Source organism: Sminthopsis crassicaudata, chromosome 1, assembly GCF_048593235.1.
Source record: "Sminthopsis crassicaudata isolate SCR6 chromosome 1, ASM4859323v1, whole genome shotgun sequence".
Taxonomy (NCBI): Eukaryota; Metazoa; Chordata; class Mammalia; order Dasyuromorphia; family Dasyuridae; genus Sminthopsis; species Sminthopsis crassicaudata.
This window is the reverse complement of record NC_133617.1, coordinates 363,644,131-363,716,219: the sequence shown is the minus strand read 5'-3', so window position 1 is coordinate 363,716,219 and position 72,089 is coordinate 363,644,131. Positions and strand designations below refer to the sequence as shown.

The window sequence follows — 72,089 nt, the reverse complement described above, 5'->3', positions numbered from 1 at the left end:
ATAGTTTTTCTACTTTCAATTTTATTAATCTCACCTTTTATTTTTTGAATTTCAAGTTTTGTGTTTGTCTGGGGGTTTTTAATTTGTTCCTTTTCTAGCAATTTTAGTTGTAAACCCAATTCGTTGGCCCTCTCTTTCTCTATTTTATGCAAGTAGGCCTGTAGAGATATAAAACTTCCCCTAATTACTGCTTTGGCTGTATCCCACACATTTTGGTATGATGTCTCATTATTGTCATTTTCTTGGGTGAAGTTATTAATTATGTCTATGATTTGCTGTTTTACCCAATCACTCTTTAGTATAAGAGTATTTAGTTTCCAATTATTTTTTGGTCTATTTTCCCCTGGCTTTTTTTTTATTAAATGTTATTTTGATTGCATTATGGTCTGAAAAGGATGCATTTACTATTTCTGCCTTACTGCATTTGATTTTGAGGTTTTTATGCCCTAGTATATGATCAATTTTTGTATAGGTTCCATGAACTGCTGAGAGGAAAGTATATTCCTTTCTGTCTCCATTTAGCTTTCGCCAAAGATCTATCATATCAAACTTTTCTAGTATTCTATTTACCTCTTTGACTTCTTTCTTATTTATTTTGTGGTTTGATTTATCTAATTCTGATAGTGCAAGGTTGAGATCTCCCGCTATTATAGTTTTGCTATCTATTTCCTCTTGCAGCTCTCTTAATTTCTCTTTTAAGAATTTAGATGCTGCACCACTTGGTGCATACATGTTTAATATTGATACTGCTTCACTATTGATGCTTCCCTTTAGCAGGATATAATGCCCTTCCTTATCTCTTTTAATTAGATGAATTTTTGTTTTTGCTTGATCTGAGATGAGGATGGCTACTCCTGCTTTTTTGGTTTTGCCTGAAGCATAATAGATTCTGCTCCACCCTTTTACTTTTAGTTTGAATGTCTCATCCTGTTTCAGGTGTGTTTCCTGTAAACAACATATAGTAGGATTCTGACTTTTAATCCAGTCTGCTGCTTCCTCTTTATGAGGCAGTTTGCCCCATTCACATTTATGGTTAGAAGGACTAATTCTATATTGCTTGCCATCCTATTAACCCCTGCTTATGCTTTTCCCCTGTCCTTCCCTTTTACCCTCCTATCCAGTATTAAACTGGTAAACCCCACTTGCTTTTCACAGCCCTCCCTTTTTAGGATCCCTCCCCCACCTTAAAGATCCTCCCCTTATTTTACCCCTTTTCCTCGAAATTACTGTACTCCCTTCCCCTTAGCTTACTCCTTCCCTTTCGCTTTTCAATGAAGTGGAAGAAGTTTCACCATAAATCGAATATGTCAATTGATACACGCTATGTTCATCTCCCTCCTTTCTTTCTCTCAGATATAATAGGTTACCTTTGCCTCTTCATGAGATGTATTACCACCACTTTATACTTTTTTATGATATAATCTCCTTTCCACCTCTAGTTTCTAAGACAAATTGTACATATGTTCTTTACATATTTTTTTGACAGAAGTATAGTTCTCAAGATTTCTTTTTACCTTTTTTAGAAGTCTCTTGAGTTCTGTATTTGAAGATCAAACCTTTTATGTAGGTCTGGTTTTTTCATCAAAAATAGATGGAATTCATTTATTTCATTAAATGTCCATCTTCTTCCCTGGAAAACGATGCTCATTCTTGCTGGGTAAGTTATTCTTGGCTGCATACCAAGTTCCTTAGCCTTTCGGAATATCATGTTCCAGGCCCTGCGTTCTGTTAATGTGGACGCTGCTAGATCCTGTGTTATCCTTATTGTGGATCCTCTATATCTGAATTGTTTTTTTCTAGCAGCTTCCAATATCTTTTCCTTTGTCTGATGGTTCTTAAACTTGGCCACTATATTTCTTGGCGTTTTGATTTTAGGGTCCCTTTCAGTAGGTGATCGATGAATTTTTTCAATGTCTATTTTACCCTCTGTTTCCAAAACGTCTGGGCAGTTCTCTTTGATAATTTCCTCGAAAATGGTGTCCAAGCTCTTTTTTTCCTCCCATTTTTCAGGGAGTCCGATTATTCTCAAATTGTCTCTCCTGGATCTGTTTTCCAGGTCTGTTGTCTTTCTGGTAAGGTACTTGACAGTCTTTTCAATTGTTTCATTTCTCTGGTTTTGCTTGACTCCCTCTTGGTTTCTCCTTGAGTCATTCATTTCTACTTGTTCCAGTCTAATTTTCAATGATGTATTTTCTTCACTCACTTTTTTTATATCTCTTTGTAATTGTCCAATTGAGTTTTTATCTTCTATGGAATTTTTTTCCATTTTATCCATTTTATTTTTTAGAGAGCTGATTTCTTTTTCCAGCTCTCTAATCCTGTTTTCCTTGGAGTTGTTTACCTTTTCCAGCTCACTAATCCTGTTTTCCTTGGAGTTGTTTACACCCTCTCCACCGCTCCTGGCTTGCTGCCAAGACGGAGCATCCACACTGGCGCAAAATCCCTTTCACAGAAACGGCAGAGATCACACCCCTCCCCCTCCGGTCTGAGCTGTGTGAGCTGCCTGTCTTGCTCTGGCTGTCTGCCCTCAGTCTGCGCCCAGTCTGATTGACCCTCCCAGAACAAACACAGACCTTTTCTGGAGACTTTCAAGGATGTCTTCTCTTGGTGATAATTTGTGGATTTCTTTCTGGGTCAAGCATTAAGTCAGAGGCTTGTCATGAAGTAAGTTCTGAGAGAAAACGAGGAGCTCAAGCAGCTGTCTGCCTCCACGCCGCCATCTTGGCCGGAAGTCCCCGAAAAGAAAGCTTTAAAAAAAGAGGCTGAAATATTTTTTAAAAAGCAGACCTAAGTAAATTTTTTTTTTCATTAAAGAGAGGTCTCAGAGCAAGCATAGAAAGGTAAATAAGAAAAAATAAAACAATATGTAAAGATTAAACTTTTTACATCTCTAAATATAAAAGTTCTTCTACACTTAACACTAGAGAACTATATTCTTTTGTTGGGGCAGTTAAGGGTCACAGACATGGATGGAAGGTATGAGTACCAATTGACTCTGATGTAATGATATCAAAGAAAAAACATTAAAGAGCAGAAAATGAAATATATTAAGGGAAAATATATCATATGGGATAAATTAGATCATATGAAGAGACACAAAAGGCCTTTTATATTAGAGGGAAAGAGAGGATATAGATGAGTATTGTCTGAGACTTAATCTCCTCAGTTTTGGCTTAAAGAGGAAATGATATTTACTCAGTTGAGTATGCAAATGTATTCTATACTACTTGGTAGTAGGAGGAGAAAGGGGAAAGAAAGGAACGGACTGATAGAAGGGAAGACAGATAACACTAGGAGGAAAAGGTAAGATTAAAAAGGAGTGGTAAAAAAGGTAGGTTGAGGGTAGGATGAGTAGAAACAAAAATCCATTCATGAGAGACAGGATGGAAAGACAGAAAAAAAAAAGTATAGATAGAGGAGAAAATAGGAGAGATAGAAATACACAGCTGATAATCATAACTTGAATGTGAAGGGGATGAACTCTCCCATAAAATGGAAGTGAATAGCAGAGTGGATTAAAAACTAGAATCTTACAATATGTTGTTTACAAGGAACACATTTGTAATGGAACCTTATTCCTCTATATGAAATTATGAGGAGGCTGATTTTAGAAAAGGATGGGAAAACTTACACAAACTGATGCTTAGTCAAGTGAATAGAACGAAGATAACATTGTACAAAATAACAAAATTATATCATGATCAACTATAATGGATTTGGCTCTTTTCAACAGTGAGGTGATACAAAGCTATTGTAATACACTTGGGATGGAAAATGTCATCTTCATCCAGAGAGAGAAAACTATGGGGATTGAATATGGATCAAAACATAGTATTTTCAACTTTATTTTTATAATTGTTCTTTTGTTTTTCTTTATCATGTTTTTCCTTTTTTGATCTAATTTTTCTTGCACAAGTCAATGAACATAGAAATATTTTTAGAAGAATTGCACATGTTTAATCTATATGGATTGCTTACTATTTTGGGGAGGAGGGAAGCAAAAGAAAGGAGAAATATTTGGAACACAAGGTTTTGCAAAGGTGAATGTTGAAACTATTTTAACACATAATTGAAAAAATAAAATATTATTAAAAAAAGAAAAAAAAATAGTATTCCATTATGTATGTATATATATATATATATATATATATATATATATATATATATATATATATATATGTATACCATAACTTATTCAGCCATTCTCCAAATGATAAGCATTTACTCAATTTTTGATTTCTTGATTATCATATAAAGAGGTGCTGCAAACATTTTTTGCAAAGGTAGGTCCTTTTCCTCCATTTGTTATTTCTTTGGGATACAGACCCAGTAATGGCATTGCGAGATCAAAGGGTATATGCACAGTTTTAAATTTAAAAAAAAAAAATTAAAAGACTTCTGAATTTTTTTTTATCATTGCATTGATCATAGTTGATCATCACTACACTATTATTATTGTTATTTGTTTAATTTCCTGTTTCTGTTCACTTCATTTTACATCAGCTCATATGGATTCACATATGAATTTTTCCAAAACCATTTTCTTCATCATTTAAAAAAATAATTTTATTCAGTTCCTTATCTATTTGGGAAATTGGACCTTTATAAGAAAAGCTTCCTTCATTTATTTTTTATATTACTTCATTGTACATACTTATTGTTTTTCAAAATTGATTATCTTTTAAATAAATATATTTTTCTTTCTCTTTGATCTGACAACATGAATGAACTACTCCAATACATTATTTTAATATTGTCTATCTTTCTTTCTCAATTCCAGTGGCTCTATTCACTTCAATACTAAATTCAAGTATATCTCTTGTAAATAAGATATTGTTGGATTCTGGTTTCTGATCTGTTCTGCTCTCTACTTCCATTTAATGGGTGAGATTAGCCTATTAATGATCATAATAATTTCCCTTTTATTTCCCCTTATACTATTGTTTTCTCTTTTTCCCCCTCTCTCCTTTTTACACTGTCCTGTCTGGAGTGCATTTTCCATCTTACCATTGCCTCACTTTATCAACTGTCATCCCTTTTATCACTTGTAACTTTTTCTTATCCCCTTCCCTTCCTAATTCCTTCTTAGGTAAAATGGATTTTACATACAATTGCACAAATATATGCACATACACACAAACACATAGAATATGTGTATCCTTCCCTCTTTGAACCAATTCCAGTAACAAAGAAATTTAAATACTGCCTGCATTGACACCCCAAAATTTTTTCTCTTCATTGTTAAAATTCTTCCCTCCTCTCCTCTTTTTTTTTCCTGAAACAATTCCACCATTCTTTTTTTATCTACTCCCAAATGCATTCTTGTTTCTCAGTCCTTCATTTTTTCAGAGATCACCCCAAAATAATTGTTCTCTTTGTGTAGACTCCTTTTAAGTCCCTAATAATAATAAAATTCTTGGGAGTTCAGTATACTTTAATCTTATCTTTTCCTTCTTCTACATTATTCCAAACCACTTTTTCTGTTTTTAAAGAACTCCCCTATACTCTTAAACTATGCTGTGTTCCTCAATACTTAGAATCAAAACTGATTTTCAATCAATAGGCATTTTAAAACATTCCATAAATATCCCAATCACTGGGGATACAAATATAAAAATAAACAGCCCCTGTTCACAAAGAGTTTATATTCTCTCAGACGTCATACACAAACACACAAACACAGAATGCACAAAGGTGTAAAAATAAAAAAGACACATATAGATAAATTCAAATATATGCAAAATAAAGTAACATAAGTTGGAAAAGCACCAGAAAATGAAGATATAATAAATGTCATATAGAAATGAAATTAAGCTGAGCTTTGAAAGAAACTGCAAATTCTAAAAAAAGAAATTAAAGAATTTACATTCTGTGCATGACAGGTATAGGCTTTACAAAGGCTTGTAGATGTAGAATGGATTATCTTGCATGTGAAAAAGCAAGAAGCAAATTTAAGGTCAAGCACAGAGTTCAGGAAAGGGAATAAAGTATAAAATGGTTGAACAAAGGAGATTATAAATTCTTTTTAGCTTTGAATGCATTTAAATTACAAATAGAGTTTATATTTAAGTTTGGAGGTAACTGGAAACTACTGTTTGAGAACTATGAATGGGTCAGATATATGTTAGAAGTATATTTGGAAGGTATATAGAAGATCATTTGGAAAGATTAGAGAGTTGAGGCACAGAAATAGGAAAACTATTGAATACATCAGGAAAAAGGTGGCAAGAATCTGAATTAGTGTGATAAGTCAAGAAATAGACAAATGAGAAGAATTTGGGAAAATAAAATTAATATAATTTGGCAATTGGATAGATGGAGAGAGGAAAGAGAGGAAACATACATAACTTTGGATGGTTCATTTAGCATCTTTATATCTATTTTGTTATCTGTAAAATGAGAGTGCAGGGATCATCTGGTAAGCCCTTCTTTTCCCCACAAAGACAAAAAAATTCTCCTGCACATCATGTGAGAGAGGCAATTGGTAAATATGTAGTTGCAACCCTGCTGCTTTGTCACAGATACTGGGGTAAACAAAACAGGCTAATTTTCAAACTCTGGAGCAAATTCATGGTGTTCCTAATAACTCTTCTTTTGAAATATCATAATTGGAAAATATTGGAACTAATTTATTGCCATTCTTGTTTTTTTTTTCTTTTCTAAAAAAATTATTTCATAAGTTTTCAATAAAGTTCCTTATGGAAACTGCAAAGGTACAGTTGACCTTTATTGTAAATTTATCTTAATTGCAGTTGTTTCTTTCTTTAGTCTTCTTTCTTTATGGAATATATGAATGAATGAATATTTAATCAATAGTTGTAGTTGAAATATCTATAGTTACAGGGAATTTATAAAACATATAGTACTGGAATCTAAAATATAATTTATAAATGCTTTAAGAAAATATGATCCAGTCAGTGAGTACAGTGAAGAATTCCTGCAACTGACATTAATGCTCAATGCAGCTCAAAACTAGGTTGATAAGATTGTTTCTATGTGTTTGTGAGCTTTATTTCCTTTGCATTGCTAGATCACTTATCAAAGATGAGAGTTTTTGTAAATTTGGCATAGATCTCACAATACTTCGTGTTCCATGGATGCTGAAAAATCATAATGATTTACTTTTTCATTTCAATCTATATTAAATTTGTGAATAGTATGTAAAATGACTTCTACTTAACTTCTAAAATGTATATTCTTGATTATTTGAAACTCCAAGACACGAAATGTCATATTCCACGTTTTAACATTCTCAATCCTTCCCTTTTCCATCTTCCCTTGATTCTCTGAAGCTTAAAAAACTTTAAGTATTGGAATTCCCCTTTCTAAATTTCAAAATCTGTGAGTGTTGTAATGTATGATCATATTAAAATACAAAGAACAATATGACCCCAAAGATAAGGTATAGAAAGATATCTCTTCTATGGAAGGGATATGGCTATATGAAGAATATTTCTTCTTTCTAGATAATGAGGTTCATGAATAGGACCACTGTGCTTATTTTTCAATATATTGATTCATTTTGTTGCTTTTCCTGCATCCTTTTCCCTCTTTCTTAATAAAAAAGATACATTTTTATTACATGCGGTGGATCTCTGGATAAGGAGTACTATAAAGAGCAATTTAGACTATTTTAAAAACTAAAGTTTATCAATAAAAATATTTAGAGTGAGCAAAAATATATCACAATAATAGAGTCAGTCATTAAAGGTTTTTTTAAAGGACCATTTTGTGTCAGGCAGTGTTATAAATGCTAGAGATACAAAACAAGGAAAAATACAGTCCACAGTTTTAAGGAGCTCATACTTTAATGAAAGAAATTATATAAAAATAGCAATGGTCAGACATGATTTGTACATTATGAATTTGAATTTATATAGAAGCAGTCTAGTATAGTGTACCTAAACCTGGAATCAAGAAGTGGATTCTAATTCTCAACCTGCCTCTAATTATTTGTATGACTTAGGGAAATTTATTGATGTTATTTGAGATTTTATTTCCTCATCTTCAAAATGAAGAGAGCAATATTTGACATACATACATTATAAGAAAATTTTGGTTTTAATAGCTAATTATATTTTCATATATATATATATATGTATATATATATATATATATACATATATATATATATACATACACACACATATATATTGTATTCATTCATCTATTAATTTGTTCATTTAGTGATAGATAGGGAGTAATAATTTAAGAGCTTATTATGTTCCAGGCAAGGTGCTAAATACTGAAATACAAATACAAGCATGAAGAAATACTTTATCTGTCCTCAATGAACTGCATTTTAATGGGACAATATACAAATAAAGAAAAGGCTTAAATGGATGTAGGAATATGGACAAGGAACATACACATACAAGGCTTGGTGGCAATGTCTAGAGAATATTAAGCTCAATATCAGGAAAAATGAACCATACCTTGTCTGGAGTTGTCCCCAAAATTAAGTCTCTAGAAGGAATTCATTGATGGAAGGAGAGTGACATGACAATACCCAGAGGGAAGTTTCAGGATGAGAGAGCAACAGAGATACTTAAATGAAATTTTTGAAAGTCAGAAACATAGGTGGGCCTTATAGATGTTTAAGGTTTGGGAAGCACTAAACATATTATCACATTTAATGCTCACAATTTTATCAGATAGATATTAATAATATGACCCTCATTTAAATAATATTTGTATATTTTAATTTTAGATAATCTTTTTTTTCAAACAATAGGTATCCTACCCAGAGAGTTATGAAGAAAGAGAAAGAGAGAGAGAGAGAGAGAGAGAGAGAGAGAGAGAGAGAGAGAGAAAGATAGGGAGGGAGAAAGTCAATTCATCAAAAAATTTGTAATATTCTTCACATTACATTTTATATTTTTGTCTTTGCAAAATTTGGGTTCCATTTTGATCATGATAAAAATAATATACTTTTCAATTCTACTTTTATAGTTGCTTATTTGATTCATATCATTGAATTCAATCTATATATTATACTCCTTACTCCATTTTTATCAGTTCACATTAATGTTTTTAGGCTTTTCTATATTTTTTATTTTTATCATTTCTTACTGTGTAATCATACTTCATAATATTTATGTCACAATTTATTTAACCATTCCTTATTTGATATCATTGTTTTCAGTTCTTTATAAATAAAAAATAAGTTCTGTTATGGATATTTTGGTTTACTTGGTGTCTTTCCTCCCTATTGTTGAACTCTTTTGAGGTGTATGTCTATCAGTAAAATCTCTTGGATACTGAGATGTATGGACATTTTATGCAAAATTCTTAGCATACTTCAAAATCTCTTAATGAAATATCTAAATTATTTCAAAGCTCTATAAACAATATTAATGGGACTACCCCACTTTTCTAATACTTGAGTCTGAGCTTTGCAGAAGACCCTTACCCAAAATGACTACTCAGATCTCATTCAGTAGAAAGCAGAAAAGTTGTTTATTAAGAACCTCTGGAGGATGAGCTGTACCATCATGAGATAAGAAAGAGAAAACTCATGGTAGGAGAGCTAAAGAAGTATTAAAGATATATAGCTTTTATACAAGAGATTAAATCACAAGTAAGAGTGTAGTGTTCTCTTCTCTAAAATGTAATCTTCTCTGGGAGTAGATTTTTTGGAGGGTTTCTGGGAGCAGCCTTAATTCCAATTCAATTTCAATAATCATCCCAAATGCAGCCAGGAGTTAGAGTCCAAAACCTTTATTTTTGTCCTTCAAAGTCTTGCCTCTTTCCTGGGGCATGGTTAGCTTTAATAGAGACCTATCTCTCTCCTTGGTTCCAAAGCTTCCTCTGAATGTCTCTGAATTCAAAGATTTGTCCTTTAGCCACCAGCCAGCTTCAGCCTCTCATCCTCCCAATATCTCCAGTCAGCACAAAGGTGGAAGTTAGAATCATCGACTCCACTTCTGAGAGTGGGATTGTGGGCTTCTCTGTGCTTGGCCTTGAGAGCTTCTTGCTTATATTTCTGCTCAATTTATAAATCTCCTCAACTTATGAATCTCCCAGAAGTCCAAGAGTGGGCTTGTCTCTTTTTGGGTTTGTGAACTGCTCCTTATATATGCTCTCTAAAGGTGTGAATGTGTGAACTAATGTGTGAACTCCTTTAAAGGTGTAAACTAATTACATAAGCATTGTCTCTATCAGTGACTTAGCACCTTGTTTCAAGTTTTGGCCCATAACATAAAAGAGCATTGAGAAGGGGAGGGGGGGGGGCATCTAATTGATTGTTACTATTCAGAGCAATTGGAATGGAATGTTTCTGTCTCCCCAAAATCTCCTGATTTCTAGGAAACAGAAAATAAGGCCTTCAGGCTTAATCAAGCAGATAGTGGTCAAGCTAATAAACTAAATATAAATAAATGTCAAATACTGATAAATGTCATCAGTGCAGGTTAACTAAATATGGTTATAGCTGGCCAAGACTCAAGTAAATATGAGCCTGCACATATTATACAGGTCATAGGGGAGACAATGAAATAATGAAAATAAAATACAGAAAAATAATTCATGCATTCCTGTAAGTTCTTCACCTTATCTCTCTATTCCATACACTGAGTATTCCACATTTCTATACTTTTTTACCAATTTTGTTGTATTTGAGAGGAAACATCTGATTTATTTGGATTTGCATTTCTCTTATTTGTAGCTTGATGCAATCTTTCTTAAAATTGTTTGAAGTTGAAAACTCCTTCAAGAACATTATGTATCTTTCGTCTTTGTTTTTGTTTTATATAATATCAAACCCTTAGATATATTTGATTAAAAGTTACTCCCCCATTTTTAATTGATACTTTCCTAGTTGAACTGAAATTTTCTTCTCGTAAAAGATTTTCAATGTCAAGTACCAAAGACTCTATTTTTACCATTTGCAAGCACTATCTCTTGTTTGAATAAAAATTCTTCCTCTAAACAGTTATGAAAAAAACCTTCTCTCTGTGTCTCTCCCTTTCTCTCTGTCTCTGTCTTTTTTTATTGATCTGTCTCTGTTTCTGTCTCTGCTTCTATCTCTATCTCTGTTTCTGTCACTCTCTGTCTTTCTGTCCCTGTCTCCTGTGTCTCTGTCTCTTTTATTCTTTTTCTGTCTCTCTGTCTCTGTGTCTGTCTCTCCTTTTCTCTTCGTCTGTCTCTGTCTCTGTCTCTCTTACACACACACATATCCTAATTTTGAGCTTGTTGTGTTATATGGCACATGTAATGTTCTTAAGCTACTTTGTTCCACAATGAAATTAAGAAATTCTCCTCATTAGGGAACTATTTCCCCAGAGTTACCCACCATATTTTGACAGATTATGAGTCAAAAAGTTTTTTTCAGTCAGTAAGAAGCCTCTCTGCTCTGTGATTTATCTTATCATAGAGAAAGAAAGTAGAACTTGAAATCTAGAATCAAGACCTTGTGATCTGGAATCAAGTCTTGGTTCTACCATTGATTGCTGAAACTTTGGGGAAATTTCTCTATTAAACTGGGCTTCCTTGTCAAATTGGAGTGATTTATTTGATTAGCTATAAGGAACCTTCTAGTTCTGTGAGTTTCTAATTCTTAAACTATTTTCTTTAATATCTCTTTTTCCTATGACTTTTTTCAAAGCACTTAGTAATATTATAACTTTGAAGCAGTTATTTGTGGAAGATCTCAAAGTGCATGAAAATATATTTCAATTCATCATTTCCTGCTGATTTAACACGGTATTTTGCATATTGTTGTTGGTTGGGTGTTGTATTTCATTCTCAAAAAGAACCAAAATAACTTCACTATGTCAGAGTCAAGTTAAAGTGTAGCTGGTTGTGATAGATTAGACCAATATGAATTCAAATGCTCTGCCACAGGTCAGAAACAAATAGAACAATAGCAGCAGTTTCTCCAATTTTTAAAATCTCACATTTCTTTTGAGCTAATTCAATTCTACTTTGCTCATAAAGAACAATACCTTCTCTAATGAGGGCACACCACACTGGGAAGTCCTGTGCCAATATCTCCTATGTCATACAATCAATTTCAAAGCTCTTAAGAGATATCTTGAAAGTATCCTTGTACTTTTCCTGACCACTTTGTATACACATGCCCTAGATGAATTCTCCATAACATAAAAATGTTTTTGGCAATCATATATTTGGCATTCAAATAATGTGGCTAGCCCAACAGAGTTGTGCTTTCTGCAGTAGAGTTGCAATGCTTGGCAATTTAGTTTGAGAAAAAATGCAGTATCTGGTATCTTAACCTGTCCGGTAGTCTTCAAAATCTTTCCAAGACAATTCAAATATATGCATATATGCACATATTATGTTATGTACATATATTTAATTACAATGAATGAACATATTTTGTTTCACTGTTTTTGTAATAAGTATTTTATTCTTTGTTTTTTCTGAATATATTATAAGGAATTATTATACTTTTTTTATTTTCTCATTCTCTTTTTGTCTATCTAGGGATTTTAATTTTATTTTTGTCAATTTTTTTAAGCTTCATTAGAAAAAGGGAGACTTTTTGTCTTTCAGAAGCATAGATAAAACAACAACAAATAGCTTCTTCCTTTGAATAAAATATTTACCTATTCTTCAGTTAACATTTGGCATTTGTCAGAGCTATACTTTGTTTGAATACTGCCTTTTTCCCATTGCCTGACCTTGAGTCTCCACTATTGTAACATTACTTGAATTATTATTCATAAGATGAAATGAACATGAAAACAGAAAGTGAAGAGTTCTTACTGAAAAAAAAAACAAAAAAAAAAAAAACAAAAAAAAAAACCAAAAAACAAAAACCAGCTTGGGTATCTGATTAAGGAAACAACCCCCTCTGACCAGCCCTTTCCAGTCTTGATTCATCTCAGAGAACATTAAAGTAGTTTGTTCTGAGGATTTTAAAAGTACAAATATTGTGCCAGTTCAAAAATACAAACCAAAAGCTTGTATTAGAGATAACTCAATCAATGATGCATTGTTCCAGTAGCAGAGGAAGAGCTAGAATAAGGATATGCTAGAGAAGAATTTCTACCACCAGATGGTGTTTGTCTGCTTCTGTGCACTAATTGTTATCAATAATTAAACACAGGTCTCTGATTCATATGCACAGAAGCAGTGATTCTTAAATTAAACATTTTAGAATCATTATAGTACATTTTATATGTTCAGCTAAACACTGCACTCTGGCTGATTATGATTAAACATACTGATACTAAATTACATATTGATTCCATAAATATCAATGCAAGCACAGAAATAATGAAAAGATTCCTTGTAACTAGAAGGAACATTTTAATTTCAGATGCTGAACAGATATATTTTACTGGCATAGGACACATAGCCTGACCTCTCTCAGTTTACATCTGTCAACCAGGAAATAGGTTTATTCTATTTCTATAATATTAAATACAAACACTAAGACAAATGTGAGTCCCCAAAGCAGACAACTGGAAAGCCACATTAAAGTAACTGGAACTTACATAAGTTCACTAGGTATGTGTTTTTCCTCCATTTTCTCCTTGAGAAGTACTAGTAAAACTATTACCTATATATTGAAAGTTTTTTGTTTCCTCTTTGTTTTGTTTTCCTATATATTTTTTTCAAATATAGAAACACATTTTTATTACTATCTTCAAATTTGCAAAATTTGTTTTCTAGCCACTACTTACTTCAGTCACCACATCTTTGAGAGGGAGAAGGATTATTCAGCTTGTAAGAACTGTGACTACTCAGAGATGCTAAGAGCTGTTCTTGATGATTCATTCATTTCCAGTCATTCTACCCTGAAAGCCAATGACTGTTTCCTATGCATTCTACATAATCCAAAATCTCTTAATCATGCAACGTCCATTATGTATAATGGCTCATCTTTTTCATTATGATTCATGTTCTATTGTGGTAGAAGAGATAAAAAAGCAATGAAAAATATTAATATTTGACATACAAGAGCACTGCAATTTGAAAGAGCACTCTTTTTTAAAATTTGTAGTGCTTGTTTTTAATATATATTGTTTTATAAATCATGTTGGGAGAGAAAAATCAGAAGAAATTTCTGCAAAAAGAGAAAAAAAACAGTAAAAAGAAGTGAACAAAAGTATGTGTTGATTTACATTCAGTCTCTGTAGATCTTTTTTTTTTTTTTTTTTTTTTTTTTTTTTTTTTTTTTTTTTTTTCTGGATGCAGGTGTCATTTTCTGTCCAAAAGCTATTGAGATTGCTTTGGATCACCTAAACCATTGAGAAGAACCAAGTCTTTCACAGTTGATCATTGCTATTATTGTGTACAAGGTGCTCCTGATTCACTCAGCATCAGTTCATATAAATCTTTCCATGCCTTTCTATAATCAGCTTGTTCATCATTTTATAGCATAATAATATTGCTTTGCCTTCATGTACCACAACATATTCAGCCATTCCCCAGTGGATGGGTATCCACTCCTTTTCCAATTCTTTGTCAAAACAGCTCCTGCAAATGTGCTTCATTTTTGCACATTTGTGGTATTTTTCCTCCTTTATGATTCCTAAGGATGCAGACCCAGACTGGCACTGCTGGGTCAAAGGGTATATGCAGTTTTATATCCCTTTTGTCATAGTTCCAGATTTCTCTCCAGAATGGTTGGATCAGATGACTCCATCAACAATGCATTAGTGTCCCAATTTTCCCACCACTTCTCAAACATTGATCAGTATCTTTTCCTATCAACTTAGTCAATCTGAGAAAAGTAAAGTAGTACCTCAGAGATTTTTAAATTTGCATTTCTCTGATCAGTAATTATTTAGAGTTTTTTTTCCATAAAAGTATAAATGGCTTTAATTTCATCATCTGAAAATTGTCCATTTATATCCTTTGACCATTTATCAATTGGGGAATGACTTGCATTCTTATAAATTTGACACAGTTATTAATATATTTTAGAAATGAGGCTTTTATCAGAAATTCTGCTTGTAAAGATTTTTCTCAGCCTTTTACTTCCCTTTTAATTTTATTTCTGTTGCTTTTGTTTATGCAAAAAACTTTTTAATTCATTGAAATCAAAATTGTCCACTTTACCTTTATAAGATTTTCTAGTTCTACTTTGGCCATAAATTCCTCTGTCCTCCAAAGATCTGATATCATCTTTTATGCCCAAATTATGGATGCATTTTATTTATGTGAGAAATGCTTTGTAATTGTGTTCATATAGTTCTTGGGTTTGTCTTGAGTTAAATAGCCATGTATTTTATTTTGTCTACAGTAATATACTACTAAGAAAAATGTATATTTCTTTCTGTCCCTATTCAATTTTCTTCAGAGGTCTATCATATTTATGTTTTCTAGGATCTTATTAACATCCCTAATTTCTTTCTTGTTTATTTTCTGGTTAGATTTGTCTGATTCTGAGAGGAGAAGCTTGAAGTTGCCAACAAGAATAGTTTTTCTGTCTATTTTTTTTTCTTGTAATTGGATTAAAATATTATCTTTCTTGTAAGGAAACTGCTATTTCTTGATAGTAATTACCATCTGCTTTTGAAAATATCATATTTTTGCATTACTAACTTGATTAGAAATTTTCAAGGAGTTATAAAATATGTCACATTATAATTAGAATAACCTTGTCTTTAACAAATTATCCCCAGGGGCAGCTAGGTGGCCCAGTGGATAGAACACTATCCTTGAATTCAGGAGGACTAGAGTTCAAATGTGATCTCAGACACTTAACACTTCCTAGCTATGCAACTCTGGGCAAGTCACTTAACCCCATCCTCAGAAGAAAAAAAAAAAAAAAAATATATATATATATATATATATATATATATATATATACACACACACATATATATATATATATATACACACACACATATATATATATATATATATTCCCACATCCTTTAAAAATAATTTTAAATGCTAATTTTGATTAATTTTCACTACATAACTGTCAACTAGGTTGAATAAAGGGCACTGTACCCATTTTGGCAATGAGAAAACTAGAATAATAAATGACTGTTTAGAAGTTAGTTTCTTAATTTATTGTCTTAAATTTGAGCCAGAGGGAAGCAAAAATAATACTGTAATCTACCACATAATTAATTTTCAGTTATTTCCAATTTTTGTTTCCTATACAGCAAATAAGTCATAGAGATTCATTCTATCAATCATTTTTATTTGTATATTTTATCAATTAAAAGATTTCTTGCATTATAAATTCATTTAATTCCCACCACAAACCTATCCTTGAAACAGATAGACTAGGACATAAAACATAAGACCATACATTTAGAACTGAAAGGGACTGAGCTCATCTAAACCACAAGAGAAAAGGAAAGGTAAGAGAATGGAATTATTTTTTCAAGTTCATATAAGAAACGTGTTGTAAAGATTGCATTTGAACCTGGGCAATCTGATACCAAATGTGATATTCTTTTCACTGATCTATACTCCATTTTACAGATAATGCAAGAGAGGTCCAACAATTTAAATATTGCTGCCCAGACTAAAATCCAGATTTTCTTTATTCTATGTCTGGATAAAAATGGAACTGACAGTCTCTTTGTATTGCTATTATATTTGAATCAAAAAATAATGGGGATTAGTTAGAAAATAATTAAATGATTAACTAAATGACTATATTTATTTAAACAAAGAACTAAATTATTATATTGCTCACTTCTTTTCCTTCATCTTTATCCTTATCCCCCCCACAATATGTAGTCAGATGAGACTAAATTTTCAAAGACTATTTCACAATTTTAGAAGCTTTGGCAGTTCCTAGAAAAGTGTCAATGTTTTGAGTGCCAGTCATGATGCTAGAATGCCTGTTATCTAAAAGCTAGTTTAAAAGAAGCTCTGCACCAGAAGATAAGCCATCAGGTTATACAGTTTTGTTTGTTTATTAGGGTGTTTGTTTTTGGTTTCCTTGCAACAACTGCAAAAGACTATCATCTCCTGAGAAATGAAATCAGTATCAGTGAAGAGAATATTCCAGCTGACACAATTGGAATCCTTTAAATATGAAAATAATTAAAATAGTTTTGCAATATTGCCATGTTTTGTATGTGATGTTAATCCTGCACTTTATTCTATTAGGAAACCAGATATATTGTGTTGAGAGTTAATATCAAGAAGAGAGCCATCTACACCCAGAAAAAAGGACAGTGGGAACTGAGTGTGGATCACAATATAACATTCTCACTCTTTTTGTTATTATTTGCTTGCATTTTCATTTCTTACTCATTTTTTTCCTTTTTGATCTGAGTTTTCTTATTCAGTAAGATAATTGTATAAATATGTTTACATATATTGGATTTAACATATATTTTAACATGTATAACATATATTCGATTGCTTGACATCTAGGGGAGGGACTGGGGGAAGGATGGGAAAATTTGGAACGCAAAACTATGCAAGGATTGATGTTCAAAAATTAATTATGCATATATTTTGAAAATAAAAATGCTTTCAAACATTTTTTTTTAAAATATAGAAACTGTAGAGATAGATAAAAAAGTGAGGTAATATCAGTTAATATCAAGGATCTCCTAACAGAAAATCATAATTGTGCTTTTTTGTGCTTATTTGGAAACATTCATTAAGATTACAAGAATTTATTGCTGTATCATCTTAGTTTAAATATCACAGTTCAACATAACAAAAAAAACCTTTTCTGACAGAGATAAATACACTTTTATGATATTTTAACATATTGATCCCAAAATATATTTCATGCAAAATAAAAAGATACTTGGACAACAATTAATAAAATCCATTATAATTTTTAAAGGATATTATATATTAAGTAGAAAAGGCCAAAGAAAGAATATAGTTCCTATCTAAATGAAGTTAAATGATATAGAGAAATACATACACACATATTACATTAGCTAATTTAGGACTGAGGAGATATCTTGCTTTTCCACAAGAAACACACACACACACACACACACACACACACACACACACACACACATACTTCTTTCTTTTTTTTATGAACTTTTGGATTTCAATGTGACCCCCAATAAATATTAACCCCAAAACACATATTAAATACAGTGGAATCTCATAAAAATAATTCAAGATTTAAAGATGACTAATTCAAATCTATAAAGAACAAAAAGTAGAAAATGTAGATCATATTTCATACAACAAAGAATTATATTAATCATTTATATCAATAGAATAAGTTTACATGTACTATTCATAAGCCCAAAGATGCCTTATGAGAGAGCAGGTATAAAAATTCAAGAGCAGATAGGATGAATAACGTATCATACATATACTTATAGATCCAAACTTCCCAGGGGAGTCACAGAATTCTTATCTTTTTTCGTTTGGTTCAGAATTTATTTTGATAAAGATGGATATATTATAATTTTATGAACTTTAGTATAGGAGGCAGGTTAGAAAACCTTTCTAATACCATGAAAATGAGTGCAAAGATCAGTTGATGAGGAGTTGTTGAAAGGGACAACTTTAGATATTGATCCTGAGAAATCCTTAGAAGGAATAACAAGAAAGTTATTCTCAGGGGATTTGGGAAACATCTGCCTGCAATATGCCCTTCAATCATTTAATAATCCAACTCTGAAAGATCTAAATAACTCTATATCTCTGTAGTGAGAAAAGCAATTCTAGTAGGCACTTCATTTATTGCACATCACATTTCAATACTGGTGACATTTATTTAGCCAAACCTCAGTACTTTTCAGTCCATGCAGAAAATTAGAGAATGGGATTGTACATATTGAATAGAAGACTTTTTTGCTGTAAGGATAAAGATGAAATTGATTCCTCAACCACTCTTGAAAGAGGATTTATCAGTATTGGGATCCTAAAGATATGAACTTTTAGTCTCTGTCCTGCAGGTGAAGGCAGGAGAATAACCTATTGCCTATTACTTTCTTCCTTCTTTCTATTTCTTCATGTAATTCCAAGTTTTCATTGAATAAAAAATTTTTTTAAGCAGCAGTGCAATACATTATGCAAGGAATTGTAAATATGCAAAAATACAACCCCCAAACAGCATTCTTCCTTGATTTCAAAAAGTTGACATTACATTTAGGAATACATTGTATAAACAGATGTGTATATGTGTGTGTGTCTATACAAAAATATTAAATTGATATGTATTCATATGTATGTATTCTCTATATTCACACTATCTATCCTAAATATATAATATAGATAGAATCAATAAATATATATGAACACCTTGTAAATATGTATTATGCATATATATATATATATATGTATATATATATATATATATGTATATATATATACATATATATATATACATATATATATATATATATATATATATATATATATATATATATATACACACACACATGAATGAATCTTCTGAACTAGGATGGAGTAGCCAACACAGCTGTAATTTTGCTAAGAGCCTCCCACTACATTCCCCCAGCATGTGAAGACTACTTGGCCCTAATTCTCCCTGTATTGCTTTCTACTACACTGTGCCTGCACTGGGACGCAATCCTTCCTGCCTGATTGAAACAGACCTTTCCTGAAATTCTTCCAAAATATCTTCTGTTGAAAATTTGTTACACTCCAAATATTTGTGAGTTATGTTACTCCAATACTTGTCCAGAAGCTTGGTCTGATGTTGAACTGAGGAGGCCAGGAATAGCTTAAAAACCAGTCTATTCTCTGCAATCTTAGCTCTGCCCCCTATTTTACATTTTCTAAAGCTCCCTCTTGTTTGTTCATCAATTCTTCTCCATTGATGTAATAGTTGGACCATCTCTTGCTCTCCTAATTTGCTTGTAATTTCTTGTTTATTTTTTGGTTGCTTATCAAGTTCTGCAAGGAGATTGTGGAGGTCCTCCACTGTTTAGTTTTGGTCTTTGTTTCTTCATGTAATTTAGTTAACTTCTTTAAGAATTTTGATACTGTACTACTTGATGCATATATATTTAGTACTGATGTTACTTCATTGTCTATGGTACTTCTTAGCATGTAGTTTCCTTCCTTATCACTTTTAACTAAGTCAATTTTACTTTCTAAGGAGTTGGTTTCTTCAGGGGATTTTTGTATTTCCTTTTCCATTTGACTAATTCTAATTTATAGGCCTTTTTTTTTTTTTTCTTTTTTCCAAGCTGTTAATCCTTTTATTTCCCCTAATTCTCTTGCATCTTTTAAAATTATGTTTCCAACCTCTCATTTCTCTATTTGTCTTTTAAATTCCTTTTTGAACTCTTCTATGAGTTCTTTCTGGGCCTGAGATTACTTCCCATTTTTATTTGGGGCTTTCCCTATAGGTATTTTGACATTGTTGTTCTATTTATCTATGTCATTTTTATTTACCTTTTTGTAATTTTTTTCTTTTCTTTTAAAATTAAATTGTACTCCTAGATTTGGAAGGGAATAATCTCAAGTTTCTTGTGGTAGGGATTACAAACCATGACTGTGGAAGCACTAATGTGGTTCTGAGGCACATGGGAGACCTTTGTTTTTGGTGTTGCACTAAGGAGATGAGCTAGAAGTTGGCTGATGTTGCTAAAGATTGGAGGTGTCTGGCAGCTTATGTGTACTGACCTGAGATCCTAAGGTCCTGTCATGTGTGGCATATGCTGAGACCAGCGGAGTATTCCTGCATTTTCCTGGGTCAACACTGAAGCACAATATCTTGCTATAGGTAGCTGCCTGTTTGTCCAGGGATATGTTAAAATATGTGTTAGTTCTACCCTGACTATATTGACCCAAATGTGTTGTCCAAGGCATTTGCCTCCTCCATCACACTGGAGCTCAGAGTCTCCCATTGATTTCTTTAGGTATGGCTTGCTACTGGTTTTCTGGGATGTTTCCTTGAGTGATGCTTCCCCTTTACCTGAGTGAGAGAGACCTTTTCTGGTGATCTTGCAATTTTATTGGTCTCAAAGATTGTTTTACCTCATATTTTTGATGGTTCTATTGTTTCAAGATTGGGGGGTGGGGCACAATGTTATTTTTGCTTGCTTGGAGGAATAATTATGGTGATGTGATGTGTCCTCTGCCATCTTGGCCTCCAAAAGTCTCATAACTTTCCTGTTATATTTTTTAATATTTTATTAGTAATTTCATAAGATTAAGAAATAGGAGACTACTGCTAAAATGTGAGGCCTGTCTGGAATAGATAAAAATAAGCTATAAACAAAGATGCTGATTTGGTTTAGGTCTTAAAGAGAATAGTGCCCAATGAGATACAATCCATAATATACAAAAACAAAACAAAATAAAACAAACAAAAAAAAACTGAATTCCCATATATAATGAGTTTTCTCTGAAAATTTTATGTAGACTTGTAATTTGGCATGTTTAAGATGAACATTCCATTCTTGAAGTTTCTATCCTGAAAAATGGGACAATTCAACCTATTATCCTTCTTATACAACAGGATTAGAAACCCCTAAATTCTATTTTATTTGTAGTCTTTTCATGTACAGAGAGGTTGGGGAGATGAAAATTAGGGCAAGGGACAGACAATCTGTCTTGAGATAAAAATAGTAGCAAGGAATCATAGTTATAATGAGGACTACTATAACTTCTCTCATGTTTCCTTATTGAATTTAATATTTCTCTCCTCTTTCCCTCTCCCAATTAAGTTGGTTCATACTAAGTCCTTGAAATCACTCCTCTATCTCAGGAACCGATTTCTTTTTCTCTATTATTTCCTCTATATTTCACTGCCACAACTCAATCTGATCTACTCTAAAATAGGCTACCATCTTTCCCCCATATCTCTCCTTTTAAAACAAGTACCTAAATGATATCATTTGAGAATGCTTTTTAAAAAACATCAACTTTCCCTTCTTTCTTCCTTTTTTCATTCCTTCCTTCCTTTTTTCATCTCTTAATTCTTCTTTCCCTCCCTGTTTTTATCCTTTCCTTGAAACTTCCCTGATAATTTGTCAAATTTCTACCTTATTCACTCAAAGGATAATTTGTACATTTCTAACAAATTATTCAAGCACAATCCAGCAGTTTTGCACAATACTGTTTGCATGTTGAGCAGCATATATCTGATCAGCATACTAGAAGGCAGTTAATAGTTTATAATATAATAAAATTTCACTGTCAATTAAGAGGTGGTGGTGGCAGAGACTGAGTATCCTGGCCTAACTTTATTTCAATCGCTTATTAAGATATATACATAATTCAAATAATATCCTTGTAAGATCATTTTGAATTCTAATCAAAAGCTAATGGTTTTTATTTTGATTAGATGAGTAATTATTAGGCAATTATCTAGACCATGGAAACTTTCTCAGGAATGAAGCTTTTTTATATAACACTTCATTTCTGAATCAGTTTCTTTCATTTTTTTACTCACTTCTACTGTTAATTTTATTGAATACTAATATATATCAACATTATTATTGTTAAAAATAATAATATGCTTCTTTTGTTTTGTTTTGTTTTTTGCTTTGAGGTTTGCTATACTTTATTTTGTGTTGTTGAAAACATTTTGAGAAAAGTTACATAGACATTACAAGGCTTCCAAATTACTAAATGAACATATATCTGTATTTGTCACCATATTGCTTAGCAAGGCATTATAAATTAATAAATCCATGTTCATTGTCATATATATGTGTGTAGATACAGTTATTTAGCCCCTAGAATTATTGAGATAACAATCTAGTTGGGCACCAAAACTAACATATAAAAATAATTATGAATTTTTTTAAATTTCATATTTCAGCTCTCTGTAGGCTACATTATGGACTCAGCAGAAACCTCTTCAACCTGGAAAGTCATTCTACCTCTAGAACTCACACATTGAAAATACCCTTCATTATGCAAATTAAGACCACTCTGAGATACCACTACACACCTGTCAGATTGGCTAAGATGACAGGAACAAATAATGACAAATGTTGGAGGGGATGTGGGGAAACTGGGACACTAATACATTGCTGGTGGAGTTGTGAAAGAATCCAGCCATTCTGGAGAGCAATCTGGAATTATGCCCAAAAAGTTATCAAACTGTGCATACCCTTTGACCCAGCAGCGCTACTACTGGGATTATATCCCAAAGAAATACTAAAGAGCGGAAAGAGACATATATGTGCCAAAATGTTTGTGGCAGCTCTTTTTGTTGTAGCTAGAAACTGGAGGATGAATGGATGTCCATCAGTTGGAGAATGGTTGGGTAAATTGTGGTATATGAAGGTTATGGAATATTATTGCTCGGTAAGAAATGACCAGCAGGAGGAATATAGAGAGGCCTGGAGAGACTTAAATCAACTGATGCTGAGTGAAATGAGCAGAACCAGAAGATCACTGTACACTTCAACAACAATGCTGTATGAGGATGTATTCTGATGGAAGTGGAAATCTTCAACATAAAGAAGATCCAACTCACTTCCAGTTGATCAATGATGGACAGAGGTAGCTGCACCCAGAGAAGAAACACTGGGAGGGGAATGAAAATTGTTAGCACTAATATCTGTCTGCCCAGGTTGCATGTACCTTCGGATTCTAATGTTTATTGTGCAACAAGAAAGTGATATTCGCACACATGTATTGTACCTAGACTATATTGTAACACATGTAAAATGTATGGTATTGCCTGTCGTCGGGGGGAGGGAATAGAGGGAGGGGGGGTAAATTGGAAAAATGAATACAAGGGATAATATTATAAAATATATATATATATAATAAAAAAAAAAAAAAAAAAGAAAATACCCTTCATTTCCCAAGGTCTTTTGCTTCTCCAAAAACTTTCACTCAAGGAGTGTTCCAAGGCCAGCATTTTTTTGTTACCCAAGACCAACTTTGTTCTTTCTTTAGCTTGCTTCTGTTTCAGGTAACCTCTTACTCCTCTCTGCTTCCTTTAAATAATGTTTTCTCACATTAGAATGTTTGAGGTCAAGGATTACCTTTCTTCTTGTATTTAAATTTCCAGTGTTTTAAGTGTTAATACTATATTATCAGAATCTTCATATTGATATGTTGAGGATGGCATTTTAAAAATTTTTAAAGACAAAAGAAAATTAGAAAGGAAAGAGTTCAATGTAGCTTGGTTTAAATGAAGATTTCAAGGAGACTGATGTTTAATTTGGCTTCAAATCATAGAACTAAGAAGTTTAAAATGACTTTAGTTTTAGTTTAAATTAAAATTTAAGGTTAAAAAAGTAATAAAAAATGGGAACATAAGCAGTTTTCTATTAGAGCCAAAGAAATTTTAAAAGTTACATGAGAATTTAAGATAATTATTCAAAGAATTCAAGTCATTCCCTTATCTATTTTCACCCCTCAAAAAAATCAAATAAATTATTTTAGTATTTCTTTCCCATGTTATTTTCAGCTTGGACAATACATTTAATATTATATACATAAGTGCTAGGTAAAGCCATGAACACTTCTTTTGGGGGGTTGGTATGGGCATAGAATGAGCTGAGTTATTAGATAAAAAGTCTTGTATTATGTCAACAACTAAATAATATATTTATCGAAAGCTATTAAAACAGTTTATTCTGATGATTTCATCTACTTTAAAGTATATGATTTGTATATGGTATGGTATGGTGTGGTGTGGTGTGGTGGTGGTGGTGGTGGTGGTGGTGATGGTGGTGGTGGTGTGTGTGTGTGTGTGTGTGTGTAGTTATAATGTTTAAGGTTAAAGTTGGTAAATTAGTAACTAGATCTTAAATTGTCACCTTATATATTGCCTTACATTGCTAATTCCTGGATTTTGGAATCTTTATCTTCCTTCAGAATTCTATTCAAATGCAGATCCTTCTATTATGCCTTTCTTGAATACTAGCTGTTATGCTCTCTCTCCTTTCAGATTGTCCTAGAATAAACTGCTTCATCTCTTTTCTTAGTCCTCTTTACTCTCTACTTTATATTTCACTATCTGTATATAGGTTTGTAACCAATCTTTCCACCTTCTCCAAGTAAGCTCTCTGAGGGCATCCATCCTGTGTACTGCTGCATATAGTAGTTGCATAATAATAACCTTATGGTTTCAGATTATTTTAATTTAATTGAATAGATATCAATAGCAAAAGAAACATTTTGAAGGCAAACAGTCAAAACTACATAAAAGAATCTGTTTTCCAGACATGTGCTTGTTTGAGGCCTGAGTATTTTGGGTGGTGTGGAGGTGGTTACCTAGCAACACCCCCTCCTACAGTTCCCAGTTGTAAAGGAGAGAATTGCGCATGTCAATCCATTGATCACTTTTTTACTAGGCCTAAGGAGAGCATTCCTCTTACAATCCTGTAGGGTGGAATGCTCAGGTTGCAAGAAAACTTATCAGCTTTCTTCCATGAGGGGACTTATACTCACACATCCCATAGTGATACTGGTTTCTCTAAAGACATGAGGAGGCAAACAATATATTAGCTAATGAGGAGGATACTGGGCAAAAATAATTTTAAAGATTTTGATCAATAATATTTCCTCTCCCTTTGATTTTATACCAGTGAGCTGGTGCTGCATTCAAAGCTGCAAGAGCTCAGAACAGCAAGGTAATCATATCACTGCTGTATCCACAGGAAGAGGACTCAGTGTGTGGGTGGGGCTCAGATGAAATAGTTAAAGTAATCTAAGCTGTTTATAAATGATGAGATTATGCCACATAAAGGAAGTTTTAATGAAGCATTAAATGATATAAAGCACCAATATGAAGAAATGCACATTATTTTTGTAACATATGAGTTTATTCATACACTACATATGTTAACTAGATTGGATACATGTGTTTCAATAAACTGGATGCCACATATTTGTGTATTTGTGGTATGCATTGCAAACAAATCCCCACTGCTTTATTGGTTATTTCTTTTAAATGAATGTTGTTGTTTTTTTTTTTTGTTTGTTTGTTTTTATTTTTATTTTTGTTTTTTCCTAGAGAAAATCCTGCTAGGTTAAGCAATTGCTCAAGGTGTGACTCATCTGTATCAGATAGTACAGATCTTAAAGCTTGCTAATAAGGTCGTGGTGGAAATAATTGCTTTGTATGTTTTCATAATATGACAGTAATTTAAAAAATAGAAGATGACTGAAAGAGTAGACATTTTAACAAAAAATAAAAGCAGTATTGATATATAAAATTTTCCATGACGCAGAGTATTACAGTCATTTTTTTTTTTTTTTCTCAGACACAGCTTTCCCAACCCTGGTCTCTATTCTCCAGTGGTTGGATTCCTGAAACTGTCTATCTACCCCACCCCACCCTTCACATCTACATATGGCATCTTTGTGCAAAAACTCAGAATCAAAGGACCTCTTCCACAAACAATAATTAATGATCTGATTTGCTGCTTGAAACTCTCTCTTATGAAATAAACATATTTTAATAAGGATAATTTCATCAAATCTCAAATCAAACTGACAAACTGCCTAAACATACATACATCCATGCATACATATATACCCACTTTATATATTACATGTCCATATTGTATGTGTATGAATGTGCATGTGTATAATTCATAAATACATATGCATAAATAATGTGTGTACATAGACATGATAAAACATTATTTTTCTCTCCATCTATAGAAATTAATATTTACCAATATCAAATATGATAAGTTCAAACTTTAGAAGTCATACATTAGAAGTCAGGGTTTATAACCAAGGGTATCATCCCTAAAGTTTCTTTACATATTAAATTTCATCAAAGATGAAAGCACTTCTGGAAGGATTCTGAATTCAAAAATGATCATTCTCATCTGTTATTAAGCAATTTATCAGATGAAATTTTACATCTTGATAGAATAAACTTGAGATATTAGAATGGAAGGATACTTAATATTATTAGTTTTAAAAATGTTATATTAATAACAGAGGGGAGAAGAGAAGAATGGAAGATGCAAGTTAAAAACCACTGTAGTTTTATTTTAAATATGTCAGTCAGATGTGGATTTTTTTTTTCCGTGACACCGTTTGTTGCCTTGAAAAAGGGGCGGGGGAGGAGGAGGGAGTGAAAAGGAAAAAAAAAAAAAAGTGCGTGAGTGTGTGTGTGTGTGTGTGTGTGTGTGTGTGTGTGTGTGTGTGTGTGTTATTGAAATGGATCACACGGAACTGAAGTTTTCTCTCTTTTACCTTGTCCCTAATCCCCTCCTTGCATAGAAACACTGACACACAGAGATACGTTCCCACCCACCCATGAAACCAGAAGATTTTATGTTACAGAGTGACAGGATTGAGTTTAGGGACTTCTATCTCCGTCTGCTTCTGTGTCCCACTGAATAAGACAGCTAATCTCCTGGAGCAGAGCAGTTAAAATAATTGATGAGTGTGTATGTTGAATCGCCTGGAGAGGCTGGAGCAAGAAGAGGAAAGGGGGTGCAGGGAAAATAGAAGGGAAAAAGGAAGGGGAGGAGGGCAGGTGCTGATTTCAGCCCTGTAGCGTCAGGATTGCGTCAATTTGGGTTTCAACCACGTCTACAGTCTAAGAGCGGAGCTACTCAGAAAAGCTAAAACAGGAACGGGGGTGGCAGATCACAGTGTGAGGGAGAGCTGAGCTCCCTCTCTGCTTTCTCATCCCCCACCCCCACCTTGCTCCCGCTAGAAGGTCTCCTGGGCTTCATATTGGTGTTTGCATCAGGAAGAAAATCCAGCCTCTTGGTTCTAAGGAAAAGGAAAACAGACGCTTTCATAGTGAAGCAAACCAAGGATTGTTATTCAGTACCTCGGACAGAGCACGCAGCAAACATGGCTCCTATCACCTCAAGCAGAGAGGAATTTGGTAAGCAAGTTCTTAACCAAACTTAAAAGGGTTTGTTTGTTTGTTTTTCTTTGGACGGACAGCTTGGAGTGTATATCCCCTCTAAATTCTGTGTATGAGTTATCTAGCCACTGGATTCTAGTGGAGAATAAGAATGTTATTGGGATAATGTTAGTAAACCCCTTCTGGTTCTTTCCCAGGTATTCAGGGTGGAAACTGCATTCTCCTAAGGTTATTTTACCTTCAAGAAGTTCTCAAAGATTCAGGGAGCCCTGTAGATTAGAATAACAGCGAAGTGTTCTATTTCGTTTCAAATGTATTTATTTCACCTAGGAAGGATTCCTTTTAATTAAATATCTTGTGTTTATTATTTTATTCAATGTTGGGGGAGGCAGATAAGAAGAGAGGAAGCAGCAGAGAGCTTAAAAGCAAATATATATTTAAGACATCCTAAAAGATGGAGTCAGTTCAAAATAATTTAACTAATAGGTTTTGACATACTCATTTTATATCAGAAATTACAATTATTATTTTACAGTCATATCACTACACTACATTTTCCTTTTATTTTTCTTCAGAAGATGTTGCTAGGTAGAATTCTAGGGCAGCATTTCTATCTCTATTACATCATAGCAGAAGTGTGCTTTTTATTTAAATATACCCACCTCTCCTTTTAAATTGGTGGTTCTATTATGTTCAATCTCTATGCAATAAGGCAGAATTGTACTTTAAAATGATACAGCACTGAAAGTCAAACATTCTCATAAAAGTGTGCTAATGAGAGTAAGGATTACGTGAGTGAGGTAACTGTTATCATAACTGAGTGGACTAGTTTTGTTTTGTGTTTCCCAATATATGCATTCTACTAATAGTCAGAACTTTGAGATTAATTATTCTTTTATATATTGCATTGTGTTATTCAATTAACAAGAGAATTCAAGGAAGCTAAGATTTTACTCTAATTGACAGTAATCACTTCTATTAAGCATTTCAAATTTGGTTGTTATTACACTGATATTGTGTATATCGCCCATACCTAAGAGGAAACTAATGAACTATTTCTGTTATGGAGCTGTTATTTGAATTTTCCCCTACAAAATAAAATAAAATACTCTATCTTGAAATATAAGATCTCTCCCAATTTCTAAGTCCTATGATCCACTTCATTTAACTGAAGTGCTTTAAGTTACTTTCTATCTTTTTTTTTTTTTTTTTTTTTTTTAATATGGAAAGGATTGCCTTAAACCCTCACTTCACTACAGAAGACTTCATGGTCAGCCAACCTTTTAAATTCCTTAATAGTGAGAACAACTCCAAAGCTTATGCTAAGTTTGACTAGTAATGTTTAGTTCTTGACTTTTCCCCTTCCTCATACCATTCACAATTGTTTCAGATTTTAGAAATTTAAAGATTTCTCTCATTTCTAAATGATTCAGCTTTTTATATTTCCTTAAATTACTTTTTTGGAACATACTTTTGTTCAAATATGTCATGTCATTTCTTAATCATTTTTTCTTCATTAAGTTTTTGTTTATACTTATTAGGAGACATTACAGAATCCTAAGGGGAGAGAGGTTAACAAGAAGTGCAGTGGCAAAAGATTATTCTTTTTATGGATGTTTAAGCATATGCTAACCCTTTGTGTTTCTGAACTTTTTATCTTGATATGTGAAGGGAGTTTGAATATATATATGCATATATATGTATATATATATATATATACATATACATACATACATATATATGTATATATATACATATGCATATACATATATATATATATACATATATATATATGTATATATATATATATGTATATATATATATGTATATATATAAAACAAAGCTTAGGTAGCCAGTGAAGAAATCATTATGCTCACCTATGTATATCTTGTTTCTATTGAACACACATTTGAAATGGACCATATATCTGGAGAAAAAAATATTGAGCTTTTATTCAAACTTGCTAAATCATTTGTGGGAAAAATAAGCTTATGAATGGGGCATGATTACCTTAATGCATAAGCAATGTCACTAAACATCAATAATTTAATACTCTATTCTCAGGAAGAATGTGAATTTGGTTATGATTACTGTATTGTCATACTGAAATGTATTAAGACAAAAAATCAGTTACAAATAAGAATAAATTCTCAATTATGTTCATCCTTTTTATTATATATTGAAAGGAAACTATTACCTGGAAGACTATTCTATTTTCTTGCTATTTACATCTGTGTAAATAGTACTTTTTTTTTTCTTTCACTTTTGACAATCATTCTAAAGGGAGGATTTTAAGAAACCCAATTATTTTTATTTTTATAGATAATGAGATATTTTCTGTTTTTATTTTATTTTTAACCAGCTTTTTTTTTTTTTTTTTAGTTTTGGTCCAGTATTTTACAGAGAAACTTTTAATGTGTATGTATGGCAGAGTATGGTAAATGTTGTTCAGTTACTTCATAATTGCTTTGGCTCCATCATTGTATCTTGGCTTCTAGGTAAAATAGTTCAAAGAATTCTAATACATTGTTTGAATAGTGCATGCTTTGAAAGACATAGAAATGATCCTTCAGGGGGAAAAATAGGACATACCAATGTTAATGAAAAAAATGATGAATTTAGCACTGACCTGCCAAGCTGTGGTTGTCCTGCATAATATTCAAGAGAAACATCCATAGGTTAAAAGATTTTTCTCCTCTCTAGTTTCTCCCTGTCATTTTGTTTATGGAATGCAACTGAAATGAGGGAGTTTTCATCATCCTGTGTTTCTTTCTTGGTGTCACCCACGGGATGTGTTTATATATGAAGGTGGCATGAAATATGTACATAACTCTTATTCTGAACAGTTAAAAAGTAATTCAATCTGTCCAACCTACTGCAATTGCCATTTCTATTATGTTTTTCAAATTGCCTTGTATCACAAACTTTACTCTTTTAATATAATTTATTGATCATTTCATTTTCCAGATGAAATTCCTACTGTGGTGGGGATCTTCAGTGCATTTGGTCTGGTGTTCACAGTATCTCTGTTTGCTTGGATCTGCTGTCAGAGAAAATCATCCAAGACTAACAAGACTCCTCCCTATAAATTTGTGCATGTGCTCAAGGGAGTTGACATTTATCCAGAAAACCTGAACAGTAAGAAGAAATTTGGAGCAGATGAAAAAAATGAAGCAAAAAATAAACCAGTTGTGCCAAAGACCTCACTACATCTTGACCTTGAAAAGAGAGACCTCAATGGCAATTTCCCCAAAGTAAACCCCAAAGCTGTCAGCCCTTCTGATCTTGAGAACTTAACTACTAAATCCTTCTCAGAAAGGGAACACAAAGAGTCTACTTCCCCAGACAGCTTGAAGTCTAGTTCATCCTTATGTTCTGTAGAGAAACAGGATAAACTTGGCACCCTCTTCTTTTCCTTAGAGTACAACTTTGAGAAAAAAGCATTTGTAGTGAACATCAAAGAAGCTCGTGGGCTGCCAGCTATGGATGAACAATCAATGACTTCTGATCCCTATATCAAAATGACCATTCTTCCTGAGAAGAAGCACAAAGTAAAAACTCGAGTCCTAAGAAAGACCTTAGACCCAGCTTTTGATGAAACCTTCACTTTCTATGGGATCCCATATAGCCAAATACAAGATTTGGTCCTTCATTTCATCATCTTGAGTTTTGACAGATTTTCAAGAGATGATATCATTGGAGAAGTCCTTATTCCCCTCTCAGGCATTGAATTGGCTGATGGAAGAATGTTAATGAACAGAGAAATAATCAAAAGAAATGTTAGGGTAATTGATTTTAAGTAATTTAAAGTACTTGCAATCAAAATTGAGTTGTTAGTATATTATTAAAAGCCAATTTATAATATCTAGAGGTTATACTTTAAAATTCCATCAGTCCCTGATAGAATTTTTATCATGTTTAATGCTAATTTCAAAAATAATAACAATCAAAATAATTACATTAATTTAGCTTTATGTTTCTATAAATATTTATAGAGGGCTATATTTAAATATTTACGAGCTATAATGATAATAATTGTCAAATTTTATGAAACTTACAATTTTTTCTAAAGATTTATTTTTCTTTTCTCTAATAAGTATTTGTATTGGCTTTTGATGAAGTTATTTTCCAAAAAGCAGAAATTGCATCATATTAAATATTTATCTTCTACATATATGTATTAGCAGCATCATTATTTAATGATCATAGTTTTATTTTAGTCTAGAAACTACCACAGATATTGTCCATAATTTATAGTTTATCAATAGGATGTTTTCTCTGTTTTTTATCTTTTTTTTAGTTTTTTTCTGACATTATTAGATAATGATAAAGCATGAAGCTAAACAAAACAAATCCTATTTCAACTTAGAGTATAACATTCAACTGTCTTTTACTTATAGCAGTTCTGAAATGCATCAGGATTTTAGTGATAAAAATGTCATTGGAGATTTAGCAATGTGAGAATCATGTATTTTAACAATGAATCATTAAAACTAAAGGAATTTTGCAGATGACCAAGTCCTTGCTTTCCTTGTGCCCATTTTGGATAAGAAAACATAGACCCAGGAGGTAAAATTTGTAAAAAGGTAAAATCTAAAACCATTTTTTATTTTCAATAAGTCAATTACATGCTCCAACACTCACTTGTAAAATTTAGAGTGGTAAATTAGAACTCTTATTTCCCTTCTTGCTCTAACTTGCTATTCCCTAAGTTTATTTCACTTTTCCCTACTTACTTACAACTGTTTATGTAATTTCTCTGTTTGGTATTTTCTCCTTACCTTGATTGCTTTTTATCTAAATTTATCCATAATCCTTTAATATTGCTTGTAAATGAGATAGGAATCTTAGGTCTAGAACCCTATTATCCTGATTTTTATTCCATTTCTTTTATATCAAATTATACTACTTCCCATGTTTCTTGATGTGTGTGTATGTGCATACACACTATTTTACTCAAATTATTTATTTCCAAGAAGGCTTTTTAAGTGTTAGTGTAAAACATCAACTAAAGGAACCAAAAATATAGGGAGAGTGTCATAAAGTAATGTCTTAATAGGTAATAGGTATTTTATAATATAGTCTAAAGTGTAAATTACATCAAAATAAGCAAGGTTAAGCATTTTTCTTATCTGCATTGTGAAGAGAATTGTATTAGTATCTTTAATATTACATTAGTATTAACTTACATATTTTATTTCATAATATAGGATCAAATCACTTTATCAATTGTCCAAGGGCAATTTCATTTGAATTCTTGATATCATTTCATTCTTTATATCTATTTCTTAGTTTGGGCACATTTAAACCCAATTCTCTTCCTCCAAAATTCTTATAATAGAACCTATGATTTTCAAAATTTTGATAATTATATTTAATTTTCTTTGTAATCCTGTGTGTTTTATTTTATGAATTTTAAAGATTTTTTTCTGAAGAGGTCAAAAAACTAAGCAGGGTGAGAAGAGTTCCACAAGACAAAAATGGTTAAGAACCCTTATTCCTCCAACTTTCAAATCTTCAAATTTTTTTCAACTTTTTCCCCTTAAAACTTTTGTTTTAAGTTGTTAGTCATTCCAAAAGCAGAGTTCTAATATTGCCTAGAGCATATTGCCATCAAATAAACCCAAATTGAAAGGAGAGACTACAAATTAGATTCTTCTCATACTTGGAAATATTAAGAGCAAAATAAATTTATTATACCATTCAATAGATAGAAGAGAATACAACAGAGTTGAATCATATGGAAGTCTGTGAGAGATTTTTGAATGGGCTTTATACCCCTGATTAGATATAGCTCCAACAACTATAGAAACTAGGCTCATTTTGTTCTTCATTCATTGTTTAGAAGCATTAAATGATATCTTAATCACTCAACACTTTTCTCAACAAATATGAAGAGATCCCTAAAATAAAATAAAAAAAAAAAAAAACTATGGCTATTTTTAAAAAACTGTACATTGAATCTTTTCTTGAAAAATTCAATAAAGGGGTGTGGCTAAGCCTTGGAAAATGAAAACATGAAGCAATAAACATGAAAACCACTAGATGGCAGACATAAGTGTTATGAGGCCTGATTGTGATGGTAACTGGTGAAACTTTCTATTATGATTACTTTTTGCTCTATTTTATTAAGGGCAGAGAAGTTAAAATTTTGGTTAAATAAAATAAAATCATGTAACAATGCTATGTATAGTTCATTAAAACTATTTCAGAAACAACAGAAAATAAATAATTGTCAGAAGGTATTTATTAAAAATGTTTTTATTTCTTTAGAAGTCTTCAGGACGAGGTGAATTACTGATATCTCTTTGCTACCAGTCCACAACCAACACTCTCACTGTGGTGGTACTAAAAGCTCGACACCTACCTAAAGCAGATGTTTCTGGATTATCAGGTAATTTTACGTGTGAAATAAATGCATTTATTTTGGCAAATAATTGATCCAAGATTGTAATGATTGTATTTTGTTATGTAATGATTAAAGTCCTGATTTCTATTTTTTATAGTTATAAGATACCATGTGTGCACCTTTGATTCCCCAAGTTAGACAACGCTGTCATCATTATTCTCCAATTTATGTTAAGAATTTAAGAACATGAATAAAACAAGTAAAGTTAGGGTTCAAGAGAGATGGCAAGTTTTTATAAAAAGATAAGTGATTAGCTTTAATATGGGAAAGGCTTAGATGAAACTCAGACCATAGAAGCAGGGTTACTGTTTGCTTCTTGGTCTAACATTTTTGTAAAACTGGGAAAGAAGCATAATATCATGCCTAAGTCAAATTTGCTATTCTGTTTTCAATCATATATCTGAATTGACTCTCCCATTATCTGTATTTATTATGTTTCTTTATTAAAGTCAACAGAAATCAGCACTAATTCTTAGTTCCTTGAAAGATCACGGGAAGGAAATATTTGTCAACAACAATTTATTAGTTACTTGTTATATATGACTATTATACATTCACACACATAAACATAAATACATGTGTATATACTTATATATGCTGCACATATGTATATATATAATTACTGTACTCACTTAATTTCAAAAAATATTTTAGTACCTATCATTGTGATAGGCACTAAAGAAACTACAAATATTAGAAAAGATCTAGCCCTGACTTTGGGAATCTTATAATTAAATGGGAGATGTTGTTGAGTCACTTTTTAGTCATATCTAACCCCTTATGACTCCATTTGGAAATTTTTTGGCAAAGTTACTGTAGTGGTTTGTCATATCCTTCTCCAACTCCTTTTATAGATGAGACCAATAGGATTAAGTGATTTGCCAAGGGTCACACAGCTAATAAGTGTCAAACTGGATTTCAACTCATAAAAATGAGTTTTCCTGATTCTAAGCCTATTATTCTATCCACTGCAAAACCTCATTGCCTTACCAAATAGGGGACAATATGCAGATGATTACAATACTTGATAATGAAGGAATGGAGAAAAAATTCTTCATGAGGCCCAGAAGTGATGTCGCTGCAAATAGAGATTAGTTGAAGAGGGGCAAAGCTAAAGTTTTTTAAACCATAAAGCTCATGTGCCTTATCTACTTGATTATCTGTTCTTTTTGTTATACCACAATGTTGTATTTGAACTATATCTTCAAACCTGTTGTACCTCCTAAGTCTTGTTTATCTATATAATTATTTGCCTTATATCTTGAAGCAATATAATTCTTTTCTCTACTTTAACCCATTAGTGGTTAAACTCTGTGCATTCTTCTTTCTTAGTGTCTCTGGTATCAAATTTTTAGGCTTTTTCATTATACAATTCTACATTACACCTTTATAATTTCTCACATTACCTTTTACAGTAGTAAAATGTGTCTAGTACTGTATCTAGCAATATACTAGCCTATAGCATCTTCCTATTTCATTCTATTCCATACATTGTTATAACAGCAATTTTATGAAATTCTTCTGTTATCCCAATGTTAAAAACCTATAGTGCTCTGCCAACATCTATAGAATAAAATTTAACTTCAGCCTATCATTAAATGCCTTCCATAATCTGGATCTAATATTTCCAATCTTACTTCACATACTTATACTCTTATTGTCCACATAGCTAGGAAAAAATAAATCAATTCACCATTCACCCAAACTTTTCTTATTTGTTTTTCTAACTTCATAAACAATCACAATGAGGAATGAATAGTTTTGTGATGACCCCCACCTATATCAGCATTATTATTTTCAAATTCATATCTATCCTTCCTTTGAGGTAGAGTTTGAATTCTGCCTCTTTCATAAATTCTTCAATAATACCACAAATAAAACTGATAATTTCATCCTTGGATTTGATATAACATAACTTGCTTCTCACTTGTATATTTATTATACCATTACATGCATTGCTATTTTCTGTGCTTAAGTGACTTTTTTGTATTTAAGGTATTTTTCTCTAGTCAGATTGTAAGCTCATTTGTTATAGGGACTATATATGATTTATCTTTGTTTTCTTAGCACCTAATACAGTTATTTTCATCTAGAAGGGTTTTCTTTTTCATTTGAAGTCTGTCCAACCATTTTCTAGTAACTATAGAAGGCATGAGGGAGAAATGAACTCTAAATCTGAGAACCTGACAGCCTAGTTAAACAGAAAAAAAGACTAGCCACCTTAGAATAATTAGAAAGAATTTCAAAATGTATATAACTAATTTTAAGTTGCATAATAATCGCTCATTTACTTACATTAGAAGCAAGATTAGATAGCAATAAACTTTGGAGTCTAAGATTGACAAACAGAAAACAAGCATCCTAAGAAATGTATAGCAAAAAGTGATACACTTTTAGAGTTACACATGAAATTAGAAATATATATATATCTATGCATATATATACACATATATATATAAATATGTACAACTACTTTATTTGTAAGTAAACAATTAAAACAAAATATAGACTCAATGATTAGAAAATAATTTATTAAATTATGACATATTAATGTAGTATAATATTGTCATGATAGATAAAACTCATAAAAAGTTATTAAAGCTACATGCAGAATGATACATTGTCTTCATAATAGGAATAATTTTGCTTAGAAATTCAATTCCATGTATCTATTTTTTTTGTTTTTATTATAATTGTTATTATTAAATTTTTATAATATAAATGACATGGACATAGTCCATATTTTTTTTAATTTTATTTATAAAATGGAAATGGTTTTAAAGTACTTGTTTACCCAAGGTCATAGAGTCAAACTAAAACTGAAACTCAGATTCCACTTTTGATTCTCACACTAGTTTTATTCATACAATACCATAGTAGAATCTCAGTATTTGGGTATCAAAGTAAATTGTGTACCAATTCTTTTCCTTTTTATCCCTTCTAAGTTTTGCCTCATGCTCTTCTTTTTTTTCTGACTACTTTCAGATGCCCTCATATTTTCTCTTGCACCACAAATAAATGTTTAGTACCTCTTACAATTTTTTTCTTTTGTCATTTCAGATCCTTATGTCAAAGTTAATCTTTATCATGCAAAAAAGAGAATCTCCAAGAAGAAAACACATGTGAAGAAATGCACTCCTAATGCAGTATTCAATGAATTATTTGTCTTTGACATTCCTTGTGAAGGTCTTGAGGAGATCAGTGTAGAATTTCTGGTTTTGGATTCTGACAGGGGATCAAGGAATGAAGTCATTGGGCGGTTGGTTCTTGGTGCATCAGCAGAAGGAACAGGTGGAGAGCACTGGAAGGAGATATGTGAATACCCTAGGAGACAAATTGCCAAGTGGCATATGCTTTGTGATGGTTAGCATCCTACCAGTGAATTGGAACTTAATGATTTTCCAGAGGCAAGGAGTCATTTTCTTTCTTTGTTAAATGTGATTACAAGCTTTTGACAGAAAGATATCATTTTTGTTAACACTAGTTTGAATTAGCAGATCAGGAGCTAATTATAAAATTTTATCATTCATTTTATTCCTTCATTAGAGAAATTTGATACAATTTCATAAGAGATTCAACTTCCCTGGAGTGGTAGATATTGTCAAAATGCAAATTTCAGTAAGAACAGTCAAGTCTTTCATAAATATATCATTACATTCCTAGCTGATAGCTGTGGTTTTGAAAGTGAAGATCTCCTCTACATATGTCAGTAGATTTCATTCTCTCTCTTGAGACATTAATGTTTAATATATGTCTCTCTGAGTCCTCTTGTGAAAATGCATTCATTTTTTCTAAAAGTTGAAAAAAATCCATTATTTGATCAATCCAAAGACTTTCAAGAAATATTTTAAAAGTTTGATTTATCATTTATGTCATGGATAAATAGTTGTTTTTGTATAAAATTGTGTATACTAATTTATTTGTACTTTGAAACTTCTAGATATCATTTTTGTCACAAAGAAATTAACTGACATACATTCTAAAACCCAGTTAATAAGCTTAAACACTTAGTTTTGGAAAAAGGGCTTGAGTGGGATCCTATTGTGCTTTTCTTGTCCTTTTATTAAAAAAAAAGTTATATAAGAGTATCTTAGGCTGAAAAGATCTTAACCATAAAAGGGACATTGAAAAACATTTTGTTCAAGCCCTTCATTTTACAGATAAAAAACCAAAAGTTCAGAGTTAGTCAATTTCTTCCTCAAGATAACAGAATATAAAATGCCATGTAAAAAACTCATTAAATTTTCTACCATTTTGTCAAATCCCCCAGTCTCAATATGGTTTAAAGGAAGGAACACATACACACACACACACACACACACACACACACACACACACACACACACACACACACACACATACCCCTATTTCACTTTGTTATATCATTATTTAAAGCAAGGAATAGAATGTTGATGCTTATCTAGAAATCCAACTGTGAAAATTTTTACCCTAAAACTTGTTGGAAAATGTAGATTTTGAAAAGGTACATATAGTTATTTTTTTCTGCATTAAAAGATGATAGTAACAATTAATTCTTCAATTAGCTATTTAATTTGTTTTTAAATCAATGTCAATGAACAACTATTTAATTATAAAAGCAAATTGAGATTGCAAGAATCTATTGCTTGCCATATGGAAAGAAAAAAGATTTCTTCCCTGAAGCCAAAAATAGAAGAAAAATTACACTTAAAAATAGAAATAAAGTAAAATTCCTTAATCCTATGGAAATATATTTGCATTAAAGTCAGATATTTTAACCCATCTCACTAGCAGACATCTAAATATAAAGTTTACTATTCTTTCTTGATTAAGTTGCCCTGGCAGTGTTGTGTACAAATTATTATGCCCTATACCACTTTTCAGGGTTTAGACTGTGGAGGCCACTTTAGTACTACTAGAAAACAATGCAAAACTTTTCACTTGGAAACAATTATCTTTGATCACTGCATGTGGATTTCAATAAAAGGAGAAATAAAGTTAGAAATTCCAATGCAGTTTGAATATGAAATATGCAAATAAGAAATAAATATCACTGAAAGAATTACATTTTCAATCTTTTAGGTTTTGTGTCAGTACTTTATCAGCTTTTGAAACTGTGTTTGATACCATGGGTATTTATAAAATTCTATGAAATTGCATTTTTCAAACAACTTATACATGCTTTTTATGACAGTGCTCAATGTAAAGTAAATGTATGGCATTCTTTATGTATTAAGGCCTGGAATCAACCATTTTTTGTTTGAAAACAATTATATTTGTTCTTATGCCCCTACTATCTTTACCTCACCACAATATCCTCTTAAAGCATCAAATTCCATATAAAATTCTTGTGAAAGTATCATCAAGGAATACAGATTTATGGAAGTATAAATTCCCAAGCTAAAAGAGATCTAATTTAACTATTTCATTATACAGAAATTAAGGTGCCAAGAGGTTGAATAATTTATCTAAGGTCATATAGCTACTTAGTGGCAGAACTGAGGTTTGAATCCAGTTCTCCTGATTTTCAAGTATAATGCTCTTTATTTTCCCTCTACTGTAACTAGAACCCATCTGAAGCTATAAATTCTATATGGGAGAAGTGGAAATTGCTTTGTATTTTGATACTTTTTAGCTTTCTGAGGTATGTGTCTTTTTAATTTGAATCTTCATAAAAACATTAAGTGAAAAGTTGGTCTGATATATCCCCTTCTGGTAGCCTAAGCATTAATGTTATTACCAGCTAAAGAATGACTGTTGATATTCAAGGGAGGTAGTAAGAAAATGTTTTTAAAAATGGGGGAAAAGCTTTTTTATTATGATAGGAATTTGTAAATAGAATTATTTTTTTTTTTAATGTGAAGCCTTCTTGAGTGTGAAAAGTTGAGTAAAACTGACTTGCAACTCATTCTGAGCAAAGAAAAAGCAAACAAATATATATATATATATATATATATATATATATATATATATATATATATATATATATAAACTGAAAAAGGCAGGGACATGTGTCATCATGTCATCTGAGAATTTTTTTCTGTTTTATAATGTGTTAAATATCCATGTGCATATCTTGAATTCTGTTAAGGATCCTGCACTGTATCAAACTTGTAAAATAATTGTTTGTCTGAGTAGCCTATCCAGTCCCCCTTACTTGGAGGAATCCATGTTTGAAAAACTGTTGTAACTCAATAACGGATTTGTTCTGATGTTGTAATTCAATAGAAGTGAACTGGAAGGAAGCATGGTGTATGAGATTTTGTCATGATTTTTTTTTTTGTGCCAGCTCTGTATGATGTGCCATGTTTGTAAGACAAGAATAAACTGCTGCTTTCATTCATACCTTCCCATCCCAAACTTTCTACCAATGTGTGTTTTTACATATCATTTATTACTCCTCCATCTAGGGTCTATAGCTATCTTCTCTGACATAATATTCTTGACATCTGCCTTCAAAACATAAAAGACAGAACTCAAAACTAATTAAATGGTGGTGTTCTATGGGCAGGGAAATGAATTGTAGTTTGGCTTCTCTATTTGTAATTTATTTCTGATTTTATTTTTATTTTCTTAAATTCATCATTTCCTATGATTTTTCACAATTATGTTTACACTATTTCAAAATTCTTATCTATTTCATAATTTATTTCCCCCTTTCTTACCTAATTTTCCTCTATTTTGACTTTTCTATTTCTCTCTTTTTGCTATTTGTTAGCACATCAAAAGTCCCTTATCTATCCCTCACTTAAAGAGACAAGTAGTTTAGGGGCCTGATCATTACACTGAAGGGTCAGAGTTTTTGTCATAAATAGTTGTGTAATGGAGATTCAAGATTGATGTAACATAAAAAATGAACTGATTTATAAGTTTAAAACAATTCCCCCACCATAGGAGAGAAAAATAAAATGAAGGAAAGGGAAAGGGAAATGAAATTATATTTACAGAATGCCTAGGCATTGTGCTAAGCCTAGCATGCTGTGCTAGACACAATGCTAAATTCTAATATATAAATATTACCTAATTTAATGCTTACTGTGAGATAGGTATTATTATTATAATACCCATTTTACAACTGAGGAAATAAAGGAGAACAGTGATTAAATGATTTGCTCATGGTCACACAGCTGGTAAGTATCTAAGGACAATTTTGAAGTCAGTCTTCCTGACTCCTGACAAAATTCTCCTTTGCTACCAGCTACAATGTTGTTTGAAGATTGTCTTCAACAGATGTTTTTGTAGAATTAAAGAGCATTAAAACTAGAAGTCATTTTAAGAACCTCTCATTTTGCAAAGGAGAAATTAAGTCCCAGAAAGGTGACTTATTCAAGGTCATCATTAAATGTCAGAGGCTGGACTAGATAGATACTGGGTCTTTTGCTTAATAGAAAAATATTGATTTCATTAGCCATAGATTGTTAAATACTGTAAACATGGAATGAGTTAGACAATTATTTAATCCAGTAATGCATATGCAATTGGATGGTTGTTATAAGTACTGAGGATTCTAATCCAATTCATTCAAGAATTTTCTAGTTATGTTCAACTCTTTGTGACCCCATTGAAGGTTTTCTCATCAAAAATATTGGAGTTATCTACCATTTCTTTTTACAATGCATTTTACAGATGAGGAAACTGATGCAACATGGTCAAATGACTTGATTAGGGTCACACAGACAAGAAGGTTAAGGAAGAGGGAAAAAATAAGGCCCAAGAAAATTCTGCCAATTTCTAAATACCATATATATGTCATATTTACCAAAACTCAAATATATGGACTTATAGTCCAGAACATTTTAGATTTTCCTTAACAAATGATGTCTTTCTCCTTTTTTTCTATTTACACAAAGCAACTATAAAGCCAAAAGAGTTTGGAAGTAATGACAGACTGTATTGTCTGAACTTAGAGTTCATTCAAGTTGGCTAATCTATCATAGTCTTCTATATCTGAAGCTATAATCATGCAATATTCTTCATATTCTTTCCCCTTTTCCAAATCTCAACATTCAGATCATCATGTGGTAAAGCCGTAAGAAAAGAATTCATAATACCTTAGAATTATAATTCTATAATGCTCATTTTTCATTTTAAAATATGTCCATATACAGAGCATTGGGACAAAAAACACCTTGACTATGAAGTAATCTGTGGAATATAAGAAGCATAATCATGAGCTAGAATGAATCAGAAACAGTTTTTTTTTTGTTTTTGTTTTTGTTTTTGTTTTGTTTTGTTTTTTTGTTTTTGTTTTTAACTCACAAAGTAGATGATCATCACTTTCTTGTTGGGAGTTCAATAGTAAGAATAATGCACTCTATAAACGTGCATGAGAAGGCAGATACTTTGCTGTTATACAAGTCTGGAAATGCTTTCCCACTAAGCTATTTTGGATTGACAGCTACTGAAGTCAGTTTTGTTTAATGACTCCTATGATCTTGCCCACACATTGTTGAAGCCTCACTGCCAAGTACTTCACTCATTTCATAAACAATGCTAACTATTCCTCATAGCAAGACTTGATGTGGAAATCAGGTGACCTCAAATAGATTTCAGGAATCACAGTTAATCTAGTATTGACAAGAAAGACTGATGCATGATATATATATTCCACGTGTTTTTTTTTTAATTTTATATAAATCATGAAACAATAAAAAACATTGAACTTGGTATAATCCTAAAGGTTACAACCAAAATATTATTATCTCTTTGAACCACTGTACTCTCAACCAAAGTTTATTCTGGGAACATTTCAAAATATAATTCTCATCTAGGTATCAAATATTTAAGTAAAGTTCCCCCAAAATTCTGTGTAAGCAATCGAGATAAGAAATATATTCCATAGAAATCTGCATATGTAAAAAAATAGAAATGACTCAAGAGACATTAAAGAAATGCAAAAAAACCCTCTTTTGATTGCTTATAAATAATTATTAAAATTCTTATCGTTGAAGCATTTTCCACTCTTCAAGAATGTTTTTTATCAAAGTTTTGCCACTAAAATCCTTCACAAAAATAGCTCAGTTCAAAACTAAACTTTATTATTTTAACAGTCTTCCTGCCAGAACTGGAAGTCATTAGTGCAATCTTAATTCTTTGCAATCGGAATATTCCTCAGAAATTTATGCTTTTCTAAGGAGAAGTATAGATTCATAAAATCTAAAATCTTGAATTATTCATTAGATAATCCAAAACTTTGGTATTATCCCTACAATTCCCATTCTCTGGATGGAAGTTTAAATTCTATAATCATGTTGCCTAGGAAGTTTTAATTTGATTAAAAAATTAGATTTAAGATTGTTACCCTAGGAATAATCTATGAAACAACCTTCAAGCATGATACTGCCTACTAATTGTATCTTTATCTAGAAGACCAGTTTCTGATAATATTCTTTTGTAGACTATCTCCCATATACCTCTTTCTTCCAAATAGAAGGTAAATTTCAAGAAAAAGAGTGTCAAGAAACTCACTTTTTGGATGATGTTGATAAGCCTCACACAAAAGAAAGTCATTGATGTTACATTATTTTCAGGGTTTCAGAGAGGGGAAACATACACTATCCACTTTGTTATCAAAATCTCTACTAAAAAAAGTCAGAAGGCCAAAAGACCAAAATACTTAATTCTTCAATTAAGTCTTTAATTAAGAAAATACAAAGAATCTGAACCAACCAAATCTTCTTAAGGAAATTCTTACAAGAAAAACTCATTCTTCAGGAAACACTTAGGACACCTTTAAATCGCATCATGAGCCCTAAGTCCATCTTTAATTCCCAATGATTAATAAAATAACATTTTTTATTCTATACACAAGGTTCCAATGCACATATCCACATCTTATAAGGAGACTTTTTTAAACCATAGTCTAAAATTCACTGATTTATAGCACTTCCATTCCCATAGACTCATTGCCCTTTAAGTCTCCACAATCTGATATGACTCTTTCCAATTTTGCTTTCATGTTTCCTACAGGTTATAATCCTAAACTTTCAAGCCCTGAGTTAGTCATAAAGTACTAAGTAAGATTAATGACCCTTAGCCACCCCAATCTCTCTTTGAGTGGAAATTATTATAAAAAAGTTACAACAATAACAACTACTCATTGTTATTTCATCCTACTCTCCCTTTCACATTTATGGTTATCCTTTCTCCCCTTTAAATCTAAATACGTGAAAGAATCTACCCACACACAATGTCTACATTTATTCCCCTTCACGTACTTCCAACTCCTTGAAATATGATTTTTCTTCTAAGAAATCTGGTCTTAATAAAGTTACTTTTAATTTATTAATGGTTGTATTCGTTGAATTTATATTCATTATTCATTTTTGTCTTATTTGAAGATTTTGCCTCAGATTATACACTCTCTTAGTAATATATTTCTTCTCTCTATAGCTATCTTTCTCTTCTTTCAATATTTTTTGGCATCATTCACAATTTGTGTCCCATATGGTGAGTGCACCTCAACGTTATATCTTTTTAGTCATTCTGTCTTTTCTCTGTCTCTGTCTCTGTCTCTCTCTCTCTCTTTCTGTGTCTCTCTCTCTGTCTCTGTCTCTGTCTCTCTCTCTCTCTCTAAATCTGTGTGTCTCTATCTCTATCTCTGTGTGTCCGTTTGTCCCTTTTCCTTTATGTTCATATGCAAGGCACATTATCTTTCAAACCTTTGGTTTTCTCATCTGCAAAATGGAAATAACAGTATTTATTGTACTTAATTCATTGATGAAAAAGTCTTTTAAGATAATGTATAGGAGGTACTTTACAGATATCAAATTGCTAATATAAGCTAATTCTGGAATAACTTGTAGAATTTTTTTAATGAGTAGAAACCTGAAATTATGCTATTGTAATACAGCAATTCATTGTAACTATTATTGGCAACATTAGCATTCTTATTATTATATTTCCTTCACATTTTTCTTCCCAATGGATTAGAAGTAGAAAGCTGAAACAAGTTGTTCTGCATATGTTCTGCATATAACAGAAAAAAGGCTTTTTTAATTGGATAAAAGTTTTGTGAATTCACTTAATTTTCCATAGATTTTCTGAAAACATGTTTTCATAATACACATGATTTTTGATGTATGACATCTCTTTATATTATTAATGATTTAGCAATGAAAAAGAAAACAGATATTTTAGGAGAGGAGCAGGTTAAAATTTTTGAAATTCCTTTTATTTTCTTTCTCTCCCTTCCCTTTCACCTCCTCCTTTATATATCCTTCTCCTCTTCACATTAATTAAAGTTTGGATGATACCTGAAATATCAGAAAAATAAATTGGAGGTAATGAAAAGATTGAAGATCAGTTATAAGGGGAATATGAAGAGGGTAGAATTGCAGGAATAAATAGTTTGTTTGATCTTGACAAAGAAGGGTCACATCTTCATGTGGATGAGAAGAAAAAAAGATATGAAGACAAGAGAAATGGGACAATTAATTTATGGGTGGACCAAGAAAACTCATGAAGGATTGATGTAAAATAGATGGTACTGGAAATCTATTGAGAAAGTAAGTGTGAGTAGTTTGGGGGACAAAAGAAACTTGCATGTTCTTCAATCAGACAAAGAATCCTTCATAAAGGAATAAACAGATTTCTCTGAAGAAATGTAAATTTAGATTAGAATAAGTGAGGTGAGTTGGTAGAGAATGAAGTCATTTTGGTTGTGTCATTTCTAGTACTATTAAGTATGATAGACAAATAGTAGGGATACCCCACAGTTGAGGACAGTTGGTAGTAACAAGGGATTCACAAATAGAAAAAAAAATGTGAGAAGGGAAAGGGGAAGCCAGAGTAGAGATAATGAATCAATAAAATGAGGAATATGGGAAGGAATAGAAGGCAGAGGCAACATAGTATATTAGATTCACAGAGGCTAGCACACTGAGCTGACAGGATGGGGGCGGTCTCCATGGTGGGGTTAGGGGGGAGATTTTGCAGGGAGGACTCTACCACAAGTTTTCTGCTCTGCTTTGGTTGCAAAACAGCAGATCAGCAGAGAAGTTACAAAAGGGCCAAAGACAGTGTACTCCAAAAAACTCCAGAATCTAACAGGATCTGACTATACCCATCCAACACCAGAAGTGACTCAGCACAGACATATGCTGTGGAGCATAGCTATGCAGCCACATTCTGCAGTCCCAGGCTTTTGCCCAAGGCAGTCAAATTTCTAATCACCAGGGAGGCTCTGCCTGCTGCATCAACAAACCTGAGGGGGGGAAGGGAAGGCCTTCCTGCAGCAGCCACAAATCTGCACAGCAGGAGGGCTCTACCTGGGGCAATAGAACTTCTGCAATGTGGCAGGGCTTCCCAGGGCAGAAACATTTCCAGTGAGGGGCTCTTCCCAGGGCAACAGCTGATCGGCACAATGGGGTTCTTCCCAGGGCAGTGATACTTTTGCTGCTCAGTTTCTAGTCCCAGAGCAGCCACTAATCCTCACAGTGGGACTCTTCCAAGGGCATTTTCACAACTCAGCTATGCTTCCCAAGTAACAGACACTTCCAGTGTGTGTCTCTTCCCAGGGCTTTTCCACAGCTAGGCCTTCTAAGCATCCTGTTTGCAGAACAACTACTGTCCATCCATCTATCCCTGTTCTGCAGAGAAATCTGGTAACTCCCTTGCCCTGAAGGCAGACACCAAGAGTTTTTTTTTTTGTTGTTGTTGTTTGTTTGTTTTTGTTTTTGTTTTTGTTTTGTTTTGTTTTGTTTTAATGAGTAAAAAAGCCAAGAGAACTCTAACTATCTATTAGGTTCTTACTAAGTGCTAATGAGATAATGAGATATTAGGTTCTTACTAAGTGCTAAGACGGTATTTAACAATTCTCTAGTTCCAGCCTTTACTGGGAGTTTTAAGTCTGTGAACTCCTGGGGAGGAGCTTGCATGTTTAAGAGGAGCAAGTTCATTGGTTGAAGTAATTTTTCCCAGAAGCCCTTGTGTTATCCCACATCCATTCTCTGGGAGGATAAAAGAGAGCGACACTCAAGAGATAGAGAGTCTCTGCTCTAGGTCAGAGTTGAGGTGGCTCTCTGGAGGAAGAAGTCTCTCCTCTAGACCAGAGAGCAATCGGCAGTCTCTGGAGACGACAGCACATTACATATTGGCGTCCACAACGTGGAGCAAGGACTTTTGCTTATCCTGACAAGGACTTATTCTGAGCCCTTTAGAGGAGCTAGACCAGACCATCACAACTATCAATAGCTTCTATGCAGAAAGATAGCAGTTTTCAACTCAGAGGAGACTAATAACAGACAGTCTCCAGACAAAACCCCAAAGGGTGATGGAACCTGGTCCTCATCACACAAGGCTCTCTTAGAAGAAATTATAAAAAAATCTTAAAAGAGAGCTAGAAGAAAAATGGGGAAAGGAAAAAGAAGCTCTGCAAGAGAGTACAGAAAAGGCATATAACTCAGTTTGATAAAATGGAAAAAGAAAACAACTTCCTGAAATGTGAATTGACAAAGGTAAAGAACTCCCAGGGAAACAGAATTTGTGAATTGGAAAAGATAAAGAACTCCCAAGAAAGCAGGATTTGTGAATTAGAAGAAGAAAATAATTCAGTAAAAAAAAAAAAATAAAATAAAATAAAATAAAATAAAAAGGCAAAATGCAAAAAAATTCCATAGAGCAATACAACTCATTTAAAAACTTAATTGGAATATACAAAAAAGAAGTAAAAAAGCTAATGAAGAAAATAACTCATTAAAAATAAGAACTGAACAAATAGAAATGAATGATTCATTGAGACATCAAGAATCAGTCAAGCAAAACCAAAAAAAAAAAAAAAAATGAAAAGAAATAGAAAAAATGTGTTAAATATCTACTTTGAAAAGCAATAGACTTGGAAAATAGATCTAGAAGAGATAATCTGAGGATTATTGAACTTCCTGAAAATTATGATTAAAAGTTATCAAAATGTGCATACCCTTTGACCCAGCAGTGCTACTACTGGGCTTATATCCCAAAGAAATACTAAAGAAGGGAAAGGGACCTGTATGTGCCAAAATGTTTGTGGCAGCCCTTTTTGTAATGGCTAGACACTGGAAAATGAATGGATGCCCATCAATTGGAGAATGATTGGGTAAATTATGATATATGAATGTTATGGAATATTATTGTTCTGTAAGAAATGACCAGCAGAATGAAAACAGAGAGGCTTGGAAAGACTTACATGAACTGATGCTGAGTGAAATGAGCAGAACCAGGAGATCATTATACACTTCAACAATAATACTGTATGAGGATGTATTCTGATGGAAGTGGATATCTTCAACAAAGACAAGATCTAACTCAGATCCAATTGATCAGTGATGGATAGAATCAGCTACACCTAAAGAAGGAACACTGGGAAATGAGTCTAAACTGTTTGCATTTTTGTTTTTCTTCCCAGGTTATTTTTACCTTCTGAATCCAATTCTTCCTGTGCAAAAAAAAATTGGTTCTGCACACATATATTGTATCTAGGATATACTATAACACATTTAACATGTATGCAACTGCCTGCCATCTAGGGAAGAGGGGTGGAGAGAAGGAGGGGAAAAATTCGGAATAGAAGTGAGTGCAAGGGATAATGTTGTAAAAAAAAAATTATCCATGCATATATACTTCAAAAATTTTATAATTATAAAATTAATTTTTAAATGTTAAAAAAAAGATATTTGGAAGGGTTTGAGTTCAAACTTAAGCAAGTACCTGCCCTTATACAACCTTCTCGGTTCTGCTTCTCTCCATTCACATTCTTGTTCAACATCTTCTTTTTTCCTTCCCTCAGTTTCAAGCCTTTCTTTCTAAGTTAATGCTTTTTCTTATCCAAACATTTAACAGAATTCTAGAGTTGAAACTGTGTGCTCATGACAGCCATATTCTTGTCCCTCTCACTTTATTTCCTAAGAGAGGCAATAATTTTGGAAATTGATGTCAAACAGACAATGCACTGAAGTGCCCTAGATGTAACAAGCTCTCTGACCAATCAGAACCTTACCAACTGATGTCTCCTTGAACTAGAATAACTTTTATTTGGCTCACAGAAAAGCAGTTTGTTCATAGGGTTATGGGTAAGGAGAAGGAGATGAATTTATAATGAGGCAGCTTTCCCTACTAATCTCTCACCTCATCGCACCCTCATTTATTACATGATATAAGAATAAAAACTCATCTAATATTAGCTAAGCAAGAAAAGTAAATTTTCTGACCCTTGTCCCATATTAAAAATTCAAAAGCCAAATAAACTATGTTTTAAGTCATTATTCTCTGATTCAAATTTGCCATGTCCTTACATTCTCCATTGGATAATAATGTTGAGTATAAATGTGTACATAACCTATCTGTGATGCATATAATTTTAGACAAGACTATTTTCCTTGGTATCTGTTCAATGGCAGAGCTTATCAGAGCTAATGTATTACAGCAAAATGACAGATGATCCTGTTATAGTTTTCTGGAGGACTATTTCTTTGGCTGTTACTATTTCTATCCACCAAATGGCATCTTGAAGCTCCTCCATCTGACCATTAATTCAATTCAATTCATATTCAATGAGTACAAATTTAGCATTGATTATGTGCCCACCCCTCTTTCCAAGAGCTCTGTAAGGATATGGAATCAGAAAAAGGTCCCTGTTCTCAAGAATTTTAGAGAAAATTTTGGGGTAAAAAGTTTATATCTGAAATGATTAAATTATAAAGCAATGTATCACATGAACAAATGCCAAAATGAGTAAGTTTGTGTGAAATAAAAAAAGGTAGAAATCAACGTGGGCTGAATAAATCTTCAAAAGCTAAATGAAAGAGACAGTGTGTAAAAATCAAGAAAAGAATGATTACTTTAAGGCTCACTATTTTAGCATTATGTCAAAAGATAATATTGATGCACTTTAAAAGAAAAAAATGAATTTAATGAAGTATCTATTCTTTACATATATGAACAATGGTGAATCAAATTATTCTGTCCATGCAGAATTAGACAGTAGTTGAATGTTGTATTTTTAAGGTTGCTCTAAACATGCCATCTCAGTGTTGTGTGACTAAAGAAATCTTCTCATACCAGAACCCATCCCTGAGAGGAATATGGATAGACCCTAAAGTAGAAGTTATTAGATAAAACTAATGAATATTTAATTGTAAGTATTGAATACAAAGGAATTTTACTAATTCTTATGAAAATTTTTTATTTCATGAATCCATAAATGCTGTACTTAAATATTATTTATGTCTACTCTTTCAAGAATGTAAGCTCATTAATGATAGGATCTGTTTCACTTTGACTTTTCCAACTCCAGGTTTAGCATAAACCTTAGGACATAGAAAGTATCTCATAATTGTTTTTTATTGATTAAGCATTCAAGAATATTCCTTCATACGAGTTCCCTATACCTAGGAATATATGAACTTTTCCTTAAAATAATTAGTAGCATCTATTTAAAATCATCAGTTCAATTCAGATGAACATGGCTCTCTTAAAAAATGAGATGATTCAAACCAGTTCAAATTGTTTAGTGATGTAGAAAGCCATATATACCCAGAGAGAGGTCTGTGGGAACTGAGTGTGGACCACAACATAGGATTTTCATGTTTTTTATTGATGTCTGTTTACATTTTGTTTTCCTTCTTAGATTTATTTTATTTCTAGATCTGTTTTTTCTTGTCCAGTAAGATAACTGTATGAATATATTACATATATATGCATATATATATATATATATATATATATATAATTTAACACATATTTAACATATTTAACAGTTATTGAACTACCTGCCATCAAGGGTAGGGAGTAGGGGGAAGGAAGAAAAAATTTGGAAAAAAAAAAGAAAGTTTTGCAAGGGTCAATGTTGAAAAAGTACCCTTACATATGCTTTGTAAATAAAAAGCTTTAATTTTTTTTTTTTAAGAGAGACATTCTAACATGCAAAAAAAAAAAAAAAAAGCAAGAAAGAGAGGTAGAGGAAATATTGGGGGAAAATTACAATGAACAAAGAAAATCAAGAAAAAAAGAGTCAACAGCTTAGTAAAGGACACATAGAAAAATACAGGTTAGGCCTAATAGTAAAGGATTTACAACAAGCAAATGAGATGAAAAATGCCTTGTAAATCAGAATTGACCAAATGGAAAGAAAGGCACAAATATTATTGAAAAAAAAAAACTACTTAAAAAATTACCAAATGTGAAAAAAGCACAAAAGTTCACTGAAGAAAATGATTCCTTATTGCATGTTTAACCAATATCAGATAGCTTACAGTCTTGGGGAAAGGAGAGAGTAGGAGAAAGTGAGAAAAATTTGGAACACAAAGTTTTGCAAAGATGAGTGTTGAAAACTATCTTTTCATAAATTTGGAAAAAAAATACTAGCAAAATGATGGGTGAGAAAATATTTAAAAAGTAGTATTGAGCAAATGGAAGCTAAATGTAATGTTCTTATGTGGTTTTTCTGGAGGTCTCTGGGGCAGCCTTTTTTTTTTTTTTTTTTCCAGAAATCACCAGAAGAACAGCCAGGTGTTAAAGTCCAAATTATTTATTATCTCCTTGCCTGGAGCTGGGCAGCTGTAAGAATCCTTATTTCAATTTCAGAGTTCTACCCCATTACTATATAAAAAAAATCAAGAAACAATAAAACAAAAGCAAAACAATGAAAAAGCAGAAAACAATGTGAAACATTTCATTGAAAAAATTGCTGACCTGGGAAGTAGATCCATGAAAAATAACTTTTAAAATTAACATGATCAAAAAAAAAAGTATCTAGACATCATCTTTCAAGAAATTGTCAAGGAAAACAAACTGCTCTGATAATCTGCAAACAGAGCATAACATAGAAAGAGAAACACTCTTTCATCTCCTAAAAGAGATGTGAAGATGAAAACTCTCAAGTTCCCAAGTCAGAGAAATCATTATAAGCAGCTAGAGAAAAAGTAAATCAAGTATTGGGGAGCCATAGTCACATAAACAAACAAACAAACAAACAAAAAATAACAGCTTCTACATTAAAGGATTGGAGAGTTTGGAATACAATATTCCTAAAAGCAAAGGGGCAAAGATTACAATCAAGAATCACCTACCCAGAAAAACTGGGTATATTCCTTCAGGGGAAAATAAATATTTAATGAAACAGAAGATGTACAAGCATTTTTCATGGAAAGACTAGAGCCAAATAGAAAATATGATTTTTTCATGGAAAGACTAGAGCCAAATAGAAAATATGATTTTCAAATGCAAAACTCAAAAAAATAAGCATAAAAAATGAACAGGAAAAGGAAATCATAAGAAATATAATAAGGTTAAACTGTTTACATTCCTGCATGACAATATAATACTTGGAACTCAGAAGAAGAAGTAAGAATTGTAACTTAAACATAATAAGAGCAGTTAATAGTATATATGGCCTGAAGGCATGGGTGTGAGTTGAGTATGAGTGAATGATATCTAAAAATAATCAAATAAAATTAAGGGATGAGAGAAGGAAGTACTAGGATAAGGCAAAAGGAAGATGCTGAATAGGGTAAATTATCTCACAAAAAAAAAAATCAAATAAAAGCTTTTAAATTGGAGGGAAAAGGAAGAAAATAGAAGGAACAACTGAACCTTGTTCTCATCAGAATTTGCTCAGAAAAGGAGTAACATAAAGATTAAATTTGGTAGAAATCCATCTTATCCTACAGGAAAATAGAGAGGGAAGGGATAAAAGAACAGGGTAAAGTGACAGAAAAAAGTGCAAATTGTGGCCGGGGATAGTCAGACATAAAATACTTTTGACGATGAAAAGAATGAAAGGAATGAGAATAGAATTGATTTGGGGAAATAAGATGATGGGAGATACAGATAACAATGAAAAAATGAAAAAAATGGAAAAAAATGAAGCAGTTTTCTCAAATAATGACTTCATTTCTTGGGGTAGCTAGGTGGCACAGTGTATTGAGCACTAGCCCTGAATTCAGGAGAACCTCAGTTCAAATCTGGTCTCAGAAACTTCACACTTCCTAGTTATATGACCCTAGGCAAGTCACTTAACCCTAAATGCCTCAGGAAAAGAGAGAGAGAGAGAGAGAGAGAGAGAGAGAGAGAGAGAGAGAGAGAGAGAGAGAGAGAGAAAGAGAGAGAGAGAGAGAGAGAGAGAGAGAGAGAGAGAGAGAGAGAGAGAGAGAGAGGGAGAGGGGGGAGGGAGAGACTTCATTTTTTTATTAATGCTTTTTATTTACAAAACATATACATGGATAATTTTCCAATATTGACCCTTGCAAAACTTTATGTTCCAAATTTTCCCTGCTTCCCCCCATCCCCTCCCATTGATGGCAGGTAGCCCAATACATGTTAAATATGTTAAAATATAAAATTAATCCAATACATGTATACAGAGTTAATTGTTTTTTAAGTGTTTGGTAGGAATCACATGTAAATCCATCTGGTCCTGGGGATGTTTTTTAGGGAGTTGATTAATAGCTTGTTTTATTTCTTTTTCTGAAATTTAACTAATTTGTTTTCTGTTAATCTGGGAAATCTATTATTTTTTGTACATATCCCTCCATTTCACTTAGGTTATCAAATTTATTGACATAAACTTGGGCAAAGTAACTCCTAATTATTGCTCTAATTTCCTCTTCATTGTTAGAAAGTTCTCCCTTTTCATTTTTGACACCAAGAATTTGATTTTCTTCTTTCCTTTTTCTAATCAAATTAACTAAAGGTTTATCTATTTTGTTGGGTTTTTTCCATAAAATCAACTTTTAGCTTTATTTATTAATTCAATAGTTTTTTTTTTTTTTAACTTTCAATTTTATTAATATCTTTATTTTTAGAATTTCAAGTTTGTTATTTGGTTGGGGGGGGCTAATTTGTCATTTTTCTTTTTTTTTTTTTTTTTTTTAGTTTTTTGGTTTGTTTTTAGTTGGAAGACCAATTCATTGATTTTCTCTTTCTCTATTTCATGCAAGTAAGCCTCTAGAGAGATAAAATGTCCCCTTATTACCACTCTGGCTGCATCTTATAAATTTTGGTATGTTATCTCATTATTGTCATTCTCTTGAGTGAAATTATTAATTGTGTCTATGATATGCTGTTTCACCCATTCATTTTGGAGGATGAAATTATTTAGTTTCCTATTACTTTTTGGTCTATTTTCTCCTAGCCTTATATTGTATGTGATTTTTATTGCATCATGAGCTAAAAAATAATGCATTACTATTACTTCCTTTCTGCATTTGATGTTGAAGTTTTTATGCCGTAACATATGGTCAATTTTTTGTCTAAATTCCATGAACCATTGAAAAAAATGTAAACTCCATTCTATCTTCAATTAATTTTCTCCAAAGATCTATCATACTTAACTTTTTCTAACATTTGGTTTACCTCCTTAACTTATTTCTTATTTATTTTGTGGTTCAATTTGTCTAGTTCTAAGAGAGGAAAGTTGAGATCCCCCACTAGTATAATGTTACTGTCTATTTCTTCTTGCATCTCTCTTAACTTGTCCTTTAGGAATTTCCATGTTATACCACTTGGTTGGTGCATATATGTTTAGTATTGATATTGCCTCATTATTTATGATACCCTTTAGTAAATTATAGTTTCTTTCCTTATCTCTTTTAATTAGATCTATCTTTGCTTTTACTTGAGCTGAGATCAGGATTGCTACCCCTGCTTTTTTTTTTTTTTTTTTTTTTTTTCCTCACCTGAAGCAAAATGTATTCTGCTTCAGACCTTTCCCTTCACTCTGTATGTATCACTAGGCTTTAAATGTGTTTCTTGTAAACAACATTTTAAAGGATTCTGACTTTTAATCCAGTCTGCTATCCAATTGTGTTTTATGGGGGAGTTCATCCCATTTACATTCACAGTTAAAATAACTAATTCTGTAATTCCTGCCATCTTATTTACCATAGGTTATGCTTTTCTCTTTCCTATCCATTTTCCTCTTCCCCAGTATTTTGCTTTTGATGACCAACTTTCTTAAAAAGTCCTCCCCTTTTAGAGCCTGTCTCCTTTTTTACACCTTTCCCCTAATTCTTCTGTTTTGGTCTTCTCTTTTCTTTTCCCCCTTTCCTTCCTACTTCCCTATAAGGTGAGGCAAGTTTCTTTGTGATACAAAATAAGTCTGATATTCTCTTAGAGCCAAATCTGATGAGAGTAAGATTCACACAATGCTCATCCCCCTTACTTCTTCCCCTCAGTTATAATAGATTTTCTTTACCTCTTTCTGAGATGTAATTTCTCTTACTTTACCTCATTTTTCCTCTTCTTCCAGTATGATCCCCGTCTACTTCTACTTTCTTTTATATATTATCATAATAAAATCAAATTATACTCACATTCTCTAAGTATATCCATAACAGAAATATAGTTCTTAAGAGTTCTTTCCTTTTTATCTTTTTGTGCTTCTCTTGGGTTCTGTGTTTGGAGATCAAATTTTTTGTTCATTTCTGGTCTATTCATTAGAAACAGATGAAATTCACCTATATCATTGAATGCCTGTATTCTTCTCTGAATGATAATGCTCGTTTTAGCTGGATAGCTTATTCTTGGCTATAATCCCAGTTTCTTTGTTTTTTGGAATATCAGCTTCCAGGCCCTTTGATCCATTAAAGTGGAAGCTGCTAGGTCCTGGATGATTCTAATTGTGGCTACTCGGTATTTAAATCAGGGAAAGGGACCTGTATGTGCAAGAATGTGGCAGCCCTCTTTGTAGTGGCCAGAAACTGGAAACAGAGAGGATGCCCATCATTTGGAGAATGGTTGAATAAATTGTGGTATATGAATATTATGGAATATTATTGTTCTATAAGAAATGACCAAGAAGATGATTTTAGAAAGGCCTAGAGAGACTTACATGAACTGATGCTGAGTAAAATGAGCAGGACCAGGAGATCATTATATACTTCAACAACAATATGATGATCAATTCTGATGGCCTTCTTCAACAATGTGATAAACCAAATCAGATCCAATAGAGCAGTAATGAATTGAAGCAGCTATACCAGCAAAAGAACTCTGGGAGATGACTATGAACCACTACATAGAATTCCCAATCCCTCTATTTTTGTCTGTCTGCATTTTTGATTTCCTTCACAGGTTAACTGTACACTATTTCAAAGTCTGATTCTTTTTGTACAGCAAAATAACTGTATGGACATATATACATATATTGTATTTAACGTATACTTTAGTATAGTTTACGTGTATTGGTCAACCTGCTATCTGGAGGAGGGAGTGGGGAGAAGGAGGGGGAAAACTGGAACAAAAGGTTTTGCAATTATCAATGCTGAAAAATTATCCATGCATATATCTTGTAAATGAAAAGCTACCAAAAAAAAAAAAAAAAAAAAAAAAAAAAAAAAAAAAAAAAAAAGAAGAAAAAGAAAAAAAAAGGAAATAAAATGAGATGTGATGTTCTGTTTCTCTAAATTGTGATCCTTTTCTGGGAGCAAGTTTCTTTAGGGAGGTTCTGGAGGCAGCCTTTCTTTCAGTTCAGTAATCCCAAAATGCAGCCAGGAGTTAAAGTCATTTACTATCTCTTTCCAAATCTTGTCTCCAGCTCCCTCTGAATCCAAAGTCTCCAGCCAGGTAGACATGGGAATAAAATATTGACTCTGAATCTCCTAGAGTGTAGGATCAGACTCTGCCTCCAAGAGTGTGGGATTGTGGGTTTCCCAGAATTCAATCCTAGATGTGAATCTTCTGGAAGTCCATGAGCAGGCTTTTCCTTTAGACTTGTGAATCTGCTGGACTTGCAAATCCACTGAATCTTTGTTCTGAATCTCCTCAAGCTTCCCAAAAGTTCTCCTGGGAAGTCTTTTCCTCAAGCTAATCCAGACTGACTCCACCACTCAATTTTGGCTCCTTATATCCTCCCAGAGAATGGATTTGTGGGTACTCCATGGACTTGTGGGAACTTCTTATAGAACCAATGATCGAACGCCTTTAAAGGTATAAACTCCTTTAAAGGTATAAACTCCTTTTAAAAATGTGTACTAAGCACATTACCTTGTCTCAAGTTCTGGCCCATAACACCTTCAAGATCCTAACAATGAGAAGTTGTGATTTAATAGGAAGAAAAAATATAAGAGAGAATAGTATAATGGAAAGATGACTGAATTTATACTCAAAATATTTCAATATTGTTCAGTTCTTGAAACTTACCTTTCATGTGACTTTGGGTAGTTCAGTTTTTCTCTCAGTGCCTCAAAGGAATTTAAAAGTATTAAATTAAATGTTCTCAAGTACTATTCACAACTCTAGATTCTGAAAACTTCCTCAGAATAAAGCCAAGTGAAGAGGGAGTGTAAAAAAGAAAAGAAACGGTTAATAGGCTTCAATGTTTCAAAAGTCAGAAAAGGATAAGACCTGAGAAAATCACCTTGGATTTAGGAATTGAAAATCCATTGGTGATTTAGGCAGTTTAAAGAAAAGTGATTAATACAGAAATCTCATTTAAAGGGGACTAAAGAGTGAATCAATGACAAGAAGATTGAGTTGCTAAGACTAGGCGATTTATTGCTCCAAAAATTTAGGATTATAGAAAAATAGGTATAATAACTCTTCAAAATGTGAGCTCTTTCAGTATTAGAAGGAAATGTTCATGTTGCCAGCTAAAAATAAACTTTTTTTAGATAAAAATATACCTAGTTCTTCCCCTCCCAAATCAAGCTGTAAAGATTGTATTATGCCACTAAGTGCAATCTAAATCCATAAAGGATTTTTATCAAGCAAAGGATTTTAGCAATTGACAAGGAGGAAGACAAGTTCCACAACAGTAATCAGGAGGAAGACACCACTAAGGGAGAAAATGCTATAAGTAAGTTTATAGGGGATTGATACAAAAATGGATTCAGTGCCCTAAAAAGAGTTAAGTATAACTCCTTAAGGAGAAAGATAGCTTGAGGAGGGAGGATGCCATTAATTGGCAGGCTAACCTTAAAAGGTCTTAGGTATGACAAGGAGAAAGATACCATGAGAAAGGATGCCATTGCCTAGCACGCTAAATTCCAAGAGATGTTAGTTTATTCCTAAATCTTTCAACTAACTCATTATGAGGTATGCCTTTAAATCTCTTTCAATCCTAGTCTTCACCATTATACCAACTCTACCAATACATTTCTCTATCTGATGAAAAATATAGATATAAAAAGAATCAGTTCAGTTTAAGTTTTCATCTCCAGAATCTTTTTTTGGATCAAACCAATGATTTCCCTTCATGTAAACATTTAAAATTTAGTACTCCTGAGAAGGGAGTGCAACATGATAACTTTGTTCTACATTTGTACAGTTATTTAAGCAAACTCCTTTCTGATCAGATGGAGCATATTCCATATGAAAAAGAAAGCTTTATGAGTTGGTAGTATCAAAGGGAAGTCTTAGGATGCCGAAGAATAATTTCATTGACTTTACAATTTTGCTCTAGTATAGGAGTCTGATAATCAAATATGGAGTTGAATAATACTCATCTGAGACATCATTGCAAAATCTGATGCCTGAGTTTTTGTCAAATTGATAAATATTCTTCCTTTTCTTCAGGAGAAATAACAAAATCAACTGACTCCTGAGGTATATTTCTACACAGACATTGTGTCATCAAATGGGGACATCAGGAATTCCCCAAGACAATAGATTAGAGTTGAAAGTGATATTGGTAATAATATCCAGTACTTATATAAAGTTTGAAGTTTAGTTTTTTTTTTTTAAATATTATATCATTTTATTCTAAAAATAAATGCTATAAATAGATACTGTTGTTACTCCATTTTATCATGACTTTAAGGCAGAGGCTAAAGAGGCCCAGAATTGCACAGTTAGCATATGAGTCCAGATAAGAATACAGGTCTTCCATACATCAGTCTCAGAGCTCTATCAACTGCAGAACTGAAAGGCCTAAGAAGTTTTAAAATTTAGCCAACATTTTATAAATGAAGAAATCTAGAGGGATGAAGTGCTTGCTAAAAGTGGTACAGATCATAATTGACAAAGTGGAAATTTGAACCAAGATGCTCTCAGTACAAATTCATTATTTCCACTATCCTATACCAAAAAACACATAGCCTAGAACTATAGGAATTTGTTCAATTTGCTGGTTAAATCACCCAATCCTGTTCTGAGAAAACATTTTTAACTTCAATGGGGGCAGATTCTCGTCTAATAGTTTCCTTGCAAAGAAAGCTTTCTAGAGTAAAATAAGAATTAAAATATGATACTAGGATTGTGGATTCAATAACTTAGTCCTATCAATAACAACTAGGTGACACTGAAGTGGAACTGGCTTTCCACATTCTAGGGTAATTTTTCTTGACCACAATGTAGTCATCTATCAAGTCATTCAAATAGTTTAATTGTAAAATTCCTTTGAATTCTGTGATTTTACTTTACATCTATTTGTGTCTATTTATGCATATTACTTCTTTAACTAAAAAAGAAATTCAAAGGTTATTTAACTCAATTCCCTCAATCTTTGGTTGAGGAAACTGACATGCAGAGAGGTCAAGCAATTTGCTCAAATCACAAAGGTAATGAGTGGCTAAAAGAGGATTTAAGCCCAGATCTTTTGGAACCAAATTTTTCTAACTCTCTTTCACATGAACATAATAGAAATAATGATCCTTGTTCAATGAGTTCATAAGGCTATGAATATTATGAAAAATCGACTTCATTGTTAACTAGATTAAAAATAAAGAGAAAGAAATTATGTTCTCTTCTGACTTTATAGATATTAATTCTGTGCTGGAGAAATAATGTACATTTGATAAAGACAGATTGTTTTGATTGATTAATTCTTTGTATAGACATCTCAAGAACCAATGTTTCATGAATGGCAAATGGAGGAGTTGAATAAAAGGGAATCTTGATCAGTTATGACCATTGCTATCATGAGTAGTGTAATAGAATCAGCTAAACTTCCTCCATTTTATAACAGGGAAATGAAAAAAAAAAAAAGTTGTGGAAGGAATTTAAGACATTGTGAATATTTTTACAAGGCATAAATCTAAAGGTGATGGCCAAAAGATGATATTTCTCTATAAATATGCATTGCTAATTCTAAGCAAATAAAAAAAAAAGTTGAAAATGGAAAATTAAATTTCCCATCATTTATTTTTTCAAGACTTGGTTATAATTTTGAATTCAAGTAATGGCAATATATCTTTGATTGTAAAGAAACTGATATTCTTGATGAATGTTAGCTATTAAATTAAATTAGATGAATATCTCCAACTCTTTCCTTTTCCCCCAAACCTTAATCTGAATTTTGCTTGGTCAAAAACGCACAGGTCTATTTAGGAAAATTATTTCCCCTGTGTTCAATAACAATTTAACTATTTATTATTGAGAAAGTTATTTCTCTTCAGTGACTTGTACTCATCTGTAAAATGGGAATAATGGTAAGCACATCACCAATCAAAGCATTATAATGGGTTAAATGATATGAATTTTATCTAGAATAGAAAGCAAATATTATTGTAATAGTTATATCAGTTAGGTATAGGATGGCACACAATTACAGGTCATTATCATTCTTATTTTTTCTTCCTGTCTGCCTGCTTTTCTGCATTACCTATAATGTACAAGGATAAGTATAATGCCTAACAAAGAAGTAAATATAAAGAGATATTCCAGATAAATCTAGAAAGATTTGAATAAAGACATACATTTTCAACTAAGGATTTTTTTTAATTTTTAATTTTTTATAATATTATCCCTTGTATTCATTTTTCCAAATTATCCCCCCCTCCCTCAACTCCTTCCCCCAATGACAGGCAAACCCATACATTTTACATGTGTTACAATATAACCTAGATACAATACATGTGTGCAAATACCATTTTCTTGTTGCACAATAAGCATTAGATTCTGAAGGTACAAGTAACCTGGGCAGACAGACAGTAGTGCTAACAATTTACATTCACTTCCCAGTGTTTCTTCCCTGGGTGTAGCTACCTCTGTCCATCATTGATCAACTGGAAGTGAGTTGGCTCTTCTTTATGTTGAAGATTTCCACTTCCATCAGAATACATCCTCATACAGTATTGTTGTTGAAGCGTATAGTGATCTTCTGGTTCTGCTTATTTCATTCAGCATCAGTTGATGTAAGTCTCTCCAAGCCTCACTGTATTCCTCCTGCTGGTCATTTCTTACAGAGCAATAATATTCCATAACCTTCATATACCATAATTTACCCAACCATTCTCCAACTGATGGACATCCATTCATCTTCCAGTTTCTAGCTACAACAAAAAGAGCTGCCACAAACATTTTGGCACATACAGGTCCCTTTCTGCTCTTTAGTATTTCTTTGGGATATAAGCCCAATAGCAGCAATGCTGGGTCAAAGGGTATGCAGAGTTTGATAACTTTTTGGCCATAATTCCAGATTGCTCTCCAGAATGGCTGGATTCTTTCACAACTCCACCAACAATGTATCAGTGTCCCAGTTTTCCCACAACCCCTCCAACATTCATCATTATTTGTTCCTGTCATCTTAGCCAATCTGACAGGTGTATAGTCGTATCTCAGAGTTGTCTTAATTTGCATTTCTCTAATCAGTAGTGATTTGGAACACTCTTTCATATGAGTGGATATAGTTTCAATTTCATCATCTGAGAATTGTCTGTTCATATCCTTTGACAATTTATCAATTGGAGAATGGTTTGGTTTCTTATAAATTAGGGTCAGTTCTCTATATATTTTGGAAATGAGACCTTTATCAGAACCTTTACTTTTAAAAATATTTTCCCAATTTGTTACTTCCCTTCTAATCTTGTTTGCATTGGTATTGTCTGTAAAGAAACTTTTTAGTTTGATGTAATCAAAATCTTCTATTTTGTGATCAATAATGATCTCTAGTTCTCCTCTGGTCATAAATTCCTTCCTCCTCCACAGGTCTGAGAGGTAGACTATTTTCTGTTTCTCTAATCTATTTATTATCTCATTCTTTATGCCTAAATCATGGACCCATTTTGATCTTATCTTGGTATATGGTGTTAAGTGTGGATCCATATCTAATTTCTGCCATACTAATTTCCAGTTTTCCCAACAGTTTTTTCCAAATAATGAATTTTTATCCCTAATGTTGGTATCTTTGGGTTTGTCAAAGATTAGATTGTTCTAGATGTACCTTTTTTTGTCCTTTGTATCTAATCTGTTCCACTGATCGACTGGTTTATTTCGTAGCCAATACCAAATGGTTTTGGTGACTGCTGCTATATAATATAGCTTTAGATCAGGTACACCTAGAAAACCTTCATCTGACTTTTTTTTCATTAGTTCCCTTGCAATTCTCGACTTTTTGTTCTCCTATATGAACTTTGTTGTTAATTTTTTTAGGTCATTAAAATAGTTTCTTGGGAGTCTGATTGGTACAGCACTAAATAAATAGATTAGCTTGGGGAATATTTTCACCTTTATTATATTCGCTCGGCCTATCCAAGAGCACTGAATGTCTTTCCAATTATTTAAATCTGACTTTATTTTTGTGGCAAGTGTTTTGTAATTTTTCTCATATAATTCCTGACTTTTCTTTGGTAGATGGATTCCCAAATATTTTATACTCTCAACATTTGTTTGGAATGGAATTTCTCTTGTATCTCTTGCTGTTGCATTTTGTTGGTGATATATAAAAATGCTGAGGATTTATGTGCATTTATTCTGTATCCTGCCACTTTGCTAAAATTCTAAATTATTTCTAATAGCTTTTTAACAGAGTCTTTGGGGTTCTCTAAGTATACCATCATGTCATCTGTAAAGATTGATAGTTTGATTTCCTCCTTTCCTTCTCTAATTCCTTGAATCTCTTTCTCGGCTCTTATTGCCGAGGCTAGCATTTCTAGTACTATATTGAATAGTAATGGTGATAGTGGGCAACCTTGTTTCACTCCTGATCTTATTGGGAAAGGTTGCAGTTTATTTCTATTGCATATTATGCTTACTGATGGTCTTAAATATATGCTCCTGATTATTCTAAGGAATAGTCCATTTATTCCTATACTTTCAAGAGTTTTTAGTAGTAATGGATATTGGATTTTGTCAAATGCTTTTTCTGCATCTATTGAGATGATCATATGGTTTTTATTAATATGATTATTAATATGGTCAATTATACTAATAGTTTTCCTAATATTAAACTAGCCCTGCATTCCTGGTATAAATCCTACTTGATCATAGTGTATTATCCTGGAGATGATTTTCTGGAGTCTTTTTGCTAATATCTTATTTAAGATTTTAGCATCAATATTCATTAAGGAAATTGTTCTATAATTTTCTTTCTCAGTTTTCGATCGACCTGGTTTAGGTATCAGTACCATGCCTGTGTCATAACAGCAGTTTCGTAGGACTCCTTCATCCCCTATTTTTTCAAATAGTTTATATAGCATTAGGGCTAATTGTTGTTTAAATGTTTGGTAGAATTCACATGTGAATCCATCTGGTCCTGGGGATTTTTTCCTGGGGAGTTGATTAATAGCTTGTTCTATTTCTTTTTCTGAAATGGGATTATTTAAGCAATTTATCTCCTCCTCTGTTAATCTAGGGAGCCTATATTTTTGGAGGAAGTCATCCATTTCATTTATGTTATCAAATTTATTGGCATAAAGTTGGGCAAAGTAACTCCTTATTATTTCTCTAATTTCCTCTTCATTGGTGGAAAGATCCCCCTTTTCATTTGTAAGACTAACAATTTGATTTTCCTCTTTCTTTTTTCTGATCAGATTTACTAACGGTTTATCTATCTTATTGGCTTTTTCATAAAACCAACTCTTAGTTTTATTTATTAATTCAATAGTTTTTTTACTTTCAATATTATTGATTTCTCCTTTTAATTTTTGTATTTCAAGTTTAATTTTTGGTTGGGGGTTTTTAATTTGGTCTTTTTCTAGCTTTTTAAGTTGCAAGCCCAATTCTCAACTAAGGATATTAAACAGCTTCTTGTAAATGTCAACAGCTGAGCATCAGGGAGGATGAAGATTTCAACAGATAAAAGATATGGAGAACAAGATAATATCTGGTTAGATGTGAAGGGTACCTTGTAAAAATGAACTATCAACATAATTCAATATTTAGAAAAATATGGTAATACAAAATGGTCAAATTTCAGAAATGGAAGTAACTTTACCAGTCATCTAATAAAACCTATGCCTGTAAAAATAATTGTCAAGCACATGCACCTGAATTTTTATTTTTCAGCTTTGCTTGAATAACTATTATCACTAGAACCTTACTCTATGCCAATTTATGGATAAATTTACTTAAAATAAAAAGAAATTTACTTCTTTACATTATATATTGAATATAAATATATACATGTGTCTATATATGCATGTGTTCTATTGATTTGCATTCCATCTTTCTACATATCAAAAATGAATTGCACATGAAGAATTCGAAAACTTTTTGTATTTAAAAAAAAAACTCAAAAGTAGTTTCAGATGATTTCCCATAATGACTATTTTTCCAATTAAAAATATTTAAAATTTTGATTTCTAAATTCTATATTCCCTCCTTTCCCTACCCACTCTCTGAAACAGTGAGCAACCAGATATACGTTAGACATATTCAATTTTGCAAACACTCAAATAAGAGGAAAGAATTAAAGAAAGTAAAAAATAGCATGCTTCAGTCTATATTCAATCATTAGCAGTTCTTTTTCTCAAGGTGGGCAGTATGTTTCATCATAAATCCTTTGGAATTGTCCTGAATTATGCCATTGCTGAGAATAAACAAGGTATTTACAATTATTCATCAAACAATAGTGTTAGTGTGCATAATGTTTGCTGAATTCACTAGTCCTGTGTTTTTCTGAAATTCTCCTGCTTGTTATTTTTCATAAAGCAATAACAATCCATTGCAATCATCTATCACTGCTTGTTTAAGCATTCCCCAATTTATGGGTATTCCTTTGATTTCCAATTCTTAGTCACCACCAAAAAAAAAAAATGCTCATATAAATATTTTTGTACACATAGGTCCTTTTCCCTTTTGGGAGGATTTTGGGGGATATAGACCTAGTAGTGATCACAGAGCATGCATAGTTTAGTAGCTCTTTGGGCATAGTTCCAAATTGTTCTTCGGAATAGCTGCATCAGTACACAACTCCACTACCAGTAGATTGGTATTTCACTTTTCCTACATACCCTTCAACATTTATCATTTTTCTTCTCTATCACACTAAACAATCATCTTATAGATGTGAGGCAATGCTTCAGAGTTGTTTTAATTCACATGTTTCTAATTTCAATTTATTTAGATCACTTCTTCATTTGCCTATAGATAACTTTTGTCTCTTTGTTTGAAAACTGCCTGTGCACATCTTTTTGACCATTTGTCAATTGGGGAATGACATGTACTTTGCACAAAATTGTCTCATATTTCTCTATATTTGCTCTCAGTTCTCTATATATTTTAGAAATGAGGATTTTATCAGAATTAGTAAAAACAATTCCCAGGTTTCTGTTTTCTTTATGATTATTATTTCATTGGTTTTGTTTGTGCAAAAATTCTTTAATTTTATATATTCCAAAATGAACCATTTTTATATTTTGTAATGCTCTTCAAATCTAGTCCTAAATTCTTCCTTTATGTATAGGTCTGACAGATAAACTATCCTATATTCTTTTATGTTTATGGTATCATTCTTTATGTGTAAATCATGTACCCATTCTGACCTTGTGTGAGAAATTAATCTATGACAATTTTCTGCCATAATGTATGCCAGTTTTCACAGAAGTTTTATAAGTAATTACTTTTTGTTACAAAAGCATGGATCTTTGGATGTATTGTATACTGGATTACTATGTATCATATACTAGATAATGTAGTTTGTACCTAATCTTTTTTACTGATCCACCATCCTTTTTCTTAGCCTGTACCATATTGTTTTAATAATTTCAGGCTGCGATAAGTGGATTCTTTCACTTTATATTTTGCCCTCTGATTCTAATATATAACATTATTGTTTTTTTTTTGTTTTAATAATTTCTTGAAAGAGATTCTCCATGGTTTTCAGATAGTATATTAATTCTTACATTATCTCTCCTGAATTTATTTTTAGAGTCGATTTTCTTCTATTTTTAAAAACTATCTAATATATACATATATACATGTGTGTTGCACAGTCATTAGTTTTTACTTGTTGAATTTTAATTTTTAAAAATTATTATCCAAAGCAGCAGTCATCAAAATCATTTGGTACTGGCTAAGAAATAGAGTAATCAATCAGTAGAATAGGTTAGATTCACAGGACAAAATAATCAAAGACTATAGTAATCTAGTGTTTGACAAATCCCCAAAGCCCAGTTTTTGGAATTAAAAACTTACTATTTGACAAAAACTGCTGGGAAAATTGGAAACTAGTGTGGCAAAAACTACAGACTGACCCACACACCTAACACCATATACCACGATAAGGTCAAAATGGGTTCATAATTTAGACATAAAGAATGATATTATAAGCAACTTAGAAGAACAATTACCTTTCAGATGTGGAGAGAAAGAAGGAATTTGTGACCAAAGAATAACTGGAGATCGTTATTGAATCCAAAATAGGTAATTTTGATTATATTAAAGTTAAAAAGTTTTTTACAAACAAAATTAGTGCAGACAAGATTAAAAGGTAAGCAATAAATTGGGAAACCATTTTTATATTCAAAGGTTCTGATAAAGATGTCATTTTTAAAACATATAGAGATTTGTTTCAGATTGGAGTCATTCTTTAATTGATAAATGGTCAAAGAATATGAACAAACAATTTTCCAGTGAAGAAATTAAAATCATTTCTAAGTCATATGAAAAGGTGCTCCAAATTAGCATTGATCAGAGAAATGCAAATTAAGACAGCTCTGAGGTATCACTACAAACCTCTCAGATTGGCTAAGATGACAAGAAAAGATAATGATGAATATTGGAGGGGATATAGGACATTAATACATTGTTGGGAGAGTTGTGAAGTGATCCAACCACTCTGCACAGCAATTTGTAACTATGCCCAAAGGGCTATCAAACTGTTCTACTGGGCTTATATCCCAAAGAGATCTTAAAGGAGGGGAAAGGGACCCACATATGCAAAATTGTTTGTGGCAGCCCTTTTTGTAGTGGTAAGAAACTGGAAATTGAATGGATACCCATCAATTGGAAAATGACTAAATTATGGCATATGAATTGCATGGAAAATATTATTGCTCTGGTAAGAAATAACCAACAGGATGATTTCCTGGAGAGACTTACATGAACTGATGCTAAGTGAAATGAACAGAACTAGGAGATCATTGTACACAGAAACAAGATTATATGATGATCAATTATGATGGATGTGGCTCTTTTCAACAATGTCATGATTCAGACTAGTTCTAATGATCTTGGGATGAAGAAAGCAATCTATACCCAGAGAGAGGTCTGTGGGAACTATAGTGTTGTGATTTGCCTGAATTTTGAATTTTATTTTCTCTCTCTCTCTCTCTCTCTCTCTCTCTCTCTCTCTCTCTCTCTCTCTCTCTCTCTCTCTCTCTTTACCTTTTTGTTCTGATTTTTCTCATGCAGTAAGTTGGAATAAATATATATGCAGATATTGGATTTAACATATAGTTTACCATGTTTAATATATATTGGATTATTTGCTCTCTAGAGGAGGGTGGAATTGGAATGTAAGATTTTGCAAGGGATAATGTTAAAAAAATTATCCATACAAATCTTATGAAAATTAAAAAGCTTTAATAAAAACAAAAGGCATTTTCTACTGTGAGATTTTCTACCTCTTTTTCTACTAGATCAATTTTATTTTTTTGGGAGTTATTTTTCTCAGTAATTTTTTATATCATCCCAAGCTATTGATTCTATTGTTTTCATGATTTTCTTCTATTAGTCTCATTTCTTTTCTTAATTTCTCTTCTACTTACTAATTTGCTTTTTAAAAAAATCTAATAAGGCCTACCTTTACAGTATTGATCGTTTTTACAATTTAAAAAATTTTTAATTCCTTCTATGATGCACACTTTTCTCTCTAGACATTTTTTTCCTGTGACTGCACCACTCTTCCCTCCACCTTTTCCATTCCTTTATTACCCCCACCAAATTTCCTGAATTCTAAGCTTCCTTTGATTTTATCTTTCCTCATTAGATGATAAACACTTTCAAAGCAGAGTTTAGCACATTTTCTGATACACAGTATGTATTTTACAAATATTTGTTGACCTGATTTCTAAAATTAGCCATCAGTACTTTCATGCCAAGATGACCAAGTGAGGAAGGAGCCCTCTAAAGCCTTCCCAAATCAAAATCCAAATAATTAGAAAACCCCCTTTGAATGGAAGAGAAGCAGCTTTCTGGCCAGGCCGGAAATGTCCATTCAGTGGGATGGGAAGATAAGGATTTCCAAGAGTAGCATCTGAAGCCTGCCTCACACCAGGGAATCTCAGCAAGGCTCCAAGTCAAGGATATTTGCCAATAAGGCCTTCAGCAGTCAGCAGCCTTCTGGAGAAGTAAGCAGTCTGTGCAGCTCAGCACAGTCCCACCCCAGAATTCCCACCACCAGCACAAGTCATCAGTGAGATTTTGATTCCATTTTTAATGAGCAGCAAAACCCCACTATAGGTCTGGCCAACAGTGAGACTCTATCGCTGGAGCAGACCAGCAATAAGATCCTTCTTCAAGCTTCACTTATCATAAAGATTCTATTACCATATTACGTCAGCATCAAGGCTCCCAATCCCCAAATTGTTTCTCCTTTACCACATTAAATAAACATTTCCTGAAGTCCTTCTAAGCTATCTTGCACTGGAAAATTGTTTCATTTCTTTTTTGTGGATTCTGTTGGCTAAAATTATTTTAGAGGCTTGATTTCACATTTCTGGAGGAAAGTTGGGAGAGCTTAGAAAAATTCTTGGCTTCCTTCTGTTATTTGGCTTTACATTCACCTCCAATCTCTTTTAATTAGATCTATTTTCATTTTTGCCACAAACAGTAGACCTGCTTTTTTTTTTTTTTTAAACAATTCAGATGATGCGTCACCAATTATAATGTAGTACCCTACTTTTACTCTGTGTTTTTACTTCAGATATATTTTTTATTTACAATAACTACAGGATTCTGCTATTTAACCCTGTTTGCTTCCATTTTAATCCACTCCATCTTCTTCTATATTATAGATGAATTTCTCTCAGTCATATTCACAGTTATGATTACTAATTGAGGTTTCCCCTCCATCCTAATTTTCTTCTCTCTCTCTCTCTCTCTCTCTCTCTCTCTCTCTCTCTCTCTCTCTCTCTCTCTCTCTCTCTCTCTCTCTCTCTCTTTCTCTCTCTTTCATTTTAGTTTAACAGTCCCCATAAACATTTTTGCTTCAGAGCATTATCTCTTCCAATTTGTCTATCAGTCCCTCCCCACCACACACAAACAGATTCCTTCTTATATATTGCTTTCCTCCTATTTTTCTTTAGGTAAAATATGATAAACATCAATTGGTTATAGAAATTTGTTCCTTCTTTAAACCAAATCTGATGAGAGTTGAGTTCAATCATTGTATACTATGATTCTCCCTCCCTCCATTTTTCTCACTTTAATATCCCTTTTCACTTCTTCATTCTTCTTTCAGCACAATCCTTTCTCACTCATTAATCTTTTGTATCATTTCATTAAAATCAACTCATTCCTATACCCTCATTCTAGCTGTCCTAATAGTAATAAAGTTCTTAAGAGTTACAAGAATAATTTTCACATGTATAAATGAAAATAGTTTGAGTTTATTCAATCTTAAGTTTCATCTTTCCTACTTACCTTTTTTATGTTTATTTTGAAAATATAAAATTTTCTGTTCAGTTTTGCACTTTTTATAGAGAATGTTTAATATATATATATATATATATATATATATATATATATATATATATATTTTTTTTTTTTTTTTTTTTTTTTGGTTTGTTTGTTTGTTTTGTCCCCCACCACAAATAGGTGATAGGTGATGCTTTTTTGTAATTATAGTTCCTTTGTAATCTAGTTCCTTTGCCTTCCAGAATATCATATTCCAAACCCTTTGATCCTTTAATATGGAAACTGTTAATTTATGTATAATTGTGACTGCAGTTCATGAAATTTTAAGTGAATATTATTTATTTCTTGCAGTATTTTCACCTTGACATATTTTCTCTAGAATATGATTGTAATATATTTGAGAGTTTTGATTTTGGGATTTCTTTTTATGAATGATTTGTACATTCTTTCAATTTCTAATTGACCTTTTGATTCTAAGATGTCAGAGATGGTTTTTGTTGAAAATTTCTTGAAATATGATCATGGCTCTCAGGAATTGTTAAAATCTTAAATTATCTATCCTCAATCTATTTTCTGGTTCACTTGTTTTTCCAATAAGTTTTTTTGCAGATTATTATTTTACCTGTTTTTTGATGTTGTTTTGTTATTTTCTGATATCTCATTGAATTATTTATTTTAATTTGTTCAATTCTAATTTTTTAAAGAATTATTTTCTTCAGTGATCTTTTGTGCCCCGTTTACTCTTTTGCCAATTCTATTTTTCAAGAATTTGTTGGAGGGAAGGGTTAATGAGTTTTTGTACGTCTTCTTCCTACATCAATATTGTGTAATTCTTTAACAAGTTGATCATTATTTTTCATGATTTGCTTGCATTACTCTCATTTCTTTTCCCAGTTTCGTTTTCTTTTAGCTATCGTTCTTAAATTTTAAACACTAAAATGAATTGTTTGTTTGTTTGTTTGTCTTTTCCAGTCTGAGACCAAGGAATACTTTTTTTGATCTTTCAAATCTAGGTATTATGATATTGTTGTCCTCTTCCTTAAAATAAATAAATAAAAGGAAAATGAAAAAAATAATGTAATAATTGACATGTACCCAGCAGAATAACAAGGAATATTCAACATATGTAACAAATTTTTTCACTTCAAGAAAGTATATACAATAGTAGAAGACATTATATTCATGACTGTTGATATTTGCTTTGCTTTCTCTTAGTTATTATTTTGTTATCTCCTGTGAACTTTTTACTTTATTCCTCTTTCTCCCTTTTTATTCCCCCCATCTTCCCCAAACAGGCTACAGATGAGCATGGATCTCTCTCTCTCTCTCTCTCTCTCTCTCTCTCTCTCTCTCTCTCTCTCTCTCTCTATCTATCTATCTATCTATATATATCTGCTATCTATCTATCTATCTATCTATCTATCTATCTATCTATCTAAATGATGTGTCTGTCTCTGTGTGTGCATCGCTCTCTGTGTGTGTATATATATATATATATATATATATATACATGTAGATACACACACATACACATGTATATGATATATGCATATACATAGCACACACATTTAAACACATGTACATGTCACATGTACATGTATGTGTTCACATGCACAACAAGCACACACATATGCATTGAAAGAGACAGACATGCATTTAAAACAATATTAATATAGCTTACATATAATATAGATTTTTCTCTTGATTAAATCTTTAACTTTTACTTTGAAATCAATGATTAATAGCCCTATTTTTTCCTAATAAATTCTACTCATCATACATGTTATTTTATTTGTGTTTGTATGTGTATATTATTTTTTATCCCTAATTAATTTTCTACTTTAGTTTTACTCCTTAATTTGCCTTGCTATTACTTAACCTTCCCCTACCTATGGATCCCTCCTTAATTTTCTCCCCTCACTCTTCCCCTCCCTCTTTATTCCATTCCCATTAATCTAAACACCCTTCTGTATACTACTTATTCCTACCTCACCCTTTTCCTCCCTCTATCCACTCCCATAAATCTACAAAGGTAACCCTACACATATATCTACCTTGTCCTTTGCTCCCTGCCTTTATTTCTTAGTAGATTTTGGAGGGTGTCATGCCCTTTGTATTATATATAAGCATTGTTCCCTATTTAACACATTCTTTCTTTTGGATTACCTAAGTTACTTAAGTCAGTCTTAGACATCTGGTTTATAGTTCCATGTATAAAACATAATCAGTTTGTTCTTGTTCACTCCCCTGAAATTAGTCCTTGATGTTGGCTTTTACATGTTAAATTTTCTATTGAATTCAGGTTTTATTCAGACACATCTTCAAAATTTG

The 72,089-nt window shown here is 32.2% G+C and overlaps 1 protein-coding gene across 1 annotated transcript; it reads left to right on the top strand.

Annotated features, from left to right (window-relative positions):
- The first annotated feature begins 27,032 nt into the window (after positions 1-27,032).
- Positions 27,033-40,012, top strand: SYT4 (synaptotagmin 4). The gene is made up of 4 exons (XM_074279241.1): positions 27,033-27,676; positions 30,626-31,443; positions 33,932-34,052; positions 37,128-40,012. Exons 1-4 carry the CDS (start codon positions 27,643-27,645, stop codon positions 37,433-37,435), a joined length of 1,281 nt encoding a protein of 426 aa, XP_074135342.1. The 5' UTR covers positions 27,033-27,642; the 3' UTR covers positions 37,436-40,012.
- Positions 40,013-72,089: the final 32,077 nt, after the last annotated feature.

Coding starts and splice junctions, on each gene's coding strand:
- SYT4 (XM_074279241.1), top strand. CDS start 27,643: ATGGCTCCTATCACCTCAAGCAGAGAGGAATTTG. Junction 31,444..33,931: donor TAATCAAAAGAAATGTTAGG/GTAATTGATTTT, acceptor TTATTTCTTTAG/AAGTCTTCAGGACGAGGTGA. Junction 34,053..37,127: donor AGATGTTTCTGGATTATCAG/GTAATTTTACGT, acceptor TTGTCATTTCAG/ATCCTTATGTCAAAGTTAAT.